We start from the raw sequence: 72,089 nt of genomic DNA, 5'->3' as shown, positions 1-72,089 counted from the left end.
CTTAATCTTGCTCTACTTTTGCTATAAGATGTTCCTGGCAGATTGTTTACATGTTAATCAATTTTGCCATGGTTGTTGTTAGTGATCCAAGCATGCTATGAACTTGCTCTTGACATTTTTAGCTTCATGAACATGTCTTCTTGCTGTAGGTATGCTTGTTTTGTCATGCAATGCTTTGTGATGAGTGATTTGAGCTCACAAAGATGCCTTCATAAATCTGAATCTGTTTATGTAACTTGATATGTTTAGATGGGTGCCATCATATCTTCTGTGCCATTTTGGCTCGTGGTCAGTAAGGGACTTTTGTTCTATGCAATTAGTAGATTCATTCCATGCCTTTGTTTGCCATGATAAGTTCCTGTAGCATGTTATTTGATAGCTCTAAACATTGCAACCTGATGTTATTTCTGCCATGTCCAGTGTTTTCCACTAAGTCTGTGAACTGTTATTATTTGCAATCTTGCCATGTCCTTTTGAGTATGTTCTAGTGATTTATGGAGATAGCTCAGTGTTCATGTTTTGTCATGCTTTACCTGTACATCATGTCCATGCCTTTTGTTTTCATGTTGTGGCACTGTAGCATGTTGTTTTGATGCTTGCATTATGCCTAGTTGCTGTTCTGGACAGCTTGTCCTTTAAACTTGTTTCATGTGTATGTGTTGAACCGTTGCTCCGTTTTGAGCGCACTCTATATGAAACTTGCTTAGTTTTGCATGTAGTTTCATGTTACCTTGTTGCATCCATGTTTTGAGTGTGTTTGCTTGATGTTTGAATGCATTTTGCATCAATGCCATGTTTAACTTGTTTTGCTCATATCTTCTAGGCCGTAACTCCGAATCTAATGAACTTTATATGTAACTTGACCAGAATTTCATGTAGATCATCGTGGTGCATCTTAACTTGCTGTTTAACAACTTGAACATAAGGTTTATTCAGATCTGGACCAATTTCGAAATTTGCATATGAGGACTTACCGGAATTGTTCTATGTTGTTTCCGGCCTCATTTAAACTTGCCTTGATGTGTTGTTCTTGTATGCATCATCTCTTGCCATGCGTAGCCTCATGTAGTCTTGTCATGCATCATACTTGGTTGCGCATCATGCCTTGTTCATGTGTGGTGTGTTTACCATGTTGTGTGCTTCTTCTCGATAGTTCCCGTTTCGTTGCGATCGTGAGAATCCGTTCGTCTATGCATGGTTCATCTTCGTGGCTTCATCTTCTTCATGGAATCATTCTTCTTCCTTGCGGGATTTCAGGCAAGATGACCGTCACCTTGGATCTCACTACTATCATTGCTATGCTAGTTGCTTCATTCTATCGCTATGCCGCGTTACCTACCACTTGCTTATCAAGCCTCCCAAATTGCCATGAACCTCTAACCTTTGTCACCCTTCCTAGAAAACTGTTGTTTGGCTATGTTACCGATTTTGCTCAGCCCCTCTTATAGCGTTGCTAGTTGCAGGTGAAGATGAAGATTGCTCCATGTTGGATTTTGTTTATGTTGGGATATCACAATATCTCTTATATTATTAATGCATCTATATACTTGGTAAAGGGTGGAAGGCTCGGCCTTATGCATGGTGTTTTGTTCCACTCTTGCCGCCCTAGTTTCTGTCATATCGGTATTATGTTCCCGGATTTTGCGTCCCTAACGTGGTTGGGTGATTTATGGGACCCCCTTGACAGTTCGCTTTGAATAAAACTCCTCCAGCAAGGCCCAACCTTGGTTTTACCATTTGCCTCACCTAAGCCTTTTTCCCTTGGGTTTCCGGAGCCCGGGGGTCATCTTTATTTTAGCCCCCCCGGGCCAGTTCTCCTCTTAGTGCTGGTCCAAACTGAGCGATGTCCGACGCCCCCTGGGCAATCAGGGTCTATGCCAACCCGACGTCTGGCTCATCCGGTGTGCCCTAAGAACGAGATATGTGAAGCTCCTATCGGGATTTGTCGGCACATCCGGGCGGCTTTGCTAGTCTTGTTTTACCATTGTCGAAATGTCTTGTAACCGGGATTCCGAGACTGATCGGGTCTTCCCGGGAGAAGGAATATCCTTCGTTGATCGTGAGAGCTTATCATGGGCCAAGTTGGGACACCCCTACAGGGTTTTGAACTTCCGAAAGCCGTGCCTGCGGTTATGTGGCAGATGGGAATTTGTTAATATCCGGTTGCAGTAAACTTGAAGTAAACTCTTCTAAAATACACCAACCGTGTGCGTAACCGTGATGGTCTCTTTTCGGGGTTGTTCGAGAGGAGAACACGGTTTTTGGGTTATGTTTGACGTAAGCAGGAGTTCAGGATCACTTCTCGATCATTACTAGTTGACGACCGCTTGCTAAGCTCCTCTCCTCGCTCTTGTTTCGTAAGTTAGCCACCATACTTTGCTTAGCCGCTGCTGCAACCTCACCACTTTACCCCCTTCCTTACCCTTTAAGCTTTGCTAGTCTTGATACCCATGGTAATGGGATTGCTGAGTCCTCGTTGCTCACAAATTACTACAACACCAGTTGCAGGTACAGGTTATGCGATCATGACGCGAGAGCAATGTTTACTTGTTTTGGAGTTCTTCTTCTACTTCTTCTTCGATTAGGGGATATGTTCCAGGTCGGCAGCCTAGGCTAGCAGGGTGGATATTGTTTGAGTTTCTGTTTATGTTTCATCCGTAGTTGGATGTTGTTCTCATGTATGATGTTGATGTATTCTTGTGGCATTTGTGCCTTATGTATGTATCCCCATCTATTATGTAATGTTGATGTAATGATATCCACCTTGCAAAAGCGTCTTCAAGATGCGCTTCTATCCTTGGTGGGACCTTCGAGTTCCTTTAGGATAGGGTCGCATCTTGGGCGTGACAATGACACTTCACCATATTTGGGCCTAAGGGAATGCATTGTGGAGTAGTTATTAGATGATGGGTTACGAGAGTGATAGAATCTTAAACCCTAGTTTATGCACTACTTCATAAGGGACTGATTTGGATCCAAAAGTTTAATGCTATGGTTTGATTTTATCTTAATACTTTTCTCGTAGTTGTGGATGCTTGCGAGGGGGTTACTCATAAGTAGGAGGTTTGTTCAAGTAAGAACAGGACCTAAGCACCGGTCCACCCACATATCAAATTATCAAAGTAGCGAACATGAATCAAACCAACATGATGAAAGTGACTAGGTGAAATTCCCGTGTACCCTCAAGAACACTTTGCTTATCACAAGAGACCGTTTTGGCATGTCCTTTGCCTCAAAAATATTGGCCTACCTTGCTGCACTTTTGTTACCGTTACCGTTACCGTTACCGTTACTTGCTCGTTATAAATTATCTTGCTAGCAAACTACTCATTACTTATAGATTCAGTGCTTGCAAAGAATACCTTGCTGCAAACTACTTGTCATTTCCTTCTGCTCCTCGTTGGGTTCAACACTCTTACTTATTGAAAGGACTACGATTGATCCCCTATACTTGTGGGTCATCAAGGCTCTTTTCTGGCGCCGTTGCCGGGGAGTGAAGCACTCTTGGTAAGTGGAAATTGGTAAGAAAAATTATTACTACGTGCTGAAATTTATTGTCACTTGTTACTATGGAGAACAATCCTTTGAGGGGTTTGTTCGGGATATCTTCACCTCGACCGGAATCACAATTATTTGCCCCTCAACCTACTGCACCTACTGAAAATATTGGTTATGGAAGTCCTTCGGGTATGATAGAACAACTGCTAGCTAATCCTTATGCAAGAGATGGAACCGAGCATCCTGATATGCACTTGATATATGTGGATGAAATTTGTGGATTACTTAAGCTTGCAGGTTTCTTTATACCTAGTTCAATCTTGTCACCAGCAAGTCTCTTTACTCGTTCCATAATACAAGATCCCATGACTAACTCATTGGTCACATTGCTTGCAAGCTTATTGTGATGTTGTATTACCGAGTGGGCCCTGAGATACCTCTCCGTCATACGGAGTGACAAATCCCAGTCTTGATCCAAGCCAACTCAACAGACACCCTCGGAGATACCTGTAGAGTGATACGTCTCCAACGTATCTATATTTTTTATTGCTCCATGCTATATTATCTACTGTTTTGGACTATATTGGGCTTTATTTTCCACTTTTATATTACTTTTGGGACTAACCTATTAACCGGAGGCCCAGCCCAGAATTGTTGTTTTTTGCCTATTTCAGTGTTTCGAAGAAACGGAATATCAAACGGAGTCCAAATGGAATGAAACCTTCGGGAACGTGATTTTCTCATCAGATAAGACCCAGGAGACTTGGACCCTCCGTCAAGAAAGAAGAGAGGCGGTCACGAGGGTGGAGGGCGCCCCCCTAGGGCGCGCCCCCTGCCTCGTGGGCCCCTTGAAGCTCAACCGACGTACTCCTTCCTCCTATATATACCTGCGTACCCCCAAACGATCAGATACAGAGCCAAAAAGCTAATTCCACCACTGCAACCTTCTGTACCCACGAGATCCCATCTTGGGGCCTGTTCCGGAGCTCCGCCGGAAGGGGAATCCACCATGGAGGGCTTCTACATCATCACCATAGCCCCTCCGATGAAGTGTGAGTAGTTTACCTCAGACCTTCGGGTCCATAGTTAGTAGCTAGATGGCTTCTTCTCTCTTTTTGGATCTCAATACAATGTTCTCCCCCTCTCTCGTGGAGATCTATTCGATGTAATCTTCTTTTTGCGGTGTGTTTGTTGAGGCCGATGAATTGTGGGTTTATGATCAAGATTATCTACGAACAATATTTGAATCTTCTTTGAATTCTTTTATGTATGATTGGTTATCTTTGCAAGTCTCTTCGAATTATCAGTTTGGTTTGGCCTACTAGATTGGTTTTTCTTGCAATGGGAGAAGTGCTTAGCTTTGGGTTCAATCTTGCGGTGTCCTTTCCCAGTGACAGCAGGGGCAACAAGGTACGTATTGTATTGTTGCCATCGAGGATAACAAGATGGGGTTTTTATCATATTACATGAAACTATCCCTCTACATCATGTCATCTTGCTTAAGGCGTTACTCTATTTTCATTAACTTAATACTCTAGATGCATGCTGGACAACGGTCGATGAGTGGAGTAATAGTAGTAGATGCAGGCAGGAGTCGGTCTACTTGTCTCGGACATGATGCCTATATACATGATCATACCTAGATATTCTCATAACTATGCTCAATTCTGTCAATTGCTCAAAAGTAATTTGTTCACCCACCGTAGAAATACTTATGCTCTTGAGAGAAGCCACTAGTGAAACGTATGGCCCCGGGGTCTATTCTCATCATATCAATCTCCAATCACTTTATTATTGCTTTGCTTTTTTACTTTGCACTTTGCATCTTTATATCAAAAATACCAAAAATATTATCTATCATCTCTATCAGATCTCACTCTCGTAAGTGACCGTGAAGGGATTGACAACCCCTAATCGCGTTGGTTGCGTTGAGCTATTTGTTTTGTGTAGGTACGAGGGACTCGCGCGTGAGCTCCTACTGGATTGATACCTTGGTTCTCAAAAACTGAGGGAAATACTTACGCTACTTTGCTGCATCATCCTCTCCTCTTCGGGGAAATCCAACGCAGTGCTCAAGAGGTAGCATAGAGCACATCTATACTCACCCAGTTATGTTGCGATGTTTGGTACGCACAAGGCACTCCTCTGATGTTAGTGAGTTGCATGATCTCATGGTCATAGGAACATATACTTGACATGCAAAAAAATGATAGCAATAAACTTGATACGATCATATGCTACATTCATAGTTTGGGTCTTGTCCATCACATCATTCTCCTAATGATGTGATCCCGTTATCAAATGACAATGTCCATGGCTAGGAAACCATAACCATCTTTGATCAATGAGCTAGTCCGGTAGAGGCTTACTAGGGACATGTTGTTGTGTATGTATCCACACATGTATTTGAGCTTTCGGTCAATATAATTTTAGCATGGATAATAAACGATTATCATGAACAAGGAAATATAATAATAACCACTTTATTATTGCCTCTAGGGCATATTTCCAACACGTCGGGATCAGATCCTCGGCGCCCTCGGCGGCTGTCACGACCTAGGCTCCTCCACCAGCTACGCCAGACCCCATCTTCATGATCTTGTCGGATAAGATGGCTTGTGTTAGTAACAAAGCATTGGCAACTACCTCTGATGATTGGCAGTTGCAAACGCTTAGTGCGATGAACATTGGCAACTTGCATTAACCGGTGGTAGTTGCTCAAGGGCAAGTGGCACTGATCAGTGGCACTTGCACTTAGGTAACTGCCACTGATCAATGCCAGTAGCCAAACATGCAATGGTATGTTTAGGTCATAGCACTGGATCAGTGGCACTTGCCAAATCATCGATGCTATGATTTAAACATAGCATTGCAAGTTTGGAAGTTGCCAATCATTAGTTGCACTTCCATATTTGGCAACATTTAGATTGGTACTGGTACCTGAATGACTAAACGCATTGGTCCTACAACGTCTACGAGCATGCACAATTGTCCTACATACACTAATCACCATGCACATACTGAAAATCATGCACAAACCCTAACTACGAGCAATACAAAACACTGATCAGTAGCACTTGTGCATCATGAACATCAATAAAATGTGAGTAGCAATCTTGAATGAACGTCAAGCCAATGTCACTACCAATCTTGCAAGCACAAATCTACTAATCCAGCAAGAAAAACAACACCTATTTTGCATCGACATCCCGAGGCAGTGCATGAATGTACACTAACAGTCAATAGCAATCTATTGGAATCAGATTGAATTGAATCGAATCAGATCGAATTGAATTGAATCGAATCCATGCCTAGCACAACGCAAACCGTAATCTACATCTACGAGCAAAGGGGAAAGAATGCAACTCAAAGTGGGTGCCGGTGGAGCGTACACCAGCCAAGGAGAAAACCCTGGCAGGAACGAGGGGCCGGTCGAAGAGGACAAGCCGACAATGCACATGGCCATCACGAACGCGTCGGTGCTGCTGGTCATGCGGGAGGTAAAGGAAGAGGGTGCCATTCTCCATGGTGCTGCCACGCTCCCCGGAGAAAACCCGTGAATGGGGGTAAAATACCCCCCTCCGGCCACTGGGGTTCGAGCAACGACCTACCCGATGTCCCCTCCGGCGGCCCAACCGAACCCAGGACCACCAGGTCCAGATAGGGAGGCGGAGCCGAAGCGGCCGACACCTCGTTAGCCCAACGAGGGGCCTGGTGCAAAAGGGCGACAACGCACAGATGACCGCCATCAGGTCAATGTCGTTGTTCACGAGGTCGGCCACCCACCGATCTTGGATGACGTTGCTGCTAGTGATGATGAGGGTCAAGGGGTGGCGCGGCGGCGGGAGAACCATCGAAGGAGAGCACCAAGGGGCGGTGAGGAGAGTGAATGAAAGTGGTGTGAATGCGGGAGCGGCTGGTGACAGGAGAGAGGAAGTGGAGTTATGAGACGTCCCATCTATCTCCTGCGCTCCACGAGGCATGTAGTGAAGAGGCATGCGTGGCTTGAGAGAGCCTATCTCGCAAAAAACTGCCGATTCGACCGTTCCTTCATGGACAGGCCCGGGGGTGCTTTTAGTTCCGTGCGGCCCGAGAAGCATATGCAGCCCAGGCAACCAAACATGCCATTTTATTTTCGCACGAGCCTGGTTGGGCGTAATGCGGACTACAAACATTCCCCATGTGATCCACCTCTATGGTACTCCCCTTTTGCAAAAATAGTATTGTATTTATTTATTATGGGGAAAGCGTTAGACTACTTTGAGAAATGTGAACCAACCTGTGGTTGGATGGTTAGAGGGACTGTGGTATCCCCAGCCCACCAGGGATTCAAATCCTGATGCTCGCATTTATTCCTGGATTTATTTTAGGATTTCCGACGATGCGCATTCAGTGGGAGGAGACGTTCCCGTCGATAACGAGGTGCCTACCGTGACTTAGTAAATTTCAAGATGATATACTGGCTCAGTCTTTCGGAGGTGCTCATAGGAGTAGGGTGTGCGTGTATGCATTTATAGGGAGTGAGTGTATGCACGTGTATATGAGCGACTGCGTCCGTACTGTGTTAAGAAAAAAAGACTACTCCCTCCGTCCACGAATAAGTATACATCTAACTTTTATCTTAACTCAAAGTTTTAAAACTTTGACCATCTTTTTAGGAAAATGTAAAAGCATTTATGGCACCAAATTAGTATCACTAGATTCATTTTGAAATGTACTTTGATAATATATCAATTTGATGTCATATATGTTACTACTATTTTTTATAAAGTTGGCCAAAATTTTAAAACTTTGACTTAGAACAAAAGCTAAATGTACACTTATTCACGGACAGAGGGAGTACTTTATGAAATTGATGAAGATGAGCTCGGCGCCATGATTGATTGATAGAGACTGGCTAGCTAAACTAATTATTGGTGCCAGTTTATTATTTTGTCTAGTTAATAATTAATCACCCGGTGAATGCGGCTCATATGTGTTACTCCCTCCTTCCATCTATATAGGGCCTAATGCATTTTTTGAGGTTAACTTTGACCAAATACTAGAGCAATAATATATGACATGCAACTTACACAAAGCACATCGTTAAATTCGTGTGTGAAAGGAGCTTTCAATGATATAATTTTCACATTGTGCATGTCACGTACTATTAATCTTGTCATTGTGAAAGTCGGTCTTAAAAAATGCATTAGGCGCTATATCTACTACCCCTATAAAAGGAAGAGAGGGCGGAGAACAAAACAATCAGACCCGTCCATCAACAAGATCTAATGGCCCTTAATCCTTCAATGTTTAACGCAACAAACCACGCATTAGACCAAATCTATCGTTCAGAAAAAAAACGCTGCCCGCACACGACCGCACGACCTCTCCCCTCCTCCCCGCACGACCTCTCTCGCCCCTCCTCCCTGCACGTCTCTCGTCCCCTCCTCGACCTTTCTCGCCCCCCTCCTCCTCCTCCTCCCGTGCCGTTCGCCGCCCCGCCGTTCCTCCCGCAGCCTCGCGCCGCCGTTAGCCGCAGAAGCCGCCCCGCCGCGCCCGAAGCCGCCTCCCGCAGCTCCCGCCAGCCACCCCTGTGAGGAGGAGGCATCCCGCACAAGATTCGGCCAGCAGGTGTTCCCTCTGTTGGGGAACGTAGCATAAATTCAAAATTTTCCTACGTGTCACCAAGATCTATCTATGAAGAAACCAGCAACGAGGGGAAGGAGAGTGCATCTACATACCCTTGTAGATCGCTAAGCGAAAGCGTTCAAGAGAACGGGGTTGAAGGAGTCGTACTCGTCGTGATCCAAATCACCGGAGATCCTAGTGCCGAACAGACGGCACCTCCGTGTTCAACACACGTACAGCCCGGGGACGTCTCCCGTGCCTTGATCCAGCAAGGAGAGAGGGAGAGGTTGAGGAAGACTCCATCCAGCAGTAGCACAATGGCGTGGTGGTGATGGAGGAGCGTGGCTATCCTGCAGGGCTTCGCCAAGCACCGCGGGAGAGGAGGAAGGAGAGATGCAGGGCTGCGTCATATAGAGGAGAGGAACTCATCTCGTGTTATGTGCAGCCCCAAGACCTCCACTATATATAGGGGCAAGGGGGAGGGGGAGGCGCCCTAGGGTTTCCCCTAGGGGGGCGGCGGCCAGGGCAGATGGGATCTCCCCCTTGGGTGACTTGGCCCCCAAGCCAGGAGGTGGGAACCCTAGATGGGGCGCCCCAAACCCCCTGGTCACGTGGGATTAGGCGAGGGGGGCGCACAGCCCCTTAGTGGGCTGGTTTGCCCCCTTCCCTTGGCCCATGAAGCCCCCCAACACTTGCCGGGGCTCCCGAAACACCTTTCGGTCATGCTGGTCATCACCCGGTACCTCCGGAACACTCCCGAACTCCAAAACCCTTCGTCTAATATATCAATCTTTACCTCCGGACCATTCCGAAACTCCTCGTGACGTCCGGGATCTCATCCGGGACTCCGAACAACATTCGGTAACCATATACAAGCTTCCTTTATAACCCTAGCGTCATCGAACCTTAAGTGTGTAGACCCTACGGGTTCGGGAGACATGCAGACATGACCGAGATGTTCTCCGGTCAATAACCAACAGCGGGATCTGGATACCCATGTTGGCTCCTACATGTTCAACGATGATCTCATCGGATGAACCACGATGTCAAGGACTTAATCAATCCCGTATACAATTCCCTTTGTGTAGCGGTACGATACTTGCCCGAGATTCGATCGTCGGTATCCCGATACCTTGTTCAATCTCGTTACCGGCAAGTCTCTTTACTCGTTCCGTAACACATCATCCCGTGATCAACTCCTTGATCACATTGTGCACATTATGATGATGTCCTACCGAGTGGGCCCAGAGATACCTCTCCGTCACACGGAGTGACAAATCCCAGTCTCGATTCATGCCAACCCAACAGACACTTTCGGAGATACCTGTAGTGTACCTTTATAGCCACCCAGTTACGTTGTGACGTTTGGTACACCCAAAGCACTCCTACGGTATCCGGGAGTTGCACAATCTCATGGTCTAAGGAAATGATACTTGACATTAGGAAAGCTTTAGCACACGAACTACACGATCTAGTGCTATGCTTAGGATTGGGTCTTGTCCATCACATCATTCTCCTAATGATGTGATCCCGTTATCAATGACATCCAATGTCCATGGTCAGGAAAGCGTAACCATCCATTGATCAACGAGCTAGTCAACTAGAGGCTTACTAGGGACATGGTGTTGTCTATGTATCCACACATGTATCTGAGTTTCCTATCAATACAATTATAGCATGGATAATAAACGATTATCATGAACAAGGAAATATAATAATAATCAATTTATTATTGCCTCTAGGGCATATTTCCAACAGTCTCCCACTTGCACTAGAGTCAATAATCTAGTTCACATCGTCATGTGATTAACACTCACAGGTCACATCGCCATGTGACCAACATCTAAAGAGTTTACTAGAGTCAATTATCTAGTTCACATCACTATGTGATTAACACTCAATGAGTTCTGGGTTTGATCATGTTGCTTGTGAGAGAGGTTTTAGTCAACGGGTCTGAACCTTTCAGATCCGTGTGTGCTTTACAAATCTCTATGTCATCTCCTAGATGTAGCTACCACGTTCTATTTGGAGCTATTCCAAATAACTGTTCTACTTGGAGCTATTCTAAATTGTTGCTCCATTATATGTATCCGGTATCTCTACTCAGAGCTATCCGGATAGGTGTTAAGCTTGCATCGACGTAACCCTTTACGACGAACTCTTTTACCACCTCCATAATCGAGAAAATTCCTTAGTCCACTAGTTACTAAGGATAACTTTGACCGCTGTCCTGTGATCCATTCTTAGATCACTCTTGTACCCCTTGACTGACTCATGGTAAGGCACATTTCAGGTGTGGTACACAGCATAGCATACTGTAGAGCCTATGTCTTAAGCATAGGGGACGACCTTCGTCCTTTCTCTCTATTCTGCCGTGGTCGAGCTTTAAGTCTTAACTTCATACCTTACAACTCAGGCAAGAACTCCTTCTTTGACTGATCCATCTTGAACACCTTCAAGATCATGTCAAGGTATGTGCTCATTTGAAAGTACCATTAAGCGTTTTGATCTATTCTTATTGATCTTGATGCTCAATGTTCAAGTAGCTTAATCCAGGCTTTCCATTGAAAAACACTTTCCAAATAACCCTATATGCTTTCCAGAAATTCTACGTCATTTCTGATTAACAACATGTCAACAACATATATTCATCAGAAATTCTATAGTGCTCCCACTCACTTCTTTGGAAATACAAGTTTCTCATAAACTTTGTATAAACCCAAAATCTTTGATCATCATCAAAGCATACATTCCAACTCCGACATGCTTACTCCAGTCCCTAGAAGGATTGCTGGAGCTTTGCATACTTATTAGCATCTTTCAGGATTGACAAAACCTTCCGGTTTGTATCACATACAACCTTTCCTCAAAAAACGTCGAGGAAACAATGTTTTGACATCTTATCTGCAAGATTTCATAAATAATGCAGTAATCGCTAATATAATTCCAACAGACTCTTAGCATCGCTACGAGTGAGAAAGTCTCATCATAGTCAACTCCTTGAACTTGTCGGGAAACTTCTTAACGACAAGTCGAGCTTTCTTAATGGTGACACTTACCATCATTGTCTGTCTTCCTTTTAAAATCCATCTGTACTCAACAGCCTTACGACCATCGAGCCGTTCTGCCAAAGTCTACACTTTGTTTTCATACATGGATCCTCTCTCAGATTTTATGGCCTCGAGCCATTTATCGGAATCCGGGCCCACCATCGCTTCTCCATGGTTCGTAGGTTCATTGTTGTCTAGCAACATGACTTCCAAGACAGGATTATGTACCACTCTGAAGTAGTATGTGTCCTTGTCATCCCACGAGGTTTGGTAGTGACTTGATCTGAAGTTTCATGATCACTATCATAAGCTTCCACTTCAATTGGTGTAGGTGCCACAGGAACAACTCCCTGTGCTCTGCCACACACTAGTTGAAGAAACGGTTCAATAACCTCATCAAGTCTCCACCATCCTCCCACTCAGTTCTTTCGAGAGAAACTTTTCCTCGAGAAAGGACCCGATTCTAGAAACAATCCCTTATTGCTTTCGAATCTGAGACAGGAGGTATACCCAACTGTTTTGGGTGTCCTATGAAGATGCATTTATCCGCTTTGGGTTCGAGCTTATCAGCCTGAAACTTTTTCACATAAGCGTCGCAGCCCCAAACTTCTAAGAAATGACAGCTTAGGTTTCTCTAAACCATAGTTCATACGGTGTCATCTCATCGGAATTATGTGGTGCCCTATTTAAAGTGAATGTGGTTGTCTTTAATGCCTAACCCATAAACTATCATGGTAATTTGATAAGAGACATCATGGTATGCATCATATCCAATAGGTGCAGTTATAATGTTCGGACACACCATCACACTATGGTGTTCCAGGCTGTATTAGTTGTGAAACAATTTCCACAATGTCTTAATTCTGTGCCAAACTCGTAATTCAGATATTCATCTCTATGATCATATCATAGATATTTTATCCTCTTGTCACGACGATCTTTAAACTTCACCCTGAAATTACTTGAACCTTTCAATAATTCAGACTCGTGATTCATCAAGTAAATGTACTCAACATCTACTCAAATCATCTGTGAAGTAAGAACATAACGATATCCACTACATGCCTCAGCACTTATTGGACTGCACACATCAAAATGTATTACTTCCAACAAGTTGCTTTCTAGTTCCATTTTACTGAAAACGAGGCTTTCAGTCATCTTGCCCATGTGGTATGATTTGCATGTCTCAAGTGATTCAAAATCAAGTGAGTCTAAACGATCCATCTGCATGGAGTTTCTTCATGCATATACACCAATAGACATGGTTCGCATGTCTCAAACCTTTCAAAAACGAGTGAGCCCAAAGATCCATCAACATTGAGCTTCTTCATGCGTTTTATACCGATATGACTTAAGTGGCAGTGCCACAAGTAGGTGGTACTATCATTACTATCTTTTGGCATGAACATGTGTATCACTATGATCGAGATTCAATAAACCATTCATTTCAGGTGTAAGACTATTGAAGGTATTATTCAAATAAACAGAGTAACCGTTATTCTCCTTAAATGAATAACCGTATTGCGATAGACATAATCCAATCATGTCTATGCTCAACGCAAACACCAAATAACAATTATTTAGGTTTTAATACCAATCTCGATGGTAGAGGGAGCATGCGATGCTTGATCATATCAACCCTGGAAACACTTCCAACACATATCGTCAGCTCACCTTTAGCTAGTCTCCGTTTATTCCGTAGCCTTTTGTTTCGAGTTACTAACACTTAGAAACCGAACCCGTATCTAATACCCTGGTGCTACTAGGAGTACTAGTAAAGTACACATCAACACAATGTATATCCAATATACTTCTATCGACCTTGCCAGCCTTCTTATCTACCAAGTATCTAGGGTAATTCTGCTCCAGTGGTTGTTCCCCTTATTACAGAAGCACTCAGTCTCGGGTTTGGGTTCAACCTTGGGTTTATTCACTAGAGCAGCAACTGATTTGCCGTTTCATGAAGTATCCCTTCTTGCCCTTGCCCTTCTTGAAACTAGTGGTTTTACTAACCATCAACAATTGATGCTCCAACTTGATTTCTACCTTTCGTGGTGTCACACATCGCGAATATCTCAAGGATCATCATATATGTCCCTGATATATTATAGTTCATCACGAAGCTCAAGCAGCTTGGTGGTAATGACTTCGGAGAACCATCACTATTTCATCTGGAAGATCAACTCCCACTCGATTCAAGCGATTGTTGTACTCAGACAATCTGAGCACAAGCTCAACAATTGAGCTTTTCTCCCTTAGTTTGCAGGCTAAGAAAATCGTCGGAGGTCTTATACCTCTTGACGTGGGTACGAGCCTGAAATTCCAATTTCAGCCCTCGAAACATCTCATATGTTTCGCGACGTTTCAAAAACCGTCTTCGGTGCCTCAACTCTAAACCGTTTAACTGAACTATCACGTAGTTATCAAAACGTGTATGTCAGATGTTCACAACATCCATAGACGACGTTCGAGGTTCAGCACACTGAGCGGTGCATTAAGGACATAAGCCTTCTATGAAGCAATAAGGACAATCCTCAGTTTACGGACCTAGTCCGCATAATTGCTACTATCAACTTTCAACTAAAAAAATCTCTAGGAACATATCTAAACAGTAGAACTGAAGCGCGAGCTACAACATAATTTGTGAAGACCTTTTGACTATGTTCAGGATAATTAAGTTCATCTTATGAACTCCCACTCAGATAGACATCCCTCTAGTCATCTAAGTGATTACATGATCAGAGTCAACTAGGCCGTGTCCGATCATCACGTGAGACGGACTAGTCAACATCGGTGAACATCTTCATGTTGATCGTATCTACCATACGACTCATGCTCGACCTTTCGGTCTTCTGTGTTCCGAGGCCATGTCTGTACACATGCTAGGCTCGTCAAGTCAACCTAAGTGTTTCGCGTGTGTAAATCTGTCTTACACCCGTTGTATGTGAACGTTAGAATCTAACACCCGATCATCACGTGGTGCTTCGAAACAACGAACTGTCGCAACGGTGCACAGTTAGGGGGAACACTTTCTTGAAATTATTATGAGGGATCATCTTATTTACTACCGTCGTTCTAAGTAAACAAGATGCATAAACATGATAAACATCACATGCAATCAAATAGTGACATGATATGGCCATCATCACTTTGCTCCTCTCGATCTCCATCTTCAGGGCTCCATGACCATCATCATCACCGGCATGACACCATGATCTCCATCATCGTGTCTCCATGAAGTTGTCACGTCATCTATTACTTCTACTACTACAGCTAATGGTTAGCAATAAAGTAAAGTAATTACATGACGTTTATGTTGACACGCAGGTCATAAATAAATTAAGACAACTCCTATGGCTCCTGCCGGTTGTCATACTCATCGACATGCAAGTCGTGATTCCTATTACCAGAACATGATCAATCTCATACATCACATATATCATTCATCACATCCTTTTGGCCATATCACATCACATAGCATACCCTGCAAAAACAAGTTAGACGTCCTCTAATTGTTGTTTGCATGTTTTACGTGGCTGCTATGGGTTTCTAGCAAGAACGTTTCTTACCTACGCAAAACCACAACGTGATATGTCAATTGCTATTTACCCTTGATAAGGACCCTTTTCATCGAATCCGATCCGACTAAAGTAGGAGAGACAGACACCCGCTAGCCACCTTATGCAACTAGTGCATGTCAGTCGGTGGAACCAGTCTCACGTAAGAGTACATGTAAGGTCGGTCCGGGCCGCTTCATCCCACGATGCCGCCGAATCAAGATAAGACTAGTAGCGGCAAGCATATTGAACAAAATCAACGCCCACAACTACTTTGTGTTCTACTCGTGCATAGAAACTACGCATAGACCTAGCTCATGATGCCACTGTTGGGGAACGTAGCATAAATTCAAAATTTTCCTACGTGTCACCAAGATCTATCTATGGAGAAACCAGCAACGAGGGGAAGGAGAGTGCATCTACATACCCTTGTAGATCGCTAAGCGGAAGCGTTCAAGAGAACGGGGTTGAAGGAGTCGTACTCGTCGTGATCCAAATCACCGGAGATCCTAGTGCCGAACGGACGGCACCTCCGTGTTCAACACACGTACAGCCCGGGGACGTCTCCCGATCCTTGATCCAGCAAGGAGAGAGGGAGAGGTTGAGGAAGACTCCATCCAGCAGCAGCACAACGGCGTGGTGGTGATGGAGGAGCGTGGCTATCCTGCAGGGCTTCGCCAAGCACCGCGGGAGAGGAGGAAGGAGAGATGCAGGGCTGCGTCATATAGAGGAGAGGAACTCATCTCGTGTTATGTGCAGCCCCAAGACCTCCACTATATATAGGGGCAAGGGGGAGGGGGAGGCGCCCTAGGGTTTCCCCTAGGGGGGCGGTGGCCAGGGCAGATGGGATCTCCCCCTTGGGTGACTTGGCCCCCAAGCCAGGAGGTGGGAACCCTAGATGGGGCGCCCCAAACCCCCTGGTCACGTGGGATTAGGTGAGGGGGGCGCACAGCCCCTTAGTGGGATGGTTTGCCCCCTTCCCTTGGCCCATGAATCCCCCCAACACTTGACGGGGCTCCCGAAACACCTTTCGGTCATGCTGGTCATCACCCGGTACCTCCGGAACACTCCCGGACTCCAAAACCCTTCGTCCAATATATCAATCTTTACCTCCGGACCATTCCGGAACTCCTCGTGACGTCCGGGATCTCATCCGGGACTCTAAACAACATTCGGTAACCATATACAAGCTTCCTTTATAACCCTAGTGTCATCGAACCTTAAGTGTGTAGACCCTACGGGTTCGGGAGACATGCAGACATGACCGAGACGTTCTCCGGTCAATAACCAACAGCAGGATCTGGATACCCATGTTGGCTCCTACATGTTCCACGATGATCTCATCGGATGAACCACGATGTCAAGGACTTAATCAATCCCGTATACAATTCCCTTTGTCTAGCGGTACGATACTTGCCCGAGATTCGATCGTCGGTATCCCGATACCTTGTTCAATCTCGTTACCGGCAAGTCTCTTTACTCGTTCCGTAGCACATCATCCCGTGATCAACTCCTTGATCACATTGTGCACATTATGATGATGTCCTACCGAGTGGGCCCAGAGATACCTCTCTGTCACACGGAGTGACAAATCCCAGTCTCGATTCGTGCCAACCCAACAGACACTTTCGGAGATACCCGTAGTGTACCTTTATAGCCACCCAGTTACGTTGTGACGTTTGGTACACCCAAAGCACTCCTACAGTATCCGGGAGTTGCACAATCTCATGGTCTAAGGAAATGATACTTGACATTAGGAAAGCTTTAGCACACGAACTACACGATCTAGTGCTATGCTTAGGATTGGGTCTTGTCCATCACATCATTCTCCTAATGATGTGATCCCGTTATCAATGACATCCAATGTCCATGGTCAGGAAACCGTAACCATCCATTGATCAACGAGCTAGTCAACTAGAGGCTTACTAGGGACATGGTGTTGTCTATGTATCCACACATGTATCTGAGTTTCCTATCAATACAATTATAGCATGGATAATAAACGATTATCATGAACAAGGAAATATAATAATAATCAATTTATTATTGCCTCTAGGGCATATTTCCAACACCCTCGCCCTATCCCATGACTGAGGATGGACCAGGGAGGCGGTCATCGCCCTATGGTTCACTCAACTCACGCCGCCGCGGATCTGAGCCTCCTCATCACGTCGTCGATCTTGGGACCAGAAACTCCTTCACCTCGCGCGTGCAAGTATGCCATCGACCTGGTCTCGCGCCAAACCTCCTCTCCCGCTAGCCGTTAACCTCGCCTCGCCGTGGATCTGAAGCATCGTATTCATATATTCTTCTTCAGGCAGGTTAGTGTGATCCTCTCCAGGCCTCCCCCTTCAATCTTCCTCTGTTCCGTGTCTTCCTAAATATGCTCTGCCAGTCATGGTGCTCCATCGTCATAATATAACTGAAATAGCCATATTAAATGCATCGTAGTGAACTGAACCTCACGTTCAAATTTCTGTTCGCACCATTCCCCTCTGAAGTCTCTTTGTTTTAACATGCACATGATTCAGATTCAAGAGGAGGCGAGGAACTTTCGGATGTTGATGGATGTACGGCAACGAGACCACTCAAATTCAAGAGCTGGCGGGGAACTTTGGGCCATTGATGGATGTACTTGTCAGCAAGGGTGCTGGATCCTCATTGCTTAACAAACCTATGCGAATTAAGAGAATTGTTCAAGCATCATCTGCCACTGCTGAAAGATCTTTAATTGTTAAGGTAATTCAACGGCACATATATCAAATAGAATAGCTGAATTGTTGTGCTCACCTTGTCTTTGCTTCTTAATTCTAGGTAAGAACAACTTTCTTTGAAGGAAGAAACTGTGCTGATTCGTTAGTTTCAGACATTTATGACTCGGGTGCTTCAGCCATAACAATACATGGTCGATCACAGCAACAATGCTACAGCAAATTTGCCGGTTTTGACTATACTAACCAGTGTGCATAGAAGGCCCCTGACGATCCGCATGTCATGGGAAATGGTGATATATTCTCCTTTATAAAGGTTAGTATATACATCAGTTTACATGATTTACAATTTTAGCGAAGTTTGCTTGTGATCCACATTTTAACTTGTAATTGTGTAAGCAAAACATTTTCAAATAATTACAATATCCTCACTTCTCTCTAAATTTATACCAGAAAGCAAGAAGAACTGCCAGCTTAATCAGGAAATACGAAATCTAGGCGTTACAGAAAATTATCAGCTATTATCAAGCATTTATCTGCTCCCATTGTTTTGCGCAACCTATGGAAAGGAAGATTCCCAACAGTGGTCAGGGGAACAAGGTACAACTTCTCCCAAAAATCTATTATCTTTCTTTCACGTAAATGAGGTGTTGCAACTAGCTCAATTCTGCGGGAGCTTGGGATATTTGAGAGCACTTCCAATCATTAACTAAATTAGGATCTTCAGGTTCTGCCTTAGTTCTAGATAAAATGAATTATGCTCCAGTTTTTACTTTTGAAAAGGTCTAACCTTTGGCCCAACTTCCAATGGTCATCTGCCATAAGAAGTGCTATTCATCGCTGCAAAACATTGCTATTTCTGAAAGTTTTTAACGCTCTGCATATACCTTTTCTGTATCTGGCGCGATACCTTTTAAATACTTACAACCATTCCATAATTTTAATAGCTATTTTGTCTGTCTTCTGCAGTGGCTCAACCAGAGCATATAAACTGTTATATTCACATTTGCTGCTCTTCTACGAATGTCTCACTGATCCCTCTTCTTTGATCTCAAAATTTAGATGACAATTACTCCTATCTTTAGAATCAATATATTTGGTTCATGTTCGTAGATGCGTAATGGTTGATGACTGTGCATTCATATTGTTTATGTAGTTAGTGAAAGGTCTGTATAATGCATACTTTACATTGAACTGATAGCTGATAGACAAGGTAAACTGTAGCATGAAATCGCTGTAATTCATGAGGATACATGCAAAGTCAGTATTACTTATGCTCATAGGTCCTAACATTTTTTTGTAATGCTTTTACTTGCATAATTAATAACCTCTCTACGTCTCTGTAATAGACGCGATGTTTGATTGATCAGTCTAACAGCGTCTAATCACCATTGAAACAACCTATGCAGTGATTTGTTAAACATAATGGAACACATGGTTGGCAAGAAATGTATATACGTATATGCCCTTATGTGAAATTGTATTAAATTTCTTTGGTGCTAATGCATGACATTTGATACTTGACAGCCTTGGATATTTACTGAGATAAAAGAACAAAGGGACTTGGATATTTACTGAGATAAAAGAACAAAGGGACTGGGATATCACATTTGGTGAGAGATTGAGTATTCTGAAAGATTTAACGTGCTTCTGTCTCGAACACTAGGGCTCTGCTGACATCAAAGGTGAGTCATCTCATCTCTGAGAGTATGTAGAAATTAGGACATTTTCTTTGTCATATTTTCACAGGGAGGGTGTAATTATTGAAAACTGATGTTGGGTGTGATTATGTACAAGGAAGAAGCTTTTGACTTGTTGAAGACAGAAGGTCTAGCATACCTCACCTTGATGTTGAATATGCGTTTAATGGACATTAACAAGCGTTGGATATAAACTACTTTTGCTTTCTTGGCGGCGGCTCTCAGAGGGAAGGAGCATCATGTTGTGAACATTGTTATCTTGAAGACATAACTTCCTGTTGGTTAGCTCACATTGTTTGATAAAGAAATAGTCAAATGTCGTTTATGTTGCATGAGCTTTTTTAGCGGAGCTGATGCATTCTGAGGATTTCTGAAGGCTTTGGAGTTGCTAATTTGAATAGCCCGTATGGTTAATGGAAGCTCATGTTTGTGTCATCCATTGCGGCTAATTATAGCAAACGTGTGTGGCTGGGTTTTGAATTCAGCCTAAGAGCGTGTCCCCCTTACTACTCGCCCCCAGCTGTCATTGCAATCTGGTGTAGTTTGGGTTTGTATCCTTGTAAGACCGATGTTTTCATGTTACTTTTTGTTGGTTCGATTTTTGTGGCGTTAGAACCCTTCCTCAACACTGTAATGAAGATTTTGTGATTTGTGTTTCAGCAAAATACAAGCCAACATTTTTTCTCCATGATATCAGGTGTGTCTATAAAAAATAGACGTCCATCAATGCTTGAAAACGTTGCCGCTGAGGTGCTTATTTAGGCTATGAAAATAATATGTTGATTACGTGCGTTGCACGTGCAAGCTTACTACTCCCTCCGTCCCGAAATTCATGCTGTGAGCGCAGTACAGTGGCATTTTTCCAAAAAAGCCCTTATGCTTTTAAAGCTCTGACAAATAAGTCCCCGTCCCCTTCTTCCTCCTCCGTCCATCGCCCACGCGGCCCCACCCCCCATGGCCAGCCGCCCGTTGCTCGAGCAGGTCCTGCGCCGCCGACGAGCCAGCCCAGGAGGACGCCGACAAACATGCCCTGCGCGGCCGACGAGCCCGCCCAGGAGGACCTCCGCCACCCACCCACCACGAGCGGGGCCTCGGCCAATTGGTTCCGCCGCCCACCGCCGGCGCGCCTGTAACACCCCGGTAGTTAAGCTACATTAACCACACACAAATGGTGCCATGTCATCGCGATTAACTTTCTAAACCTCACTTTGATCCAAACCGAATTCAAATTCAATTTTTAAAATGAAGTCAAATTATTATTTCTTCAAATGATAAAACAAAAATGTTCGCAGGGTTGCAAGAGTTCACTAACTAATTGTCATATAAGAACAAAAGTCTGTGGAAGAAAGTAGATGCTCCTAACCTAAATAAAACAGGGCCAATAGCTCTAGTTTTGGCTTTTTCGAGAATTAACAAAAGGCTAGACATTTTTTTTTCAATTGCCCCCAAGCCTAGCGGACAACCCCATAATATTGCAAAGTACTTTTATGACAAGTCTCTCATTTAAAAAAAGACCATTTAGACTTAAAATATAATGCAATATAGGATTAACGAAAATAGTAAATATATTTCAAAACAAAAAAAAACTAAACTAAACTAATCTACTGGGCTCTTGGCCCATCTAACAAACAACTAGGCCCAGCCCGGCTCCCCTCCTTAACCTAGCCCGCAGCCAGCCTTACCCACTTGACCCCCACTCCTCTCGCTCGATCCCTCTCCATCTCCCTCGCGCCGCCACACACCTAGACCAGAGGCGAGGCGCCTCATACCCCCCTCGCAATCTCTCCTCTCCCCCCCGCTTCCCCGCACCTCTCCCCTGGCGGGTCACAGCTGTTGTTCGCCGGCAAGGCAACCACCGCCCCTGGTCTTCTCCTCCACCTTCCGTTCGTCTCCAAGCGCGCCCGAGCCTCCTCGTCAAGCTTCCGGCCAGCGTGACCGCAATAGCCAACAAGCCTGCACCCGCGACGAGCAGAGGAGCTCACACCAGAGCCCTCCTCCTTGCGGCCATGGCGTTCGCCGTGGCTGCAGGGCGCCCCTCCACCGGGTCCCGCTCGCCCAAGCCGCCTCCTTGCCGGAGAGGGACGGATCCCGGAGGCCCCGTCACGGATCCGGCCTCCCTCGCCTTGCTCCCCTCGCCGGAGTCCCCTCGTCGACCGGCGCCCCCTCCTCCGACACCGTCGGCCGCAGCCGCTAACCTCGTCGTCGATCCGCTCGGCCCCAACATCCTCCGGCTCCATCGAGCACCCTGCCGCTTCCGCTGTGAGCCTCCGGCCCTCCACGGCCTTTTCCCTCTTCTCCCCGTGCCCTCCAGTGCCGGTTGTCGCTAGCTCCGCCGTAGTCGCCGCCTTCCATTGCCACCGGCGCTGTTTCGGCCGCCCCTAGCTTCAGACGAAGGCACCCTCGACGCGACGCCTCACGCTTATCCGTTTGGCACCCGGGGCTGCCTCTTTTGGTCGCCAGAGCCACTGGCTCCGCGCGGCGCCGCCGTTCACTGAACTCGCCGTCGGGCACGCACACGCGCACACACGTCTGGCAGTGGGTTGACCCACTGACGTGTGGGCCCGCCCGGATTAACCACCTAATTAGAACCTGATAAAACTGTTTAGTTGAGTAACTGAAAATGACATGTGGACCCATTTCATTTAAAAGCCTGTTTAAAAATATCTATGTCAATGACATGTGGCCCCCCACTTAATCTGTTAAATTAATTAAATTGTTGAATTACCCTGTCTCTATGACCGCCGGGTCCCACCAGCCAGTTTGACCAGTCAACATTGACCTAGTCAACTGCTAACTGGACTATTGACTTTGACCCTAACCCCACCCGTCATACACTGTGGCTAGCACTGCATTATGTGGCAAAAGTATTACTAGTTAAATTTGGAATATAAATAAATCCATAAATTGAATAAACCTTTAAAAATGAATATAAAATAAACCGTAACTCGGATGAAAATACTTTGTACATGAAAGTTGCTCAGAACGACGTGACGCATCCGGTTACGCAGCCCGTTCGTCCGCCACACACCCCTAGCATACCGAACACGCAACTTTCCCCCTCCGGTTCATCTGTCAGAAAACACGAAACACCGGGAATACTTTCTCGGATGTTTTCCCCCCTTCACCGGTATCACCTACTACCGCGTTAGGGCACACCGAACACCGCGTATTGCCTTGTTATATTTTGTGATGCTTTGTTTGCTCTGTATTCATTATTTCTTCCCCCTCTTCTCTCCGGTAGACTACGAGACCGACGCTGCTGCTGACCAGTTCGATACGGAGTTGACGACCCCTCTCTCTTGCCGGAGCAACCAGGCAAGCCCCCCCCTTGATCACCAGATATCGCCTATTCTACTCTATACTGCTTGCATTAGAGTAGTGTAGCATGTTACTGCTTTCGTTAATCCTATTCTGATGCATAGCCTGACATTGTCGCTACATCTGTTGATACCTTACCTGCAATCCTATATGCTTAGTATAGGATGCTAGTTTATCATCATTGGCCCTACATTCTTGTCAGTCTGCCTTGCTATACTATCGGGCCGTGATCACTTGGGAGGTGATCACGGGTATATACTATACATACATACATACTATACAGATGGTGACTAAAGTCGGGTCAGCTCATTGAGTACCCGCAAGTGATTCTGACGAGGGGGCTGAAAGGACAGGTGGCTCTATCCCGGTAGAGGTGGGCCTGGGTTCCCGACGGCCCTCGACTGTTACTTTGTGGCGGAGCGACAGGGCAGGTTGAGACCACCTAGGAGACAGGTGGGCCTGGCCCTGTTCGGCGTTCGCGGATACTTAACACGCTTAACGAGATCTTGGTATTTGATCTGAGTCGGCTACGAGCCTATACGCACTAACCATCTACGTGGGAGTAGTTATGGGTATCCCGACGTCGTGGTATCAGCCGAAGCACTTCAGACGTCAGCGACGGAGCGGCGCGCGCCGAATTGGACTGGAACGCCACTAGGCTAGGTCTGCTTTCGGCCGCGTACGCAACGTGCAGGTGTGCTATGGGCGATGGGCCCAGACCCCTGTGCGCTTAGGTTTAGACCGGCGTGCTGGCCTCTCTGTTGAGCCTAGGTGGGGCTGCGACGTGTTGATCTTCCGAGGCCGGGCATGACCCAGGAAAGTGTGTCCGGCCAAATGGGATCGAGCGTGTTGGGTTATGTGGTGCACCCCTGCAGGGAAGTTTAATCTATTCGAATAGCCGTGATCTTCGGTAACAGGACGACTTGGAGTTGTACCTTGACCTTATGACAACTAGAACCGGATACTTAATAAAACACACCCTTCCAAGTGCCAGATACAACCAGTGGTCGCTCTCCCTCAGGGATATGAGGAGGGGATCGCCGGGTAGGATTATGCTATGAGATGCTATTTGGATATGCTACTTGGAGATGCTACTTGGAGGACTTCAATCTACTCTCTTCTACATGCTGCAAGACGGAGGCTGCCAGAAGCGTAGTCTTCGACAGGTTTAGCTATCCCCCTCTTATTCTGGCATTCTGCAGTTCAGTCCACTGATATAGCCTCCTTACACATATACCCATGCATATGTAGTGTAGTTCCTTGCTTGCGAGTACTTTGGATGAGTACTCACAGTTGCTTTCTCCCCCCTTTTTCCCCTTTCCTTTCTTCCTGGTTGTCGCAACCAGATGCTGGAGTCCAGGAGCCAGACGCCACCGTCGACAACGACCCCTACTACACCGGAGGTGCCTACTACTACGTGCTGCCCGCTGACGACGACCTGGAGTAGTTAGGAGGATCCCAGGCAGGAGGCATGCGCCTCTTTCGATCTGTATCCCAGTTTGTGCTAGCCTTCTTAAGGCAACTTGTTTAACTTATGTCTGTACTCAGATATTGTTGCTTCCGCTGACTCGTCTATGATCGAGCACTTGTATTCGAGCCCTCGAGGCCCCTGGCTTGTATTATGATGCTTGTATGACTTATTTATGTTTTAGAGTTGTGTTGTGATATCTTCCCGTGAGTCCTTGATCCTGATCGTACACGTTTGCGTGTATGATTAGTGTACGATTGAATCGGGGGCGTCACAAGTTGGTATCAGAGCCGACTGCCTGTAGGAATCCCCCTTCCACACTCCTTGGCCGAAGTCGAGTCTAGACATTGCAAAACTTTTACTAACTTGGCTGTGTGCCTTACGGGCCCACGTCGCCATCGGGTGGTACTAGGATCTTTTACTCCTCGACCTTTACTCTGGGACTCTGATCTCTCTTCTATTCGGGTTAAATGAATTTTGCTAAATCTAACATTAGGATCTCGTTATCACTTTCACCCGGAGAGCCCCTTATTACTAATGATCGTCTGCTGCACGTGAAGACCCTGAAGATACTTTCCGCTGTTAGGCCGAGAACTTGTGTTCATCGCGTTTGCAATTCCCCTTCCACCGTCAACCCTTATGGGTAACTACTTACAGTTGTTATTCTTATATCATCCCCAGATGGTCTTGTTATTACAAGATACCCTGAAAAACTTGTCGTGGTTTCGATAATCCCTTGAGCTTACTGCCTTGCTGTTCTTGTCACTTGAATACCCCTACGGTTAATTCTCGCATTTATAGAATATCCGCTCATCCCCCCAGTTGTTTATGTGTTACACAAAAGTCTTCGAAATACCACCCGATAGTCCAAAAATCCTCAGCAACCTATTGCTCTGGAATTTCTTGTTTGCTTTCATTATGATTAATCCCATAAGTATAGAAATCTTATTGACATTCTTTGTCATTATCATTTTGAGTCTGTTGACTCAATATGTGGCGAATGCAAGTAATCATCAGTTGATCCTTTTAAATTATCTCTCCAGCTCAGACGTCTTTCAAACATGAGCTGGTTCTCGACCAAACTATCTGTCGTCGATTGTGCCTCTGGTATATTCAATTGATCCATCCTTGATCAGAACGTCTGCTTCTGATCCTTTGTTGTGGAAATCATAATTCCTTTTTATTTAAGCTCTGAATTATGCAGATGATTCCATAACCTGTTGCATTTGCATTCCTTCCTCTTCTGGTTGAGTACCGATACTCATATCAGATCCTTTGTGGACTATCAAGTCCTTTGTTGGATTGTTATCCGACAGTGTCCTTCACATTTGAACACTTTGTGAGTTCTTCCCCTTATACATGATGCCCTTGTTAAGTTGTATCCTCTGCTTGGCCAACCATGCTCTGCTTTCAGGCTTGTGTTATTTACTCTGGAAACTTGTGGTATATGTTTCTAAGAAGCCCCTATGGGTTGAACATATGCCTTCTCTAAACCTGTGAACCCGAAAGTTTTCACGAGTCATACTTATCTGGTATTGCACCAGGTAAAACTTTCAACAACTAATGTCATCTTCGAAATACGAGAGGTGAATGGAAGATTATGCATTGAGGAAGTGGGAGTCGACCTTGAACTTTGTGTTCATGCCCATGGACGCGATGTATATCCTATCATGGAAGCTTCTTGTAATAATAACTATTTCCTTGATAACTAACCTATGGTATCTGTGAATTGATCCCTTGCAACCGTGGTTCTGACCATGATTGTTCTTCTTTGATCTCATTTCTCGGACAAGTTAAAACAATTGTCTCCTATGGATCAATACACCAGTCCAACCTTTACTTTGATCTTGTGTCGAGTATTACCCCCCTGGTATCTCGAGATTATCATGGAACTGCATAACTTCTTATGAGTTCTTCATCAAGTACTACATACTCACCGATTAGGGCTCGGAGTTATTAAACACTCAAAGACACCGATAACCGAACCGAGTCTGCATTACGGTTCAACGACACTTGATAATCTTCTTTAAGTACGAGTTTGTAACCGATCACGCCATTTCTAGCCTGTTTGGCTATATCCTTGTCGTGCAGATTTTAACTGTGCTACCTGGTCCTTATTCCGGGAGCACCAGTTTCGACGATGAGCTAAGCTTACGTCGATCTTCCTCGTCATGCCAATTCTCCTTGACCAACAAACTTGATTTCGAGTTTGTGTCGTAACGGTGGTTCCAATAACCTCTTGCTTCATCATTCCTTTGACTTGATGTCGTCGCTGATTGACTACATCTGCATGAAATCTCTCGACAATTGTGTCGTGATCATCATCAACCTTATGAGCTCTTCCAGGAATTCAATTGAATTCATGATGGGTAATACCATCCTTGCCCCTCGATGATTCCTGTTCTCATCGACCACTTTATTGCCTTTCGTTCAACACAACTTGTTCGTGTTTGGTGTAAACCTTGAGATCACTGCTACCCAGCAGTCGATCTTCCTTACCTCGGTAGTATTACCATCTCTTTTTGTCAAGAATGTGGTGAGAATTTCACCATCTCTTAATAATTCTTGATATCATAATACTTCTTGCCATCTTCGTTCATTCCTTGGTCCCCGTATTGTTTTCAACCGGAATACCGACAATGGAGCTATGACGTGTGAATTCAAAACTTCTAACAACCCTATTGCTTTGAAGTGAATGGGCGATAGTTCATTCTAAGTCCTTCGCTAATTGAATCACCATTCTGACATTGGTCGTGCAACCCAACCCATATTTCGGGCGCACCTTTCAACCAATGTTTAATTGTGTATGTTTTCCTCGAGCATACTTCCTTATATCATTTGGTCCGACAAATGTTGACTCCTTGTTCACATAAGTGTGGAAATCCATCTTTTGAAAATCTCAATGAATCATCGTTGAGTTCATCAGCCACCTCTTCATTCTCCCCTTGGTTTTAATGATGAACTCTTGTTTTGGAACTCGCTTCCATAGTATATTTCCCAAGAATCTTACATTGTCGCCTTGTCAATTGTGTTGCACCTTTTCTTCTCAGGCATCCTGAGTCTGAGGCATCCTGGCACCAATCAGGTCTGAATCTCGGTCAGATATGATGGTTGGAACATATTTCCAAGAGTTATTACATTGGTCCTGATATATCGGTAAGGTGCGGTCATGCCTATCACACCTGGCCGGAGGACTTGTTGTTATAGATTCCTTTTCAGGAAGGTTATCCCTTCTTCCATAAGGAAATTGTAAGACCTATTCTTCAAGTTATTCCTGATGGATCCTTTGTGTCTCCAGAGTCTGATCTTCACCCATTGACCATGTCAATGCTATCTCGAAGCATGTCTATGTTACTCCAATTTTCAACAAGAACATTTAAAGCCTAATGTTAAACGTTTCCTGCTCAATGATCCAAACACCGCTGTATGGGGAATGTCCTGAAATTTCTCTCCCCTTACCTAAAGAGTTTTCTACATTATATCCTGTCATGGATATCGTGCTTTGATTGTCCTTGGGAAGGATATACCCTTGAAATATGTGTTTAAACACCTTTTCCTTTCCATTATTCTGTTTAATCGGATAATCATGTTTTAACCTTTCTTGTGATCTATATGATCTAAGCAGTAATATTCTCCTGCTTATGTAAACACCTCGTTGTACAATTATGTCAGCAAGACCCTGTTACTATTGTTGATGACATTTCGGTTGCCACCGATGGACGAGAACTTTGCCTATTGGTCCGCCTCGTTTCAACGAGCAGGAAAATCGTTCTCATCATCCCTCAACCTTGGTACCGATGTTGTTGCCGACATAACTGACAGGTTATTATCTGATGTGCCTTGCTATCATAACCGTGCAAGATGTCACCGCTCTTGTTACTTTTAACCCACATGGTGGGCCCATAACCCACAACTCCACAGGATCGAAACCTGACTCTCCTGTACACCCCTTGTTCCCAAAGATACTCCTCACACGTGTCCTCGTAGGTAATACACGAGCCACCTTCCAAGAAATCATCAATTTTGGTATCAGACTCAAAACTAATTCTTGTTGCTCTGAACCCCTTTTACGCGATGTTTCAGGCAACGACAATTGTCTATCCGCTTGAAACTTTTTATGGTACCTTCTTTATTTGCTCTCGAGGTGTTTCATTTGTTTGAATTGAGAGATACTCCTATGTTCATTCTTGGGATACCCCCTAGTTGATTTTCCTTTTATAACATTCTATCGTTGTAGAGCTACCTCCTTATCCTTTTCGTAAGTACGATGGAGTTCCCAAAAAAAAAATGACGGCGTCATCATGATGACCTCAAGCTGAAGTATGAAGACATCAGCGTTATGGATCTACCTCTTCGAGAAGAGCAACTAAGACCGAGAAGAATCGCTAGAATTTCGTAACCTATTCTCCCCCCTTACTTCCCTCTTAAATCTCGGGACGAGATTTCTTGTGGTGGAGGAGATTTGTAACACCCCGGTAGTTAAGCTACATTAACCACACACAAATGGTGCCATGTCATCGCGATTAACTTTCTAAACCTCACTTTGATCCAAACCGAATTCAAATTCAATTTTTAAAATGAAGTCAAATTATTATTTCTTCAAATGATAAAACAAAAATGTTCGCAGGGTTGCAAGAGTTCACTAACTAATTGTCATATAAGAACAAAAGTCTGTGGAAGTAAGTAGATGCTCCTAACCTAAATAAAACAGGGCCAATAGCTCTAGTTTTGGCTTTTTCGAGAATTAACAAAAGGCTAGACATTTTTTTTCAATTGCCCCCAAGCCTAGCGGACAACCCCATAATATTGCAAAGTACTTTTATGACAAGTCTCTCATTTAAAAAAAGACCATTTAGACTTAAAATATAATGCAATATAGGATTAACGAAAATAGTAAATATATTTCAAAACAAAAAAAAACTAAACTAAACTAATCTACTGGGCTCTTGGCCCATCTAACAAACAACTAGGCCCAGCCCGGCTCCCCTCCTTAACCTAGCCCGCAGCCAGCCTTACCCACTTGACCCCCACTCCTCTCGCTCGATCCCTCTCCATCTCCCTCGCGCCGCCACACACCTAGACCAGAGGCGAGGCGCCTCATACCCCCCTCGCAATCTCTCCTCTCCCCCCCGCTTCCCCGCACCTCTCCCCTGGCGGGTCACAGCTGTTGTTCGCCGGCAAGGCAACCACCGCCCCTGGTCTTCTCCTCCACCTTCCGTTCGTCTCCAAGCGCGCCCGAGCCTCCTCGTCAAGCTTCCGGCCAGCGTGACCGCAATAGCCAACAAGCCTGCACCCGCGACGAGCAGAGGAGCTCACACCAGAGCCCTCCTCCTTGCGGCCATGGCGTTCGCCGTGGCTGCAGGGCGCCCCTCCACCGGGTCCCGCTCGCCCAAGCCGCCTCCTTGCCGGAGAGGGACGGATCCCAGAGGCCCCGTCACGGATCCGGCCTCCCTCGCCTTGCTCCCCTCGCCGGAGTCCCCTCATCGACCGGCGCCCCCTCCTCCGACACCGTCGGCCGCAGCCGCTAACCTCGTCGTCGATCCGCTCGGCCCCAACATCCTCCGGCTCCATCGAGCACCCTGCCGCTTCCGCTGTGAGCCTCCGGCCCTCCACGGCCTTTTCCCTCTTCTCCCCGTGCCCTCCAGTGCCGGTTGTCGCTAGCTCCGCCGTAGTCGCCGCCTTCCATTGCCACCGGCGCTGTTTCGGCCGCCCCTAGCTTCAGACGAAGGCACCCTCGACGCGACGCCTCACGCTTATCCGTTTGGCACCCGGGGCTGCCTCTTTTGGTCGCCAGAGCCACTGGCTCCGCGCGGCGCCGCCGTTCACTGAACTCGCCGTCGGGCACGCACACGCGCACACACGTCTGGCAGTGGGTTGACCCACTGACGTGTGGGCCCGCCCGGATTAACCACCTAATTAGAACCTGATAAAACTGTTTAGTTGAGTAACTGAAAATGACATGTGGACCCATTTCATTTAAAAGCCTGTTTAAAAATATCTATGTCAATGACATGTGGCCCCCCACTTAATCTGTTAAATTAATTAAATTGTTGAATTACCCTGTCTCTATGACCGCCGGGTCCCACCAGCCAGTTTGACCAGTCAACGTTGACCTAGTCAACTGCTAACTGGACTATTGACTTTGATCCTGACCCCACCCGTCATACACTGTGGCTAGCACTGCACTATGTGGCAAAAGTATTACTAGTTAAATTTGGAATATAAATAAATCCATAAATTGAATAAACCTTTAAAAATGAATATAAAATAAACCGTAACTCGGATGAAAATACTTTGTACATGAAAGTTGCTCAGAACGACGTGACGAATCCGGTTACGCAGCCCGTTCGTCCGCCACACACCCCTAGCATACCGAACACGCAACTTTCCCCCTCCGGTTCATCTGTCAGAAAACACGAAACACCGGGAATACTTTCCCGGATGTTTTCCCCCCTTCACCGGTATCACCTACTACCGCGTTAGGGCACACCGAACACCGCGTATTGCCTTGTTATATTTTGTGATGCTTTGTTTGCTCTGTATTCATTATTTCTTCCCCCTCTTCTCTCCGGTAGACTACGAGACCGACGCTGCTGCTGACCAGTTCGACTACGGAGTTGACGACCCCTCTCTCTTGCCGGAGCAACCAGGCAAGCCCCCCCCCTTGATCACCAGATATCGCCTATTCTACTCTATACTGCTTGCATTAGAGTAGTGTAGCATGTTACTGCTTTCGTTAATCCTATTCTGATGCATAGCCTGACATTGTCGCTACATCTGTTGATACCTTACCTGCAATCCTATATGCTTAGTATAGGATGCTAGTTTATCATCATTGGCCCTACATTCTTGTCAGTCTGCCTTGCTATACTATCGGGCCGTGATCACTTGGGAGGTGATCACGGGTATATACTATACATACATACATACTATACAGATGGTGACTAAAGTCGGGTCAGCTCATTGAGTACCCGCAAGTGATTCTGACGAGGGGGCTGAAAGGACAGGTGGCTCCATCCCGGTAGAGGTGGGCCTGAGTTCCCGACGGCCCCCGACTGTTACTTTGTGGCGGAGCGACAGGGCAGGTTGAGACCACCTAGGAGACAGGTGGGCCTGGCCCTGTTCGGCATTCGCGGATACTTAACACGCTTAACGAGATCTTGGTATTTGATCTGAGTCTGGCTACGAGCCTATACGCACTAACCATCTACGTGGGAGTAGTTATGGGTATCCCGACGTCGTGGTATCAGCCGAAGCACTTCAGACGTCAGCGACGGAGCGGCGCGCGCCGAATTGGACTGGAACGCCACTAGGCTAGGTCTGTTTTCGGCCGCCCTCGCAACGTGCAGGTGTGCTATGGGCGATGGGCCCAGACCCCTGTGCGCTTAGGTTTAGACCGGCGTGCTGGCCTCTCTGTTTTGCCTAGGTGGGGCTGCGACGTGTTGATCTTCCGAGGCCGGGCATGACCCAGGAAAGTGTGTCCGGCCAAATGGGATCGAGCGTGTTGGGTTATGTGGTGCACCCCTGCAGGGAAGTTTAATCTATTCGAATAGCCGTGATCTTCGGTAACAGGACGACTTGGAGTTGTACCTTGACCTTATGACAACTAGAACCGGATACTTAATAAAACACACCCTTCCAAGTGCCAGATACAACCGGTGGTCGCTCTCCCTCAGGGATATGAGGAGGGGATCGCCGGGTAGGATTATGCTATGAGATGCTATTTGGATATGCTACTTGGAGATGCTACTTGGAGGACTTCAATCTACTCTCTTCTACATGCTGCAAGACGGAGGCTGCCAGAAGCGTAGTCTTCGACAGGTTTAGCTATCCCCCTCTTATTCTGGCATTCTGCAGTTCAGTCCACTGATACGGCCTCCTTACACATATACCCATGCATATGTAGTGTAGTTCCTTGCTTGCGAGTACTTTGGATGAGTACTCACGGTTGCTTTCTCCCCCCTTTTTCCCCTTTCCTTTCTTCCTGGTTGTCGCAACCAGATGCTGGAGTCCAGGAGCCAGACGCCACCGTCGACGACGACCCCTACTACACCGGAGGTGCCTACTACTACGTGCTGCCCGCTGACGACGACCTGGAGTAGTTAGGAGGATCCCAGGCAGGAGGCCTGCGCCTCTTTCGATCTGTATCCCATTTTGTGCTAGCCTTCTTAAGGCAACTTGTTTAACTTATGTCTGTACTCAGATATTGTTGCTTTCACTGACTCGTCTATGATCGAGCACTTGTATTCGAGCCCTCGAGGCCCCTGGCTTGTATTATGATGCTTGTATGACTTATTTATGTTTTAGAGTTGTGTTGTGATATCTTCCCGTGAGTCCCTGATCCTGATCGTACACGTTTGCGTGTATGATTAGTGTACGATTGAATCGGGGGCGTCACAGCGCCGTTCCGCCACCCACGAGCAGGATCTCCGCCGCCCGCCCACCAATGAGCAGGACCGGCGCCACCTAGGACACAGGTCGTCGCCCCTGATTCTGCCGCGCATCGCCCCCGCGAAGGCCCGCTTCGACTGCCAGCTGCTGCTGACGAGTAGCACCAAGAAGAAGGGGAACCACCTGCTGCTGGTGGTCGGCGACGCCTCTTCTAGTGGTGGCCGACGCCGACGCCCCCCGATTCACGAACTCTGCTGCTGCCTCCTATTGCCTTCCCACGCCTGTGCTGTTGCTGCTGCTGTTGGCGGCTGATAGGAAAGTCGTACAGTAGTCCAGATGAAAGTTAGTTGAAATTCAAAGTGAATTGCACTAAAAACTGAAATGAAAGTGAATTACACTGAATGAAAATTGGAACTGGTAATTGAAAAAGCAATCATCTGAAATTCACTTTGACTGTAATCACTGTTGGAGTACTTACTGTGACCAAATTTATGTGCATCATGGATTTATATGAAAGGATGCACTGGACTGGGGTAGATTTTCACTAGGATGCACTAGAACTGGTAATGTGCTCACTGTTAGTGCACAGCCGTAGCACATGCTCACCTTGTGAATTCAGCTCACACAGCCAATATTACCTTAGTAAATTCAGCTAAAGATGCATTTAGTCAATTGATTTGCTTAATACAGCAAGCCCTTTATTTAGTCAGCACTCTTAGAGCAATTTTACTGTCATGTTTACTGAATCTAAATCACAGGGGCACTATGATTTCTAAATTTGTTTCAGTCAACTTGTGTCAAAATTTGTTTCAAACAGTTTTCTGTCAACTTGTGAGCAGGAAAATGACTTCAGAAAATTCAGTTAACTGAGACTACAATGAATAATGTTTCAAACAATTATGAGTAGAAGTGGTTAGAGCAAAGTGTTTGATACCAGGATTAAGCTGCATTCTTTTTTTTCCCACCATGAACAGCAACTCAAAAGATAGCACACTGATTACAAATGACACTTTCTAAAATCCTCCACAGCCATTTTCAACTTGAACACGGAGTATTTTCAGCAAATTGGAACAAATTCTAAAATTCAGTCATTCTAAAATTTACTTTATGTGCAGTTAGAATGACTGAATTTTCTGCAATTGGGACAAATTCACCAAGACAGTTTACAACATCTTCTTTATGTGCAGTGTGAGTACAACTCCTAGTTCATAGTTCACACCTAGATCTCTCTGTTTTTTCAGTTCAGAACTAGTACAAATTCAGACCGAGGTCTGAAGCCCAGACAGAAATCTGAACCACCAGCAAATGCTCTGAAAATTCATGATGAAGCACGCATGGACTACCAGACAAACTCCAAACATTTCTAGAGGCAGACTACCAAATCAGCAGCTCCCCAGACAGAAACCACCGAGCAAAACGAGAGCAGAATCGCCTCAAAACCTCAGGACATCAGACTGTCAGAGGCACCGAGCGAATCAGCAGGACCTGGCCACCTCCCTTAGCTCCCCCGCCACGACACTTCAAGCCGCAGGCAGTAGCAGTACTAAAGACGAGCAGCATTCAGTTTATACTTAGACATGAATAAGAACTCTGTCTAAACATTCAGTTTATACTTCAAGATTAAATTGTCTAAAAATTCAGTATGTTATTGACAGGAGTAGTAAACATTCAGTCTAAATATGAACTCTGCCAATACGTTCAGTTGACAGTACACTTCAAGATTCAGTATAATTATCAGAAATCAGAAATCTTGCTCAAAGATAGTGACTTGAACCTGCAATTCACCAGCAAATCAGATCTAGAGGGGGAAGGGGAGGGGCACCTTTGACAAGCTCGAGCACCTCCCGGATGCAAGGGCGTGCCCCCTTGGCGGTGGAGTCCTAGAGTGGACGGAGGAGCTCGCCCCCTTGGCCGTGTGGAGTCCTAGAGCGGACGGAGGAGCTCGCCCACTTGGCCGTGTGGAGTCCTAAAGCGGACGGAGGATCCCCCTTGCCGCCACCATCCCGTCGCCGCTGCTGCGTGGCCAGGTAGCTGCGGCTGCAGGAGACGCGCTCCTCACCTGACGACCGATAGCAGCAGCTCCGTGCAGGCGACCGGCAGAAGCAGCTCCGTCGCACCGTCTTGGTAGTCCCCGACGTAGATTGAGCACGGCCGCTGCAGATCGGAGTGCCGGAGGGAAAAAAAATCACATTTTCACCGATGCGGAGGGACATGCGAGAGGAAGAGAGCGCCGGTGACGCGCGCAAGGTAAAGGGCGCCGGCGCTGGGGAGGGAGAGGAACCGCGGGGAAGGGAGAGAAGGCGCAGGCGGCTTGGAGCTGCGTGGAGGGGAGTGGCGCAGGCGGCGCCGGTCGGTCGGAGAGCAAGGAGGAAGAAAGCGACTACACAGAAGGACTTCGGGTTTTGTCGGGAAAAGGATGAGAAGTAAATTGCAAAATGGCCGCTGCGACATGAATTTCGGGACGGAGGGAGCAGTAGATGGAAGGAGGGAGTACTGCTCATGATTTATAGGAGTATTCGTTTTCCCAAATTGCCCTCCCTCTCTCTCGCAGAACCACTCGCTCTCTCGCTCGCTCGCCGGCCAGTCGCTCAATCTCCCCGTCGCCTCCCTCTCCCTCTCGTCGGTGTCTTCCTCACTGCCGCCTTGCTCCTCACCACCCCGATTCGTACCCCTAACCCTAGCAACCCGCCTGCTAGCTCTTGGTCAAAGGTGACATTTTTACTGCCGCGCTGCTCGATCTGTGGGTGGAGGTGCTCGATCTGAGGTCGGTGGTGCTCGATCTGTGGGCGGTGGTGCTCGATCCGTGCTGGAGCAACGGGAGAAGGACGGCGGTGCAGCGGGCTTCTATTCTTCCGAGAAGCAGCCGCGGCCTGTTGTCCCGCGCGCCCTCGTCCGTGGCCGCTACCTGAGCTGCCCGCGAGGTGTCGCCGACGACCTTGAGGAGGAAGGAGGAGTGCTTGGGCCGGCGCTCCGTCTCCTCCACCCGGCGCCACATGGCCGCCACGCGCTCCTCGGTGGCCCTCTAATCCCACCTCCATGGCTAACATCGTGCTGCTGCCGTCTTCATCTTCGTGGTCGTCCTTGGCGCGCTTGCCTTCGGCGACGCTGCTTCGACGGACGATGTGGTGCAGGAGGTGCGTCTGGTCGCGGAGGAAGGAGGCGTGCATCTGATTGAAGCATAGGGAGGGCACCGCCTGCGCTGGAGCACCGGAGAAGCGTCACCATCGTCGTCCTCTCCGTGTCCTGTCCTGTGTTAGGTCCGCCCCCTTCTCCTCTCCTCCTGGATTTTTTCTTTTCTTCCCTTCCCTTCCCTTCCCTTCCCTTCCCTGAGATGCCATGTTCTTTCCTGCCTTGCCTCACTCACGCAGCTGCAAGACCAAGTAACTCAAGTTCAAGGTGCGGATGCAGGGAGAGGAGGAGTTGCCCAGCCAGCCATGGAGTAACTCAAGGTCATGGTGCGCCCTCCCGCTCTCTGTTTGGAGAAGGTTATTAATTTCAGAGATAGATGTAATTAGTCAGATGTTAATTCAGTTAAATTCAGAGATACTCCTAAATTCAGTTAATTCAGTTATGCACACAAATTTCAGTTAATGCTTGCAGTAAGTTGGAGTACAGCAAATCTGCTTGAATGTGCAGGAGTAGGACAAGCAAATCTGCTTGAATGTGTGTTTACTGAAATTATTTCGGGGAATCCAGCTAGTGTGCTGATAGTGTAATCCAGCTAGTGTACTGATAGCTCTGTTTAAAAACACTTTGCTGAATCTATATATATGCACCATGTATCCGAAATGTCATTTTCTTGGATTACACAATCAGAAATGTCAAGTTTGTTCCAGGAGTAGAAAGCAAGTTAATGTCTGAACAAAGTTACAGGTGCTAGCGTAGATTCGTACTGTTGGTCGTATGCAAACTTGAGTAACTTTGTTCCAGGAGTAAAAAGCAAGTTAATGTCAAGTTTCTTACTGGAGTATGCTGTCCGCCTTGCAGGAGAAACAATTTCTGCCTTCATCAATTGTCGAGCAACAAGGACAGTGATCAAGCAAGCAGTGAGTTGATGAATCATCTGGTGGGGGAGTGCGCAGGGCTTCAGTCAATTGGTAAGCAATTTCTGTTGATGCTGCTGTGATGTTAATGTGTACACATGGAAAGATTGACCAAACTGCTGGAAAGAGATAGGAGTAAGTTGGAAAGGAAGGATTAACCTCTGCCGGTATTCATGGATAACTCTTGGGAAGATAACATCATAACATTAAGAACTCATTTGAGCTCTTTGTTCTTCCCATAAAATCAAAAGGCATATGTAATTCTTTTTTTTTTGCACTCGATTCCTTCATTTTTTATGCGCATAGGTGCATATAAAATCAACAAAGTGGTTTCAAAAGCACTTTCCTGAATTTTTATGCACCTAGGTGCATATTAATTCAGCAAAGTGGGTAGGTGCTGCATACAGCACAGTTATTTTATTTCAACAAATTTTGTTTCACAATTTTCATTCTTGTTTACTGTCAATATTTGTAATCTGTCAACAAACGGCAAAAATGTTCACTTAAGGTTCTCTTTTTGTCAAGCATGCATATTCTGCTCCTTTTTCAACAAATGGCATGAATATCCAAGTATTGATCTCAAATGGTGTATTGACCTCATTCATCACGATACACAGTTTTTTTTAGAAAGTTCTTTAAATATCCAAGTATTGATCTCAAATGGTGTGTTGAATTTGTTTGCATTGACTCGCAGAAACTTTAGGCATGTTTGCAATTGGACAAATGGTGTATAACAATGATCATCATCTCTAAATTGGACAATTGGACAACATCAGCAGGAGGACAGCAACAACAACATTTTCTCATGCATTACAGGTTTCCCAATTGATCATTACACTCCAGTAATTTCTTCTGATGCCAATTGTGAGGGTGATGATCTTGTCTGATTGCTATAATTATTGATCTTAACAAATTCTTCCTGATTCAGTATCTCCTGATCAATTTTACAGACTATTGTACCTAAAAGCATCGACGAATCTCCCAATTCTGCTGTAAGGCGAAAACTGATAAGAATTGGGAGCAGCGAGGAGTACCTGGCGAGGACCAGGCGGGGGAGCAGCGAGGACCGGGCTGGGCAGCGCGGTTGAGAGGACCAGGTTGGTGCAGCGAGGACCAAATTGGGAGCGGCGGCGATCAAATTGGGAGCGGTGGCGACCAAATTGGGCAAGGACGACGGGGAAGAGACTGGCGAAGGAGGAGGAGGAGGTGGCCGGACTATACAGCCGTGTAGTAGCTCTGTGCGATCGTGTAGTAGCTGACTATACAGCCGTGCTGCCCTGGCCTGCGACTTTCATTGTACAAGCTTCTCCGGCCAATTAGTACTAGTTAGCTCGATCTGTTTTTTCAAGGCAATTCGCCATGGCATACCGGATCCCCAAGCTAGAGGAGCTCTGCGAGGTGCACAAGCTGCCGAGGAGCATCAGGAAACGCATCGCGTGTTTCTACCCAGAGCTAGAGAGTGTGCACGCTGCCCTCAGCAAGGTGGCAGAGGTGCCGCGGGACCAGCTTGATGAGGATGTGAAGCTCTGGGCAGAGGAGGCCAGGACGGTGTCCTACAACATGGAGGTAGCCGTCGACAAGCTCCTGATGCTCCCCCCCAACTCAGGCGGCTTAAAGGGGCTCATGGAGAGCATGGTCAGCTTCCTCACGAAAGGCAAGACTTGCCATCAGATCATGGCCAGCATCATCATGGACATCCACGCTCAACTCGTAAATCTGGCATCAAGGAGGCTCGAGTCACAAAACACTCTCGGGATTTTTGATATTGTTGCTAATCCTGAAGCAATGGCGAGTGTCGATCCTCATCTTGTGGCTCTGTACGAGCATGGAGCCAATGATGTGGCAACGGGCGCCATTGCCTCCATGCTCCCCAAGCTAGTCCAGCTCCTCAACAAGGAGTACAAGCTGCAGGCAATCATCAACAACGATGTCAAGTATATCTCCCGGGAGATGGAGAAGATGCAGGCTGCCCTCCTCAAAGTGGCCGAGAACCCACAGGAGTTCATCAGCGTGGATTGCTTGCGCTGGGCAGGGGAGGTCAGGAGGCTGTCTTACGGCATGGAGGCTGTCGTTGACAAGCTGCTGGTGCTTGCCCCCATCTCGGGCGGCTTTAAGGGGCTCATGGAGAATATGGTCAGCTTCCTCCAGAAAGGCAAGACTCGCCATCAGATCATCACTAGCGGAATCAAGGGCATAAAGGCTCAAGTCTCGGAAGCAGCCGACCGGTATAAGCGTTATTGTTATGATTTTGACAGTTTAACAGTTACAAGTATCAATTCTCGTGGGCTAGCTATGAACAAAGATATGGCAGATCTTGTCGGTCTTGATGGGGGAAATTATCAAGAGCTCATGAAATTACTGTCAGATGGGGATGATGTGCCTAATACAAAGCTGAAGATAGTCTCTGTTGTTGGATTTGGAGGATTGGGTAAAACCACTCTTGTCAAAACTGTGTATGACAAGATCCAAAGGGATTTTGACTGCACGGTTTTTGTTTCAGCTGGTCAGAGTCCTGACTTGAAGAGAATTTTGATGGATATAACGATTGGTCTCATTTTTGAAAGTGATGACGAGGTCCTCGACGCATCAAATGTGCCACAGCTCATCGATACACTTAGAAAATTCCTTGACGACAAGAGGTACACATCCCTTACAAATCATATGCATGTCAGTCTGTATTCTTTTTTGCCGCATGCAATTCAACGCTAACAGTGTACAAGTTCACATTAAGGAATTCATATTAATGCTGAACCAAAAAAAATTCTACTCTATTTATTAAACAAACTGCAGCCATTAATAAACGAATATAACTATATTTCATTTGACATTGGGGGTGTATGTCAAGCAAATTGTGTTGCATTTTCTAACAAGGCAAGTGCATGTTGCAAAGAGAGCATTAGGTCAGTGGTTAAGTATGTTGTTGTCTGGCTAAACCACCTGGGTTCAGTTCCTAGAATTGACAGGCAATGCACATGGGTTTTCCCAATTTATTGAGGACTAAGCTTGGTATGTGCTATGACCACTCATCAAGATAAAATCTTGTTACTCATTAATTTTTTTTTCTTTGAGGACCATGCTTATCTTAGTACATCCCTGGTTGATGTAGAGGTCGGGAAGTGAAATTCTCTCCCAAATTTTAAGGGAAACGGCCCCCACGTCGTCCGCGTCTGGGGCGACACGGGCGACGTCCTGGTCCACTTTTCCTAGGGGCACTCACCCCGTGCAACCTCCCCTCACGTTAGTAGGGACTTGAACTCGAGAAGTTTTAGCTTCAATACCATATTGAATTTATGCACTAGCAAGTTAATCCAAAATTCCAAACACATGTAGAGAGGCGGTTAATATATTTCAACATCCTTGAGTTTGGAATACAATCAACTCCATCATTTTCCCCATTCATTTCGTTGGAATCCCTTATCCTTTGCTTGTTTAAAATGTACACAAAGACATGCTAGATTACGTTAAATTATTTATGGATTTTTCTCTGATGCTTTCGCAAATGGTACAGGTACCTCATCGTGATAGATGACATATGGAATAAAAATCTGTGGGAAAATATCAAGTATGTTTTTCCTAACAAGAACAAGCCTGGTAGCCGAATAATCACTACGACCCGCAATGTCAATGTATCTCAAGCATGTTGCTCGTCCATAAATGATTCAGTTTATCAAATGGAACCTCTGTCTGATGATGACTCTAAAATGCTCTTGTATAAAATATTTGATTCTATGAGTGAATGTCCTCATGAATTCGAACAAGTATCTATTGATATCTTGAAGAAATGTGGCGGGGTACCTATAGCCATCATCACTATGGCTTCTGTTTTGGCTGGTGTCCCGCAGCCGAAAACAAAGGATGAATGGCATGCCTTGCTCAAGTCTAGTGGTCGTCGACATGAAGAAAATGTAGCATGGAGGACACTATCCTATAGCTACTATGATCTTCCTGCGCATTTGAGGACTTGCTTGTTGTATTTGAGCATATTCCCTGAGAGTCATGTGTTTCAAAGATATCGTTTGGTGAAAAAATGGATAGCGGAAGGAATTATTACCCAGAAGACTAATTTGTTTCGGTCATCAAATAAAAAAGAGGCTAAGCTGAGCCAGGAGCTTAGTCTAGAGGAAACAGCAAGCCAGTACTTGGACGAGCTCGTCAATAGGAGTATTATTCAACCCCTGGAATGCAACAACAATGGTGAGGTGATAAGCTACCATATCCACCCTATGATGTTCGGTGTTCTTAAAGTCATAGCTATAGAAGAGAAGTTTGCTGCTTCACTTGATGACAAAGATATTTCAAGGGCAGATCCTATGAACTTCCCTCGCCTCTCTATTGACTGTCCAGATTCAGAAAATCTAATTGGTCTGTCAAGTATGGCCTTTAATGCTGACGTTCATTCCTTAACTGCTTTTGGTCATGCAAACCAATTTCTGCTTAGGCACTTTAAAGGTACACGAATTTTGGATTTAGAAGACTGCAAGAGCATTGAGAGATCTGATGTTGAGTACATATGCAGTATGGTTCTGCTGAAGCAATTGTGCCTTGGAAAGACGCAAATCACAGAACTCCCACCAGAAATAGGTAATCTACAGTATTTGGAAGGACTAGATGTAGGAGGGACTCAAATCACCCAGCTCCCAACACAAATAGGAAAGTTGAAGCGTCTAAGGACTCTAGATGCAAGGAAGTCACAAGTCAAGGATTTACCCCATCAAGTTGTCTTGCTCACAGGGCTGGTCCATCTGCTTATTGGTGACAGTGAATCCTGTGAAGGAGTGAAGTTACCTGATGGAATTGGGAATATGACATCACTGCAGCAGCTGTGCACCATTGATTTGAGGAAATGTTCGACATCCTCTCTGAAGGACCTTGGTACGCTCCCTGATCTAATAGAGCTTGGGGTAGTGTCAAGTGATGAGCCAAAAGACATGAAACTGAATGATGCACTGTTGTCTTGCCTCGACAAGTCCACCAAGCTGAGATCCCTAGTGGTTTATGGTGATTTCAAATTGGGCACACTGCAGTCATACTCACCATACAAATATCTCAACTGTCGGAAGAAACTTACTGTGGGAAAATCTTTGAAGGTTCCGATTGGTTTTGCAGGGCAAAGCCTCCTTGTTATGCTTGATATCAGGGTCTGCAAGCTGGAGGAGGATGATCTGAAGATACTCCAGGAGCTGCCTAGATTGCAGAGCCTCATTGTGCGGCTTGAAGTCCTCCCAACAAAAATGATACGAATTAGCTGTGAGGGGTTTGCAAAACTTGAGAGTTTCTGTGTTGATTGCCAAATGCCTAGGGTGATCTTTGAGGAAGGAGCCATGCCAAAGCTGGAACATCTTGAGCTCAAGATTTACGGTGGATTAACCAGCAAAGAACATATGGGTATCATGCACCTCCTAAACCTTCAAATGGTTACTCTCCGGTACTCCAAATGGCATGCAACCAATAAGGGCGTCAGGGAGACAACCGATGCCATTAAAACTTTGGCTAGGGAGCAAAAGAATAAGTTCACTCTCTTCATTGCTGAAGAGGACAAAGATGCTAGTTCCAGTAGGAGAACTGAGATTGAAGAAGAAGAGGGGTTCAAGATTTATGATGCTGTTGCTAATCCTGCAGCCATGGCGAGTACGGATCCAGCTGGGAATGATCTTGTTGGCATTGATGGGGAACAAGATCAAGAGCTCATGAAGTTACTATCAAATGGGGACAACGTGCCCTATAAAAAGCTGAAGGTAGTCTCTGTTGTTGGATTCGCAGGATCGGGTAAAACCACTCTTGTCAAAACAGTGTATGACAAGATAAAAGGGGATTTCGAGTGCACGGCTTTTGTTGTAGCCGGTCAGAATCCAGAATTGAGGACAGTTTTCAGGGACGTCATCTCACAGCTCACCATGAACAGCCGTAATTGCAGTAGACAGGATGAAAGACAGCTCATCAATTTACTTCGGGAAATCCTACAGAACAAGAGGTACACACCCGTTACCAATCTTATGCTTGTGATCTTTTCTGTTTTTGTTGTGGCATGCAATACAACTGTGACACTGTATGAATTACAAGCTCACCTCAATGAATTCAGAATAATTGCTTTTGTTGTGTCAACTATCTAAACTGCAAATACAACTATATTTTACATATGCATTAGAGGTGTATGATGAAAAAATTACATTGCATCTTCTAATAACGCGGGTGCATGAATATTTTTTCCTAGCTAGTTCCAACAAATGATAAATCAAAAGGGTGAAACAACAAATCAACAAAAAGTAGAGAGCAGGCTCCCATGTAGTTCCTCAGGGCGGAGCGCCAAACTCTAAGCGTATTCGATATATGCCCCTGCCAACTTCACGTATCCTAAATATGGCACTGCAAAAAATGACTTACGAAAAATTCCACAACAAATAATTGTCAATTCAACATATGCCACTGCCACAAAAAGTATCAATGTATTGGAGTTGCATTTTACATAATTTTATATAGTGACATTTTGCAAATACGCAAAGTTGGTAGTGATATGTATCAAATTAAACCTAAATACATTGCTACACAGTTAGGATCAAGAAATTTGTGTGTTTTCTTCCCTTGAATCTGAAATCATTATCATAGTAGTGTTGAATCCCTGTGTTCGGAACGTATTCTGGTTTGCATCCTTTTCCCTATTCATTTGAAGTGGAATCTTTTTTTAGCATGCATTCTCCTTTGCTTATTTAGATACACACACACACAAAAATGCTAGATTAGCTTGACATGTCTATGGATATTTATCTGATACCCACACAATTCACAATTGATACAGGTATCTTATCGTGATAGATGACATATGGAATGAAGGAACGTGGGAAATTATCAGTTATGCTTTCTCTAACAAGAACAATCTTGGCAGCCGAATAATCACTACAACCCGCATAGTCAGTGTATCTAAAGCATGTCGCCTGCATGCTAATGGTTCAGTTTATCAAATGGAATCTTTGTCTGGTGATAACTCCAAGAAACTCCTCTATGCAAGAATATTTGGTTCTGTAAGTAGAGGTCCTCACGAATTTGAACAAGTATCTATTGATATGTTGAAGAAATGTGGCGGGGTACCTCTAGCCATCATCACTATGGCTTCTGTTTTGGCTGGTGACCCGCAAACGAAAACAAAGGATGCATGGCACGCCTTGCTCAATTCTATTGGTCGTGGACATGAAGAAAATATAGGATGGAAGGATATGCGGAGGACACTGTCCTATAGCTACTATGATCTTCCTTTGTATCTGAAGACTTGCTTACTGTACTTGAGCACATTCCCTGTGAGTCACCCGATTGAAAAGCAACGTTTGCTGAAAAAAATGATAGTGGAAGGGATTGTTAAGCTGAGTCAGGATAAGTTTAGGAGTGAGGAGTTTAGTCTAGAGGAATTGGCAAGCCAGTACTTGGATGAGCTTGTCAATAGGAATGTTATTCATCCGCTGGAATGTAGCAGCAATGGTGTGGTAATAACCTACCATATCCACCCTATGATGCACGACACCCTTAAAGCCATAGCCATAGAACAAAAGTTTGCTGCTTCATTTGATGCCAAAGATATTTCAAGGGCACATCGTATGAACTTCCGCCACCTCTCTATTGACTCTCTGGATTCAGAAAATCTGTTTGAACTTTCAAGTATGGCCTTTGATTGTGATGTTCAGTCCTTAACTGTTTCTGGTCATGCAAACCAACTTATGCTCAGGCACTTTAAAGTTAGGCGAGTTTTAGATTTAGAAAGCTGCAAGAGCATTGTGAGAGCTGATGTGAAGTACATATGCAGGATGGTCCTGCTGAAACACTTGTGCCTTGCAAAGACAGATATCACAGAGCTCCCACCAGAAATAGGTAACCTACGGCATTTGGAAGGGCTTGATGTAGGAGGTACTCAAATCACCCAGCTCCCACCACAAATTGGCAAGTTAAAGCATCTCAGGACTCTAGATGCAAGGAAGTCACAAGTCAAGGATTTACCCCATCAAGTTGTCTTGCTCACAGGGTTGGTCTGCCTTCTTATTGGTGATAATGAATCCAATGAAGGAGTGAAGTTACCTGATGGAATTTGTAAGATGACATCACTCCAGCAGCTGTGCACCATTGATTTGAGGAAATGTTCGACATCCTCTCTGCAGGAGCTTGGTGAGCTCTCAAATCTGAGAGAGATTGCAGTAGTGTCAAGCGATGAGCCGGAAGACACAAGAATGATCTCTAGTGTCAAGCTTGGTGAGCTTTTGTCCTTCCTCGACAAGTCCACCAAGCTGAGATCTCTGGTGTTTTATACTGATTTCAGACCAAGCACCCTACAATCGTCATCGCCATATAAATATCTCAACCCCTTTGAGAGACTTACTGTGGTAAGGTCCTTGAAGGTTCCTATTGGCTTCACAGGGCAAAACTTTTTTCATGTGCTTGATATCAGGCTCTGCAAGCTGGAGGAGGATGATCTGAAGATACTCCAGGAGCTGCCTAGATTGCATACCCTCATTGTGCGGCTTGAAGTCCTTCCAACAGAAATGATACACATCAGCTGTGAGGGGTTTCGAAAACTGATGAGTTTACATGTTGATTGCGGAATGCCTAGGATGACATTTGAGCAAGGAGCTATGCCAAACCTGAAATATCTTGGTCTACAGCTTTACGGTGGATCAACTAGTGAAGAACATATGGGTATCAAGCACCTCCTAAACCTTCAAGAGGTTACTGTCCGGTACTCCAAATGGTATGCAACCAACAAGGGCGTCGAGGAGATAACTGAAGCTGTGAAAGCTGAGTGTAAGGAGCACCAGAACAAGATCACTCTCTGCATTGCTGAAGAGGAGAAAAATGGTATCTGCAATACGAAGACTGCAGAGGTTTTTCAAGAGAACAGAGTTGCTAGTTCCAGTAAGGTGACTGAGATTGTAAAAGAAGAAGAAGAAGACACACAAGAGGGAGGCCTTGATCAGAGCAGCCATGATATTGCTAGCTGCAACAGGACCAGCGAGATTGAAGAAGTTGCGGAGTAGCTCAATGAAGCTTTAATATTTTGAGCCGTGCTTCCGTAGCCGTGCAGTGTCATCTAAATTGTATAATTGCTTCAACCAATCGCATGCCGTGTTTATTTCTGTTGTTTCAAAACTTCAATTTCCCAAACATTTGGCAGACGAGAGACTTAATTAGCAGTTATTCTTTTCCATTTGGACTCGATAACTATTCATTTATCAAAACGTGATTGTATTTGTCAATACATTTGTCTCTTGTACCTAAATCCTGGAATGTTTATGCAGTCTATGTACGTTATGAGTTATGGCACCCTGGGCATGTGCTGCACTGGACGACTCTGTGATAACAGATTAGCAGTAATGTGTGAGCCAAAGGATCAAGGATTCAGAGGCCGTGGAAGGTAATCAGCTAACGGGGAGTGATGAATCTAGATGTTGCCGGTGCGATTTGCCGGGATGCACCATTACCAATGGCAGGTTGTTGTCCATCGCTGCGAGCCTTATGGTGCTCCACGGAGTGCTGAAGACTCGAGAGATCCTCCTGCCCTAGAAGGGGATATCATGCAACGAGGGGTCTGTCTGATGTCTGAACTCCGAACCTGGCTCGACATCTTTCAGTTTTCAAGATGAAACTTGAATCCTTTTGGGATTCGTTTTTCTCTGCTCTAGTCTGTGGTGTGGGAAGACGAGACTGATGTAGTAGGACTAGGAGACATTTCTATACTCAGAATGCTCCCTCCCTGGCGCCGGTCCCAATCCCGCCTTCCGTTGTATGACCATGCACACCTTGAGTTTCGTCAGTACACCTTGCTCTGTTTCCTCTGCTTCTCTTTGCCTGAGACGCTGGTGCCTTGTCCCGTATCCACGCTCCTGGACGCATCTACACGAGTGTGACATCGCCGCCCCCAAGCTGCTGCATCAGGGAAGGGAACCGCTGAAGCAGAACCAAGACACCAAGTGATCTTCCCCAAGTTCTGGTACCATTTCACCAGAACTTGGAGATGAGCAACGTTGCCCCAAGCTGCTGCATCAGGGTCCACAAACATCTGAGTGCAACGCCAATCCAGGGGTAACTGTCTGAAAACTGGGGACTCATCTGGCACATCCCAGGTGCTTGACGGAGTGAAGAAGAGATCCTCCTAGGCAAATTGACACTTGAAGTCTGAACTCTGAACCTTCATGTTCTCCACATCCTTCAGTTCTCAAGTTGCTATCTGCAACCTGAGTCTGCATCAATTCAAAACTAGAGGCGGGTGAGCTGCCGCGCTCCTCCCCGTCTTAGTTGCGCGGCTGTTATGCTGCCGTCCGGTCGCAGGTTCCACCGGCCAGGTCGACCGTGTCGCCCGCTACTCCGGCGATGCGGCGTCCACCGGTCCTATCTCCCCGGCCTAGGTCGCATCGCAATTTTGTCAAAACATGAACAATTTTTGAAATCGTGAATATTTTTTAAACTCGTGAACACTTTTACAAATTTTTGAACATCTTCTAAGATCAAGAATATTTTTTAAATTCATAAAAGATTTATACTATTTGCAAACATTTAAAAAAATAATTTGAACAATTTTTTAAACAATTTTCTTGAATCATCGAACATTTCTAAGAATCGACGAACATATTTTTGGACATTAGTGGAATAATTTTCTGGATTCACGAACATTTTCTTTATTTAGTGAACATTTTCTGAAATGCATGATCATATTTTGAATCAGAGACCATTTTATGAATGAATAAACTATTTTGTAAGTCATGAACAGTTTCTGAATTTTTAGGATACTAGAACAATGTCTGTGCCCTGCAACGAGATATAAAGACTCTAGTAAGTTAGCTTGTGATTTACCTGTCAATAATAATGCGGTTGTGTAAATAAATGTTCATTAAATTCTGGCCGTGAATTACCTTATATTTTGATTAGAAGTTTGCTAAGTATATTAAAGTGGAATTGGTTTAGAAGGTAAATAAATTAAGGTGATTGATTATCAATACATGGAAGGTTGGACGAAAGCGTGGTGGGAAGAAAGGTGAAATGGGAACCTTACGTTCGTTTTAAGTACTAGAGATTTTTTCCATTAATGAACATTTTTTTAGTTGGCAAAATTTTTGTTCAATTTCATTAACATTTTTTAATACACAAACATTTTAAAAAATGATGAACATTTTCTGATTTTTCGAACAATTTTTTTTCAAAATTTCAAACATTTTGTAAGAAGCAAACATTTCTTACAAAATTGCAAACATTTCTTGAACCCACCAATTTTTTTATGATTTATTAAACATTTTATTCAAAATTCTAATTTTTTTATATTTTCAGAACTTTTTTGGAGTACCAAATTATTTAAATCATAATTTTTTTTTAAAAAATCGAAATTTTAAAGACAGGTTGCCCGGATATGTGTCGGGCCAAACAGGCGTGCTGCGTATTCTCCCTGCAGACCGCAGTATAGGAGGTCTCTACTATATGGGCCGCCAAGGCGGGGGATTCCCCCTGTGTAAAACGTTTTTAATCACTTGCCGGTGGCATTGGTAATAATATTTTGCAATTTTGGAGGCAATTTTGATGACGTACCATCAGAAGCAATAGCCCTTTATTATTAGGTATAGATATGAATAAAGATATATAAGATATAAGAGTGTTTAGGTCACTACTAGGTAATACTACGCCTATAGCAGCAACTAGGTTGTCATACACATATAGGCATACTTATCACCGTCAAATGCTAATTTTGTTGAAACTCAAATTTCGTGTGAGATTTATTGGACCAGATATGAGCACTTTTTGCTAAGCAGGCCCTTATCCTATCCCATTCCTTTGCCCATCTGCCGACAGAGCTGCGTCGGAGGCGCCAACGAACTGTAGCCTCCAGAGTCTCAGTGTCTCCTGGCGGCTTCCGTGGCTCGCACACACTTTTCCTAGCTGCATATTTTCCACACAACCGCTCCTGCTGCCGCCGCCGTCACCGGTAGATGGCTGTCGCGTCGAAGATGAATCGAATGCACTCTTCACCGAGGCGTGGAACAACAGCTTACCTAGGGCTAATTAAGCTAATCAAAGCGGCAATACTACATGTCCAGGGTAAGGATCAATTTCTTGTACACCTTCTGTCTAGTGTTGTCAAACCACAGGCTGTTGTGAAATCTGATTATCTGATGTGATATGTTGATATGCGTATCTAAGATAATCCAATCAAGCGGCTGGCACGCGCTGGGCGGCCATGGTTGACCTTTCCATGGGCACTCGCGGTAGGCACAATGACTTTTGGCGGTTCAAGCAAAGGATGAGTGACTTCATCTTATACCAACTACTACATTTGGAAAATATCACGATTTGTGTTGCCATCCAGGTCACCATCAGATTGACTTCTGGCCCTTTTTTTTTTAAGATTGATGATTGCTAACTTTGTTGAAACTCAAATATTGTAACCAACAGGCCACGTCTCAAACGTCATGGTAATCTTTTTGGAGATTTTTCTCTCTCCAGGTTTGAAGATGAAACCGATGACGTAGGAGGCATTACGTGTTGTTAGACTAAATACATTTTGGTTCTGCTACAATGTCCAAACCCCATTTTGGCTCTAAATATGTTGTGTCGAAGCCCTAGTTCCTCCACCCAGCCAATGCTATAAACATTTAACTGATAGGATATTGTGTCGAAGTCCTGACATTGTGGTTGTGGTGCAATGTTGTCCATTATAAGATTTCTTCAACTTTACATTAATTCACACTCTGATGAAAAAAACATAGGAATGAAGTAAAGGGAAAAATGGATTGAGAGGAAAAACAACCGTATACATGCAGAATTACAGACATAGAGTGGCCTTAGTATGCCTAGTGGCACCAAATTGTTCTTTGGGTCTTTGCAAAAAGACTACAAATTCCATGAAAAACTAAACAACAATTATTACATTAAATTATACTCCCTCCGTTCCTCAATATAAGTCTTTTTAGAGATTCCAATAAGAGACTACATACAGAGCAAAATGAGTGAATCTACACTCTAAAATATGTCTACATACATCCGTATGTAGTTTGTATTGAAATCTCTAAAAAGACTTATATTTAGGAACGGAGGGAGTAGAAGTTATGTTACAAGATTATACATGCAATTCGCGTCGCTTCCTCCCTGGCAAGAGGGTACCTTCAGGAGCATTCTGAACCCAGTCCGGAACAAAGTAAGAGGATGAATTGTAAGGAGGAAACCTTGATTCCCATGTCACTAAATTGAACTCCCCTTTTGGCCTAACACTAGGATCTGCCACTGAGGTCCCCAAGTGCCACAGTTGGTAATTCCTTCTTTCTTGGAACTATGTTTGAATAAGGTATTGCGTGCAATGGATTCAAAGCATAATCTGTTAAGTCAAGCGGATGACCTTGTTCCATTTGTATTTTCAGATCCACGCCATATATAGAGAGGTTCCTTTCAATCATTCTTCTTCTTTTTTTTAATAGGAAAAGCCAGAATTGTACATTCAGGTTGTTCCTCAGTACATCTGCAATTGGATTTATGACGAGAAGTGACGCTTCCATGTGCAACATCTTAGCATATTCTTGCGCTATTGGTACTAGTCGTGGATGTTCTTTTGGGTTTGCACTTCCAAATGCCAGTGTCTTGAATAGGTACCAGAATTCCTCAAAAGACAAATTATTGAGAAAAATTGGCTTCCTTGATCCAAATCTGGCTGATCTTTGGAGTTTACTTATGATGATCACCTTGCTACCTCTAGCCAACCTTTTGACAAATGAGTGGAATGTTCTCCAATCATTGTCATCCACATTGGAAGCAAACTCAACAACTAGCAACATTTTGCCTAACATGGTACTTTCATGCTCAAGAATTTTCAAAAGGTTTTCTCCACTCAAGTGCAAAACCGAAGAGAAGCACGACTGCACCCTATCATCGCCGCACACGTGAGCAATCAATGTTTTCTTGCCGACAGTGCAACCACCTATGATCGGAAGAACAGCTGGTTCATCACCAGGCGTGTTCTGTTGCAACAAGAAGTTAAAGAGTGTTTGCTTTTCGGCATGGCGTCCAAACATGATGTTTTCATAGTAAAGATATGAATCATAAGGTCTACGCACCATACGGTCGCATCCATCCAAAAGCACAACAAACTCCATCATGTTAGCCACAACACTTTGCATGCTTTCCAAGGCACCATCTAACTCAAGGTTCACTACTTTGTCCTTCCTTGTACATGCAATTGTGCGAGTACGCTTGAGAGGAATGGCAAAAGGAAAAACAGATGAGTTGCAAACCTCGTTGATGCCTTTGTCCACAAAGCTTTGGGACCAAAACGTGTCAACAACATTGTGGCCTTGGTACATGGCCTCTGAAAGCAACTGGAGCTGCATCACCATCCTGTGGTTCATGATGTATCTCCCATCTGCCTCTTCAACGACCATGCGTACTCTCATTAGGAGATGTTGCAACCTCTCCACCTTCTCCTGTAATCGGACATGGCTTGAGTAGGAGTTCTTGTTTATCAGGAAGGAGATGAAGCGACTAACAAATTCGCTTGCAACTGTAGATATGGCGACATCCATGTCAAGTTCACCGCCCTTCTTTGTTAAGTGGAATGTTTCGCTTGAGCTTTTACTTTGGCGAAACAAAGTCTGAGTTTGTGATGGAATTTGACATGGAAGCTCATCTCTCACGATATATTAGTGCTGTGTTGAAAGCACTAGCAATTAATTTAATTAGAATCACAAATTGAGCAAGGCCAAGTGTTTAAAAATGAGGAGTGAATGAATTCTACCAATTAAAGGATAGCTCCAATGTTTTTGAACATTCAATTCTCCTATTGTTTGACTGTAGTTTCCCGATATTTGACAATAATGCTTGACAAGGACATGCCAACTAGGGCCCTAATGCCAACTACCATGATGTGGCATCTATGACTATGCTTGATGGAGTTCCTATTCTTGTATCTTTTATAGTATAAGCTTATCTTGTGTTTCAGAGAAGGAATCAAAATAATGTGAACACAAAATATTGATTGTATCAGGTTTCACGTTAGTATTTCTTTTTCTTGTCACTTTTAGCTTTAGTCTACCTAAAATTTACGTGATCATGGAGCCACTAAAATCATTTGTCACAAGAGATAGATCTTGTCGTTTGATTAGTTGTCTAGGCAATATAAATTATGTACTTAAAACAAAACAAATCTTACTCGGTTAAATACTGGATAAAGTTGAAATTTAGAACTCATTAAAAACCTTTGGCTATTTAATACTCCCTCCGTTTCAAAATATAGTGCGCCCGTGCTTCCCGAGGTCGAACTTTGACCATAAATTTAACGAACGAGACCGACTGCGGCGGGAGAAAAAGTTACATAATTAAAAACTTCTTTCGAATACGAATTCACCGATATAACTTTTGCTCCCGCCGCAATTGGTAGTTAAATTTCGGTCAAAGTTGAAGCACGGGGATAGAGGAAGCACTACATTGTGGAATGAAGGGAGTACACTAAATTAGTTGGATACACAGGGAGAAAATTATCTGGTGCACCAGGGCTTGTACTTCGCCTTCAATATTCACATGCAAAAACTAGCTCTTGTTAAACATGCTATGCTTGTGCTACGAGCATGCTGCTACACTTCCCCACCTCGGACATGGATTTTGTCTAACTCATTGCGCACACAACCCAAATCTCCACCACACATCGCATGCACATCACATCAGCTGGTACACATGGTGTCCCATCGGCATGTGCACTCTCCCTTCTCTCTCCCAAACAAATTCAACCCTTTTATTTCGCCTTTCCTAACTTAAATCATTTACATCTTTTAAACTAATATTTTGATTTCAGAACTTTTACATATTTGAACTCCTGATAAAAGGACCTTTAGAACAAGATCATTTTTGGATATATTTTGACTAGTTTAAATTTTTCAATAACATATTTCACTCGTTTCAATAGCATATTTCACTCATTTCAAAAACAAATTTCACTCATTTCACTTGTTTTGGTAACATTATTCACTCATTTCACTTGTTTCAATAGCATATTTAACACATTTCACTCGTTTCAATAATAGATTTCAGTCATTTCAAAAATTGATTTCATCTCATTTTACTCATTCCACTCATTTTCAATAACAGATTTCACTCATTTCAAAAACTGATTCACTAATTTCAAAAACTGATTTCACTCATTTCAATAACAAATTCCATTCATTTCACTCGTTTCAATAACAAAATTCATTCATTTCACTCGTTTCAATAACAGATTTCACTCATTTAAAATTCAAAGTAGTTGAAATATATTCAATATTAGTCTTATTCTAAAGGTCTTTGCGTCATGATTATACAGAAATAATTTGTTTTGAAATCAGAATATTGGTTTAAAAGATATAAATGATTTAAGTTAGAAAACGTAAAATAAAAGGAATGGATTTGTTTGTGAGAGAGAATAGAGAAGAGAGAGAATGGACATGCAGATGTGACAGCATGTGTACTGCCTGATGTGATGTGCATGGCGATGTTTGGAGCAGATTTGAGTTGTGCGCGCAATCGTTTAGGCATAGGCATATTCGTCCCCACCTGCACTTTTGCCCCCACACAGCCGCTGCCGCCCCCACCACTGCCGCATCAATACCAATTGACTGCACTCGTAAGTGATGTGTCGAAGAACAGCTTACTTCTTGTACACCTTCCGACTCGTGCTATCAAATTGCAAGCTGCTGCGAAATCTGAATTTCTTATGCCATATACCCTAGTAACTACTGTAATAGGCATATGACTGATATCTTTCTATGGGCATGTAGCAACCTCGGAAACTTCACCAGGGGCAGCCGTGCTATTGTTGGCTACAGCAGGACCAGTGAGATCCAAAACGTTGTGGAGTAGCTAAACGAATCTTTAATATTTATTTATCTCTCTCTCATTGTTTCCTGGCCTGCAGTATTGTCCAAATTGTATAATTGCTTAAAACGATAGCGTGATCTTGTTTTTCTGTGTTGTTTCCAAACTTCTTCAGTGATTCCCAACAATTTGGCAGAGGTGACGCAGTATAGGTACCATGGCGTCGCCGTCGAAGATCTCCGTCCCTGGCTGTGCCTGCCTTCAAAGTCACCATCGCCGTAGCCGCCTCGGAGTGACCTTCAGCGGGAATTGACGGCCTCGACTTGGTCAAAGAAGCCATGTAGGCACGCGCTGTTAGAGGACAAAGTAGCACGAGTAGTTACTATCGAATTCAGATGTAGTACGAAAGCAGCGACTTGGTCGAGCACTACTATCAAACTAAAGCGGCGATGAAACGAGAAGGATGGTTTGGTCACCTCCTCCCATGACCCATGGGATATGTGAAGCCGAACATCAATTCAGGCTATGATGATGAGATGCTCACAGAGGTGCAACGCCTGCTGTTATCCGTGATAGTTCGGTGAAGTCTACTGATCACAGTAAATAAAAAGAAAAGCTCGCTTGCAAAGCAGACATTAAATTTTATCTTGATACATGTAATCTGAGTTTATGGCTTTGTATGTAAAAATGGAGGGGGTATAAGAAAACTCCAACTTGCATCACAAAAATGACATGGAACAAAATATGAAGAATGTTTTTTACTGTTTGCAAATTCCAAGCGACACCACGTGTGCAAAAGTCATCTGAAGTGGTCTCGTTTGGGCGAGACTTGAACCACAGTAAACACAATAGACGAGTCGTGGTGGACTAATTACGATTTGGGAGCTGGTGAACCAAAGTGAACATGCTAGTTAATTATTGTATCTTCGGTACATTTCACTCCAGAGTAGTTTAGTTGTACTACATCCGTTCCGAATTATAAGTTGTTCTATCTTTTCTGAATCAAATGTATGTAGACGCATTTTACCGTATTCCTTCACTCATTTAAGCAGGTATATAGTCTATATTGAAATATTCAAAACATCTTATAGTTTGAAACATGGGGAGTATCATCTAGCATCTAACCTTTGTTTTGTCTCCTTACCAAAAAAGACCCTAGCAAATAGCCGCCGCCACCTGCTGCCTCCTTCCTTCATCTTCGTCCTCACTCCCTGTTGAAGTTTTTTTTTCCTCTTTTTTTTGCAAAAATGCCAGGCAAAGCCATGGAACTGGTCGGTGAAGGCGATGGCAGGGAGGTCTTTCCTCAGCTATCCTTTGGCTATGAGATGTGATCTATGAATGAAGGCCTGAAGCAGCGTGTATGGCTGTGCAGCGGAGGTGGTGAATATTTCGGCCGGACAGACGCTCTCTGGTGGTAAGACATCAGTGGCCATGATCCCGTTTGCAGGTACATGAACGATGGCACCGACTTCCTATTTCGCAATATGATGATTTTCTCCTTGGGTGCATAAGTTTTCGATGTATGCACCCTAAACATGCAGAGGTCGGATGTGTGCTTATTGTGTTTGTACTCCCTTGATGCTTCATTTTGAGTTAATGAATCCCAACCTTTGTCAAAAAAATGTTCTCGCAAAACTAAACCATAGGGTTTATCTAAACACCAAACCATTGACCTCAAAACTAACAAGGTCTCATAGGTATACACTTCTTTGTAACTAAACCGGATGAAGAAGTCTGAATGATCTAACTAATTAGGCGTTAGTTCCTCTCCTTCTCCCAGACCTGTGCGATAGGTGACAACGGCGGCTGATCTTCCTACTCATCATCATGTTCGAGTGCCCCCTACTATTCTGTCGCTCTAGCGACAACAGGGGCGGGAACACTAGGACCCGGCGGTGGGTAGGGTAAGGAATGAACTTATGGTTTGCCATGATTCGGTGTCGATGTTGATGTCTTCTATTCTATGTTGACGACTTCTTGGCAGCAACTTCTGCAAGCTCTTGCTCATGGTGTGCCACTAAAACGGAGGCCTAGAGGCGGCTGTGACCTTTGAAACTATGAACTTTTTCTTTTCCACATTCACGAACATTTCTACTTTTTTGAACTTTTCACCAATGTCAACGGTCAACACATAGGCCAGTCAACTGTTCAATGCTCAACCGGTCGAAACAGTATCCGAGCTGGGGCTGGGCAAGCGAGCGAGCGATCTGGGGGTAGTGCCGGCCCATATCGCGCGGACGTGAGCGCTAGCTGCCGTTGCTGGGGCCACAAGTGCCAGGAGCTCCTGCCAGCGTGATGTGCGCTGGGGAAAGGTGCACTGCGCATCCACCTTGCTCCACCACGCTTGTACTTAGGCCGGCACTTTGCGGAGCGGGGCTCCCCTGTTTTTTTCTTTTCTTTTTTTGCTTTTAGTTGTTTTTTGCTTCTTTAAAAAGTTTGACATTTCAAAAAAAGTTTAGAATTTAGAAAATTGTTCACTGGTGCAAGAAAAAGGTTCACTTAAAAAATAAATATTTTTTGATTATTTTGAATTTTTTTTGAATTCTGAGGGACAAAAACTGAAAGTTTTTATGAACATTTTTTTAATATAGGTGATTTTTTTGATATTTTATGAACAAACTTTAAATTCAATGAACATTTATTTACTTGATGAATAAATGTTAAATTAAATACGATCTAGGAAATGAATGAACATTTTATAAATTTGATGATTCAATTATTGACACAATGAACAAATTTTTAATTCAAATATACTCGCACTGATTTTATTTTTTTCGATGTTTAAAAAATTATCAGCGATATGAAAAAAATAGAACCAGATTTCAGAAAATGGTCGTTAAATTTGGAAAGTAAAAAACAGTAAAAATGAAAAGATAGAGAAGAATATAAATAAAAGGAGAAAAACCTGATAGTAAAAAAAACAGAATAAAAACAAACAGAAACGGTTAGGGAACGTCCAAAAACCGCACATGAGCTAGTTGGGCCGGCGTACATGTAAGAAGATGGGACGGTGCAATTTACTGGCGGGCACATCATTCTTCTTTTTTTCGTGTTTTTGTTGTTTTATTCATTTCATTTTTTCATATTTTTATAAACTTTCGGAAAAAATAATCATATTTAAAATATATAATTTCAAAATGCTTCAAAAAATGTTAATCATGTATTTAAGATTTATTAAATGTTTATTGACCATGTATACGAAAATGTATACAGAAAATATACAATATGTGAAAAGAATTGATCATCTTTTTATAAAATGTTAATGAAGCTTTTGAAAAAAATGCTAAACAAGTATTTGAACAATGTTAATCATCCATTTCAAAAATATTAATTGTGTATATTGAAAATGTTGACCATGTGTTACAAAAACGTTCAACTTGCATTTTCAAATATGAAATGTGATTATAAAAAATGTTACCAAGTATTAAAAAACTAAAAATTGTATTTGAATTTTTCTAAATGTGTATAGAAAAATATTGATGACAATTTTTTTTAAATCTTGTATTTGAAAAATGTTAAATGTGTATAGAAAGCAAATGTTGACCACATATTTAAAAATATTTAATATTGTATTTGAAAATTTTAATAATGCATTTGACAAAATGTTAAATACATATATAAAAAATGTTGAAGATCTATTTATTTTTTAAATACGGTATTTAAAAAAATTAGCATGCGTTAGAAAAATGCATTTGATATATTCAAAAAACGTGTACAGAAAAAGAATGAAACCCAAGAGAAAACAAACCAATGAAAAACAAGAAAGAAAGAAAAAAATGGGTAAAATCAAAGAAAAAGGAAAGAAAAGAAACATCCAGCAAAAAAAGAGAAAGAAATAAACAATGTTGAAGAGAAACACAAAAAAAGAAAGAAAAGGAAAAAAACAGTGACACGAGAGAAAACCCATGAAAAGACAAAAGGAAAAAAGCCTAGAAAACAAGTGGAAAAACCGGCTCGTTTTTTTTTCCGCCCCTACTAGTTATCATGAACAGGACCTGGGTGCAGTGGCTAGCAGCGCTGACCGTCTTCCAGGAGATCAGGTATTGATCCTTGCATGCTCCCCTTTTCCTTCTCTATTTCTTTTAACTGTGCGCCAATGGACCGGCCGATTACTGTAGACGCTTTGGAGAAAAATCTTACCTTACTTGCTGCGCTACCGGGATGACCTACCTCTGGGATAGGATCCCTTACAAGGGCTGTATAGGAGGACCCTCTACACAACACTATATCTCTCAAAGAAAAAAAAACTACATAGCCCATAATGAGGCCCGATAACTATTGTACCCTAGATCTATCCACTTCTCGTGAAGAGGGTCCTTATCCCCACCCCTTCCTTCACCTGAGAACTTATCAGGTGAAACGAACGAACTTGTGCACCCAATGCACCACACCATTTTTGGCACAATTAGATGAGAAAAGGATGGACAAGATTGACGCAAACTCGGGGCTGTGAACACATTTTGCAAACAAAACATTTTATTTCATCAAAATCAACCGCAGTTCCGTTTGCGCTGCAATTTCACTCCATTGGATTGGTTTCGTTGAAATATATGTGCTTTATTGACAATGACCCTGATTACTGGTTGGCATGAGGGTTGATTTAAACACAATGTGAGGTCTGTTTTGCGAATACGCCAACAAACATCTGTAACCAAACCTTGCCCGTTTGTTTAACATCCAACGGTGCAAAATCGCATGGTGCATTGGGTACACAGCATTTCACCTGATACGTTCCGTATATGTCTAAAGAAAAACCTGATACGTTCTCGCCACCCACCGTCACCTGCCAATGGAGCTTCGGCGCCGACGATCTGCAGTCTCCCGAGCCCCAACGACTTTGGTTCGCTCTCATGGCATGCCTACACTCTTCCCTAGCTGCACATTACACAGCCGTTGCCGCCTTCAACCTCCTCCTCCGCCGCAGCCGCCGCATCAAGACTAATCGAATGCACTTGTGAGCGAGTGGTGGAAGAACAGATTACGGAGGACTTAATCAGCTAATCGGCATAAGCGGAAATACTACATGTACATGGTAAGCAGCGATTTCTTGCACACCTTCTGCCTAGTAAACTATAAACTGTTTTGAAATCTAAATATTTAATGTCATATGCTGATATGCATACGGCATACCCTGGTAATCAGTAGCATGACATCGTGGCAATGCCTAAGATAAACCAATCAAGCGTCCACACGCGTAGGGGCGACCTTTCTATGGGCAGGTAGCAATTTCTAACCGAATGAACTTTTGTAGTTCAAACTAAGGACTACATTACAAAATATTGAGATGTCTATTTCCATACAGGTCATCATCGGACTGCTAACTTTGTTGGAAGTCAAATTTCGTAACAGCAGACATTAATAGTTTACTACTGTAGCATGCCAAGTCCCGAACGATTTCAAATCATGGTAATATCCTTTTGGGATTTACTTTTTCTCCAGGTTTGTGCGTACAAAGATGAAACATATGGCATAGGAAGCTTGACTTAGCAAACTTCTGCGTAACATTTTCAGTTTGAGATAGACGGGAGTTTTTTCTTTTCTTTTAGGGTTCAACTAAATGCATTTTGTTTCTTCTGAAATGCCCAGCTTTTTCGCCATTTCTTTCTCTCTTTGTGAGTCATTGTAAAACCCTTTTTTGATTCTCAATAGATGGATCATAGATTCTCCGCTCAACCAAAGCTATTAATCATTTAACTCGTAGGATATAGTGTCAAAGTCTGGACAATCCAGCTGTTGTCCAATATTGTTCATTGTAAGAGTTCTTCAACTATATAGCATTAACACCCAGGATGAAAATATTTCGCAAAAAACAAAACACTCAGGATGAAAATAAAGTTAGGAATGAACAAAAAGTAGAAAGAGAATGAGCAGAAAAAGAACCATATACACACAGAATTGCAAATACAGATCTCCCCGAAAAAAGAATTACAAATACAGAGTGGCTAAAGCATGCGCGAGTGACTAGTAAATTACAAATTGTTTGGGCCTTTGTAAAAAGACTACAAATTCCATGGAAAATTAAACAACTACCATCACACTTGATTATAGAGGCCATGCTATAATATTATACATGCAGTCCTCGTCGCTTCTTACCCGACAAGGGGGTACCTTCAGGCGTATCCTGAACCCAGTCCGGAACAAAGTAAGAGGATGAATTATAAGGAGGAATCATTGATTCCCAGGTCACTAAATTGAACTCCCCTTTTGGCCGAACACTAGGATCTTCCAGGAGCTCCCCGAGTGTGACCTTTGGTAGTTCCTTCTTCCTGGGAACTGTTGCTGAATAAGGTATCGCGCGTAGTGGATTCAAAGCATAATCTGTTAAGTGAAGCGGATAGCCTTGTTCCATATGTATTTTCAGATCCACACCATATATCGAGTGGTTCCTCTCAATCATTCTTCTGCTCTTGTTAAATAGGCAAAGCCAAAAGCGGACATTCAGGTTGTTCCTCAATACATTTGCAAATGTATTTACGATGAGAAGTGACTCTTCCATGTGCAACACCTTGGCATATTCTTGTGCTATTGGTACTAGACGTGGATGTTCTTTGGGGTTTTCACTTCCGAATGCGAGTGTCTTGAAGAGGTAAGAGAATTCCTCGTAAGACAGATTATTGAGAAAAATTGGCTTCACTGTTCCAAATCTGGCCAATCTTTGAAGTTTACTTATGATGATCACCTTACTACCAGTAGCCAACCTTTTGACAAAGGAGTGGAATGTTCTCCAGTCATTATCATCTACATTGGTAGCAAACTCAACAACTACCAACATTTCCCCTAAGATGGTACTTTCATGCTCAAGAATTTTCAAAAGGTTTTCTCCACTCAAGTGCAAAACCGAAGAGAAGCGTGATCGCACCCTCTCATCTCTACACACGTGAGCAACCAACGTTTTCTTGCCTACTGTGCGACCACCTATGATCGGAAGAATAGCTGGTTCATCACCAGGTGGGTTCTGTTGCAACAAGAAGTTCAAGAGCGTTTGCCTTTCGGCATGACGTCCAAACATGATGTTTTCATAGTAAAGATATGAATCATAAGGTCTACGCACCATGCGGTCACATCCACCCAAAAGCACAACAAACTCCATCATGTTATCCACAACACTTTGCATGCTTTCCAAGGCACCATCTAACTCAAGGTTCACTACTTTGTCCTTTCTTGTACATGCAATTGTGCGAGTACGCTTAAGAGGAATGGCAGAAGGCAAAACAGATGAGTTGCAAACCTCGCTGATGTCTTTGTCCTCCAGACTTTGGTACCTGGAGGTGTCAACAACATGGTAGCCTTGGTACATGGCCTCTGAAAGCAACTGGAGTTGCATCACCATCCTGGAGTTCATGATATATCTCCCATCTGCCTCTTCAACGACCATGTGTACTCTCATTAGGAGATTCTGCAACCTCTTCACCTTCTCCTCCAATTGGACATGGCTTGAGTAGGAGTACTTGTTTACTAGGAAGGAGATGAAGCGGCTAACAAATTCGCTTGCAACTGCAGATATGGCGACATCCATGTCAAGTTCACCGCAGTGCTGTAGGAGATTTATGATGGACGAAGTGTATAAGGTTTGTGATGAATTTGATAGGGAAGCTGATCTCTCATGATATATTAGTGGTGAGCTGAAAGCAAAAGCGATTAATTTAATTAGAATCACAAATTGGCCAACGCCAAGTGTTTAAAGATGAGAAGTCAATCAATTATATGAATTCAAGGATAGCTTCAAGATGCTTGAACGTTCAATGTTTCTAGTGTTTGACTATAGGTTTTGAGTGTTTGACAACAATGCATGAGAAGGACATGCCAACTACCATGATGTGTCCTCTATGGCCGTTTCATGGAGTAGCTATGTTCTTGACTTCTTGTATCTTTTAAAGAGCAAGCTTATCTTGTGTTTCAGACAAAGGAATGAAAATCATGTGAACGCAAAAAATTGACTGGTATTCGGTTTCACGTTAGTATTTCTTTTCCTTATCACTATTGGTTTTGATATACCTAAAACTGACGTGATCATGGAGCCACTAAAATCACTTGTCACAGATATGGATCTTGTCTTTTGATAAGTAGTCTATAGGCAATATAAATTATGTATTTAAAACAAATATTACTAGGTTAAATACTGAATAAAGTTAAAATTTAGAACTCATTCTCAACCTTTGGCTATTTAATACAGTGAATTAGTTGGGCACATAGCTAGGGAGAAAATTATCTGGTGCACCAGGGCTTGTGCTTCGCCCTCAATATTCACGTGGATAAACTGCTCTTTTGTAAAGCATGCTATGCTTGCGCTAATAGCATGCTGCTACAGTTCCCCACCTCCACGTTTGCCCCTACACAGCCGCTACTGATACGTTTGCTGTCTCTGGTAGCTCGGTCGGTGTCCTCCGCCATCACTGCGCCGCATCGATACGGATCGACTGCACTCGTCATGGGCATGCAGCAGTCTGTGAAATGTATCAGTTTCTATGAGCACCAGTTTCTGAAACACACATATTTTTACAGTCCTAGTCCTTGCACCAGTTTCTTGCACACCTTCCGACTTCCTCTTTCTTTATGTCCTTGCGTCATTACATAACCTCATTTTGTTTCTCAGTATATACATGGATCCTAGGTCCTTCTCCCAGCCGACCATGTCCAAGAACATCATGACAGCTATAAACATCTAACCCTTAGTATATTTTCTCAAGGTCCTGACAATATAGTTCTTTCGCATTGTTGCCCCTTGTAATAGTAGAACAGTAGAGCTCTTCAACTATCTCGTTAACAATCGGATGAAAATATTTTTTTTAGAAAAGATTGCTTTTTTTATTTTAAAAAAAAAAGGAGAAATACCCCCGGCCTCTGCATCTGGACGATGCATACGTCCAATATATTAATTATTAACACAAGACCTTACAAAGTCGTACAACAGTAAGACCAAAGCCACCATCTTCGCAACCTCTGTCACTACTCCTATCTAACTGATGAAGGGGCGCTGATGGTCTGGGCCTAATACCAAACAGACCTCGCAGCCAAACCTAATATCTAAGACCTCAGGTCCCACCCAGGACGCCTGCCGGGTATGGGCACCCACCGGTCCGGCGTGCTCCTCAACCAGAACGCCTGCCGGGTATGAGGCCGCCACAACCACCTGCCATATATCCATCTTCAGAGCTATACTGTTGCATCGGCCTTGCCCGGTCTCGCTGCCGCCGACGCCACCACGACGCCAGACAGCGTCGACTTCCTGCGCGTGTCCGTCATCACACATCTGACGCCAAGCCTCCGCTGCTCCATGCCGCCAAGAGCCGCCGCCAAGAATATGTAGAACGAAACACCGCTCCACCGAAAGGGAGGCATCACACCCCCACCCTTCACCTGCAGACCCTTCCATCCGATTCCAATGTCCTTGGCGTCGTCTCCAGGAAGGTTACGGTGCACGGGGCGCCGCCGACGCACAATCCGCATCGGATCTTGGGCTTTCACCCGGACATGGGTCGAAGTGGAGAGATGGTGCCCTCAGCAGCGCCCCCAAGGAGGAAAGCGGCGCCAAAAAACGGCGTCGCCGCTGCCGGCCAGCCAAGGCGGCCGAGGTTTCTCCCGGACACCGATCTGCTCCGCCAGAACACACCAGAGTTGGATCTGGCAAGATCCAAACCGAAACGGGGACTGGGAAGGGAAGGGGGGCAATACCTCCAGATCTGGCACGCCTGCGGCTCACCGTCCTCACGGCCGAACCCTCAGGCACGCCGCACGCCACGCCAGCAGGGGCCGCCGCCCCTGGATCCAATGGCCTCCGCGAAGAAGCGCCGAAGACCCCGCCGCCACCTTCCCCGGCGCCCGTGCGGGCTTTCCCGGCGTTCGCCTCCGGTGACGGCGAGGGGGTGGGGGAGGTGGGGGCAGGCGGCGGAGGAAAACCCTAGGGGCGACGCGAGGGACGGGAGGGACGGGAGGGCTCTTAAGAGTTCTCTCGTCTAGAAAAGGTTGCTACATGTTCATAAGAAAATACGGCTACAACACCACACGTACACCCAAGCAAGACAAAGCAAGAAGAACATTTGTCCCGATACAATTGCAAAAAGGACTCCAAAACAAAAAACAGAGCAAACAAGTCCTTGGAGGTCACTCCATACAGAAAAGCAACAATCCACCGCCGTCACCCACGATCAACGAAATATCGCCAGGGGGAAGGAGATGAAGATCCAATACACTCAAATCGGAAGGAGCACCATCGCAACCAGAGTCGTTTTGTGATCTGAAGAACACATCCACTGCGAATGGCAGAACAATTTCTAATGTGGCATGTCGGCTAGGAGACACTTCTGTGGCACCCTCCGGACTTCAGCGCCGTTGTCTTCATTCGATGAAGTCGAAGAAGAGCAGTAAGGCTGCCTGCCACTGCATCTGCCAACCAAGCACCAACACTACCCATCCTCTTGCTTAGGTCGCCATTGCCCCTGATAAGAACAACAACTGTCAGCCCATACATGAAAAAACTACCCTCGCCGACCTGCCTGACCAGCGAGAGACACGAGCCATCGACCTGTCGGCGCCACCTAGGAGAGCACCACTGACATGTGGGCAGTCGAGACAAATTTATTCGACGGAGTGACGCCACCGCCACCATCGAAGCGCACCGCCATGAAAACTATTCCTAACCTATCTACAGCCGACGTGGAAGCACCGGAGATCTCCACACCTCCCTGCCGCCGGAGCAGCTAACGAAAGGAGGGATATCCCACGGGTTCGCCGCCGGCGGTTGAGCATGGGAAGTGGTTCTCCACCCTCTTTTTGGCGAACGGGAGATAAAACTGGGTCCTGGGGAAGAAACTGGGTAAAATATGCCTACTTTCCGCAGGTTGCATACTTAGAGCATCTCCGGCCGCGTCCCCAACAGATCCTTTCCAGGTGATTTTGCCGCGCCGACGCCAAAATATCGACCCAACCGCGCTTCCAATAGCCTGTTTTTTGCCGACTTGAGCCGAAACTGAAGCCGGCGGACCCAAGCCGAACCCGGCGCGCTGGGGGCGCCCCGGGACACCAGGGCGAACGGTTTTGGCGCGAAAAAGCCGTGGGCCAGCCGCGTCAGCGAGACGACGCCTTGTCTTCCCCAGCACGCCTCGGTTTCCCGCGGGGAATCAATGGCAAGGCTGCCACCGGTCAGCCTTCCATTGATTCCTCACGGCCGGCGCGTCACGGGCCGGCACGACGACGCCTCCCCTCCCGCCACACGTACACACGACGCGAGCTATAAAGACCCGCCGCTCCCCCTCGCCACTGGCCACACCATCCCGAGCCCAAACCAGCCGCCGTCGAGCTTTGCTATCCCCAAGTGCGCCGCCGAGCTCTACCCTCTCCCATCCGCGCCGCCGAGCTCTACCTCCCCCCGTCCTCCCCTTCCCTCATTCCCTCTCCAGCGATGGCTGAGCGCTTCCCCGGCGATGCCGCGGCGGCCAACGGCTTCGGCCGCCGCTCGCTCCAGTCGTCGGAGGTGTGGCTTCTGTTCGAGGCCAACATCCCGGCACCGCCGGACATGCACGCCGGGCCAACCGGGTGGAGGCTCAGCAACGGCGGCGGCCCCATTCCCCCGGTGCCCGACGTCGACGCGCGCCCAACTTCTTTGCCGTCGAGGTCGACCGCGTGCGGTCGGCCCTGACTGAGGAGCAGCGTGCCCTCCCCCAGTACGCCGCCGACAACCACGCGACGTGGACGGAGTATTTCCAGCGGCGGCAGGTCCAGCGGCTGGCGTCCACTAACGGGGCACCGATGGTGGGGGCGTCAAGAACAGTGACGGCCGCCGCCTCTGGTGGGGCATCCCTGGCTGCACACTGCACAGGGTGCTGGAGTACCTCGAGGGCGGGAACAACCCGCCGCTGGCATACCCTACCGCGGCGCCCGTCCCCCTCCCCCTCCCCCTCGGGCCGGAGCGCCGGGCCGTGGGTGCTGAGGAGGTTTGGCTCTTCCTCCTCCTCCCACTCCTCCTCGCTGGCGCTCTTCGGCGTCAAAGCCAAGCCCGCCACGGAGATGCCGCTCGGTCGGCGCAACCGCAGTGCCGACATCGTCATTAACGAGGGCGGACGGCGCGCCCCCTCCTCAGCACCTCCGTGCTTCGTCAAACCGAAGACGGTGCCGGGGCTCGCCGCCGTCAAGAAGGAGTCGGGGCTCCTCGGGCTCGTCGGCGGCGTCAAGGAGAAGGAGCTCGACGACGAGGTGGCCCTGAAGTGGGCACGCGACGACTGGGCGCAGACAGAGTTGCAGCCCAGATCGCCGCTTTCGAGCGCTTCGAAGCCCGGCGCCGCGGCCGGGATGTGGGAGGCGTCATCGTCCTTGACGATAGCGATGACGACGACGCGCCGCCGCCACCACCGGACCACCTTGGAGACGCCGGGCAGGGGTCCAGCAGGGGCAGCCGCGCTGTCAAGAAGGAGAAGGCCGCCGACGATGACGAGGGCGGCGGCGTCGACGGCGACTTCGCGGCGCTCAGAGACTTCTTCGCCCCGTAGATGTATTTTTTTAAAAATAATTTATGTAAACACCGAACATGTTTAATATGAATGTCGAGTTAGCCGAATTTTATGCCGAATTTGGCCGAACTTTGCCGAATTCATATGTTTTAAAATAAAAAATGCGCGTCTGGGGCGACCCTAGGGCGAGCGGCTGGGAACCCGCTCGCCCCCACGTGCCAATCTACCGCCGGCTCGCCCCCAGGGGCTCTTTTTCGGCGCCCTGAGGGCCGAACGGCTAGAGATGCTCTTAGGAATGGAAGTAACAGATAGGAATTGAGAGACAAAACTGAACTCGGAAATGCCACGGAAAATAAAAGAACGGCTACGGTTATAGAGCGTTGGCTTTAAATTAATAAAGTTCACCAACAGATAGCATCCAAGTTTGAGACACACATAACAAACCACGGGGCCGAGGCCCAAGTCGTAGTACATGCAACCGGCCGAAGCCTGAACTAAAAGCTAGATAGTCTAAACAACCGGCAAGAAGGAGTCCAACTCCCACAAAACGACCATGGGGATCAATGTCGTGCAGCGATTTGAATGGTGCGAATGCTCTCCATGGCTTCTTCCATCCGCTCAGTGTCCTGCTGTTTTCCCAACGGCATTCAGGTCTGTAGGAACAAGTGGCATTTGAATATAATGTCAGCAGGATGGGAAGAGAACTTGTGTTTAATAGTAATCTTGTTACGGGTAGTCCAAAGAGACCACACCAGCGCCCCTACGCAACGCCAAAGAATCCTAGCGAAACCACCCCTATGGGCGTAGAGAATGGTGCGTAACTCCCCACCGGAGTGGGGGTTCCAGTTTTGCCCAAAGGCTTCCCGAGCTGCACTCCAAGCAAAATGGGCGAGGTGGCAACTAAAGAAAATGTGGTTGGCATCCTCATGAGCCCCACATACCGCACAGGAGCCGTGTGACGGTCCGTTTCTCTTGGCCACGTTATCGAAAGAAGGGAGCCGGTCGCGAAACATTTGCCACAGGAACACCTTGATTTTGAGGGGGATGGTCACTTTCCACAGCCCCCTAGCTATGTCAAGTGCCGGGCCCTCCTTTAAGTTCGCGTAAAGCGACTTAACCGAAAACTTTCTGGAGTTTGTGAGCGACCAAGACACTACGTCATGCTCGGTTTTCAGCGCTATACTGGACAGCGAGAGGCACAACCCTTCCCAGGACACACACTCAGGGTCGGCAAGTGGTCGCATGAAGGAAATAGCAGGTGGTGAGTGTAACGCCCCGAGACCGATGTGCCAGGTGTCCTTCAGTTATTCGCTGTTGTTTCCTTGTCTTTGCTTGCGTGTCATGCATTTCTTATCATGTCATCATGTGCATTGCATCATCATGTTTAAAACTTGCATTCGTCCGGGTTCTCCTCGTTCCTTCCGTTGTCCGTTCTGAGCCCAGACACACTTGCACGCGCCCGAGGCATGTCCGAAATAGTATTTTATAAGTGGCCGGAAAATGTTCTCAGAGTGGGGTGAAAGTTGGCATGCGGTGTTGCTTTGTTGTTAGTAGGTCGCCTGCCAAGTTTCATTGCATTCGGAGCTCGTTTGATAGCCCAACCGTTAAATATAGCGGCAATAGTAGCCGGTTTAACGTCGGACGTTTTCGGTCTCCGGAAACAGTCGCCGGGCCTCTCTCTTCTCTTCTCTCAGCTCGAGCCCTTCTGCACAGCCCACAAGTTCCAACCGACCCCTCGCGCGCGTCCGGGAATTGTCCCCGACCCGAACCGAGCTGTCGCCACCGTTGTATCCGAATCATCCCCAAACGTCTACAAGACGTCACCATTTTCTTATTTGGACTTCCTACCTATTTTATTCGCGATCGTCCGATTGCGATCGGAGGGTCCTAATAGCCCCTAACCAAAAATCCAGTGCTTTATATATAGACACCTAACCCTAAATGCCGTCCCATCCGGCAAATCTTTCCCCTGCCAAGTCGGCCGCCGCCACCCTCTCCCTTGGGATCGCTCCCGATCCAAAAATCCCCTCAGCCAACCACATCTCCTCGATCCAAATCCTCCCCGATCCAAGTCCCTCGTTTTCTTCACCGAACCAACCAGCCACCACCGATCCTCTTCCTTGGGATCCATCCCCTCCCGATCCACCAACCACAGCCAGACTCCAGCCTCGCCCGCTCGAGGGCTCCCGAGCTGCACCAGGCCCCAAGCCGCCTCGAGCTCCCCTCGCCTCCACCTCGTCACTGCCTCGCCTCACCGGAGCTGCCTCCCCCGCCGGCGAGCACCTTCACCAGGTCGCCTCCGGCCAGGTCGCGCCACCCCTGCCATCTCCTTCTCCCTCTTGTTCTCTCCCTCGCCTCACCTCTCTCCCTATCTGTCTCCAGGGACACGAACCAGCAAGCCATGGGCGCCCGAAGCATGGACTCCCGTTGCCTCGGCCCCGATCTGGACCGGATCCCCTCTCCTCCGCCGCCCTTGACCGCTCCTTCCGGATCCCGCCGGCTGGGCCCCGTCCCCGGCCACCGGTGCCCTTGCGGAGACCACTTGCATCGCCAGCCGCTGCCCCTGCTTCCTCTCGTTGGAGACAGACGAGCGCCACGACTGCTTCAGCCGCTGCTCTGCTTCCGTTGACCGCAGTCGCCCAAGGCCCAGCTCGCGCGCCTCCTCACCCCGACGTCCTCCTCCCCACCGGACCGGGCTGAAGCCCACTGGGTAAGGCCACACACTCCCCAGCGCCTCCTATTTTTTTTCCTGCTGTTGGGCTTGCCCAGATTCGGCCGGCATCGTTTTTTTCAGTTCTGGGCGATTTTATCTAATTTCTAGGAGCCTGTCAGTTTTGCAGAAAAGTCCCTGTTATTCATGCATTTAATAACTCACTAACCGTGCATCGGATTAAAATGTTTTATATATGAAACTTGCTCAGAATTTTGTGTAGATTAATAATATCCAACTTTCATCTATGTTTGAAATGTCTAAAATGATGTTTGTTTAATTTTGCTCCTATGCCATGTTAAAATGATTTAATTCATAACTAAATAACCGTAGCTCCGATTTAAATAATCTTTATATGTAAATGGGGTAGAAAAATGCCTAGTTTAACATGGTGCTTTCATCTTGCATGTTTAACAACTCTAAAATTGTGTTTAGGGCAGAACAGTACCAAACCTTAAAATATGCACATGGGGAGTTTCCAGACTTGTTGGTTGTTGTTCCGGCCTCATTTAAACTTGCCTAGAGTAGGTAGTTTCGTCATGCTTCACCTCTTGCCATGTTAATCAACATTTAATTTTGTTGGGGTACATAAACGAGAGAGAACTAAATAATTGATGTGGTGTTTTGTCAATATGCATCCCGATGCATATTGAGCTCCACTTATTTTGTAGGATTGTTTGTGCACTTTGCCATGTCATGCTTCATTAAACCGGACATGCATCATAATTGTTTGTGCATCATGCCATGTCTTTGTGGTGGTTGTTTACTATGTCGTTTGCTTCTTTCCGGTGTTGCTTCTTCGGGTTGGTTCCGATAACGTCGTGTTGTGAGGATCCGTTCGACTACGTCCGTTTGTCTTCTTCATGGACTCGTTCTTCTTCCTTGCGGGATTTCAGGCAAGATGACCATACCCTCGAAATCACTTCTATCTTTGCTTGCTTAGTTGCTCGCTCTTTTGCTATGCCTATGCTGCGATACCTACCACTTGCTTATCATGCCTCCCATATTGTTAAGCCAAGCCTCTAACCCACCTTGTCCTAGCAAACCGTTGTTTGGCTATGTTACCGCTTTGCTCAGCCCCTCTTATAGCGTTGTTAGTTGTAGGTGAAGATTGAAGTTTGTTCCTTGTTGGAACATGGAGTTGTTGTTCCTTGTTGGAACATGTTTACTTGTTGGGATATCACAATATATCTTATTTAATTAATGCATCTATATACTTGGTAAAGGGTGGAAGGCTCGACCTTATGCCTGGTGTTTTGTTCCACTCTTGCCGCCCTAGTTTCCGTCATATCGGTGTTATGTTCCCGGATTTTGCGTTCCTCACGCGGTTGGGCTATTATGGGAACCCCTTGACAATTCGCCTTAAGTAAAGCTCTTCCAGCAATGCCCAACTTTGGTTTTACCATTTGCCACCTAGCCTTTTCTTTCCCTTGGGAGTCGCGCTCCTGAGGGTCATCATTATTTTTCCCCCTAGGGCCAGTGCTCCTCTGAGTGTTGGTCCAACTGAGCGATGTCCGGGGCTACCAGGGGCAACTCTGGGCTGGCCTACCCGACGTCTGGCTCATCTGAGTGTGCCCTGAGAAAGAGATATGTGCAGCTCCTATCGGGATTTGTCGGCACATTCGGGCGGTGTTGCTGGTTTAGTTTTACCCTGTCGAAATGTCTTGTTGTACCGGGATACCGAGTCTGATCGGAATGTCTCGGGAGGAGGTCTATTCCTTCGTTGACCATGAGAGCTTGTGATGGGCTAAGTTGGGACACCCCTGCAGGAATTTGAACTTTCGAAAGACGTGCCCGCTGTTATGGGCAGATGGGAATTTGTTAATGTCCGGTTGTAGATAACTTGAACCTTAACTTAATTAAAATGAGTCAACTGCGTGTGTAACCGTGATGGTCTCTTTCCGGCGGTGTCCGGGAAGTGAACACGGTGTTGGAGTGATGCTTGACGTAGGTTGTTTAGGATCACTTCTTGATCATACTTTCTCGAACGTGCTTTGCCTTCTCTTCTCGCTCTCATTTGCGTATGTTAGCCACCATATATGCTAGTCGCTTGCTGCAGCTCCACCTCATACCTTTACCTTACCCATAAGCTTAAATAGTCTTGATCGCGAGGGTGCGAGATTGCTGAGTCCCCGTGGCTCACAGATACTTCCAAACCAGTTTGCAGGTGCCGATGAGTCCATGCCGATGACGTAACCCAGCTCAAGAGGAGCTCGATGAAGATCTTGTCCATTGTGTTGTTTCGTTCTAGTTGATCAGTAGTGGAGCCCAGTTGGGGTCGATCGGGGACCTTTGTCGCATTTGGGGTTCTTCTTTTATTTTGGCTCCATAGTCAGGCCCTGATTGTATTTGGTTGTTGTAATGCTTTATTCATGTAATTGTGTGAAGTGGCGATTGTAAGCCAACTATGTAATCTCTTTCCCTTATTTTATTACATGGGTTGTGTGAAGATTACCTCACTTGCGACATATGCCTTCAATGCGATTATGCCTCTAAGTCGTGCCTCGACACGTGGGAGATATAGTCGCATCGAGGGCGTTACAAGTTGGTATCAGAGCCTTCCCCGACCTTAGGAGCCCCCCACTGCTTGATCGTTTTTAGCAGCCGTTGTTGAGTCTAGAAAAATGTTTTGAGTCATTTAGGAATTATATATCGGAGAGTTTAGGAATTCTTTTTACTTCCCAGTCTCCTCATCGCTCTGGTAAGGCATCCTGACGTAGAGTTTTGACTCTTCTCTTCTCAAATTTCACTAAAAAAAATTTAGGATCACGCGGGTATCTTGGAATCGTTTCGATGGTTTTG

At 45.4% G+C, this 72,089-nt stretch overlaps 1 protein-coding gene and 1 pseudogene across 5 annotated transcripts; one reads left to right on the top strand and one right to left on the bottom strand.

Annotated features, from left to right (window-relative positions):
• Positions 1–35,851: 35,851 nt before the first annotated feature.
• Positions 35,852–46,578, top strand: LOC119266638. 5 transcript variants are annotated; one of them, XM_037547884.1, is made up of 7 exons: positions 35,852–36,560; positions 36,712–36,758; positions 37,291–37,400; positions 38,041–38,162; positions 38,297–39,985; positions 40,855–43,317; positions 44,140–46,578. In XM_037547884.1, exons 5-7 carry the CDS (start codon positions 38,706–38,708, stop codon positions 46,355–46,357), a joined length of 5,961 nt encoding a protein of 1,986 aa, XP_037403781.1. In that variant the 5' UTR covers positions 35,852–36,560; positions 36,712–36,758; positions 37,291–37,400; positions 38,041–38,162; positions 38,297–38,705; the 3' UTR covers positions 46,358–46,578. The 5 variants fall into 5 exon arrangements, with proteins under 5 accessions (XP_037403781.1, XP_037403782.1, XP_037403779.1 ...); XM_037547885.1 differs by having other exon boundaries at positions 36,712–36,788; XM_037547882.1 differs by having other exon boundaries at positions 36,672–36,752.
• A 552-nt stretch (positions 46,579–47,130) lies between these two features.
• On the bottom strand, positions 47,131–51,874 carry LOC119271698 (annotated as a pseudogene).
• Between the last annotated feature and the right edge of the window lie 20,215 nt (positions 51,875–72,089).

Source organism: Triticum dicoccoides, chromosome 3A (genome assembly GCF_002162155.2).
Source record: "Triticum dicoccoides isolate Atlit2015 ecotype Zavitan chromosome 3A, WEW_v2.0, whole genome shotgun sequence".
Taxonomy (NCBI): Eukaryota; Viridiplantae; Streptophyta; class Magnoliopsida; order Poales; family Poaceae; genus Triticum; species Triticum dicoccoides.
This window is presented reverse-complemented; position numbering and strand designations above follow the sequence as displayed.

Excerpts from the sequence above, each read along its gene's own strand:
- LOC119266638 (XM_037547884.1), top strand. The coding sequence starts at position 38,706 with ATGGCATACCGGATCCCCAAGCTAGAGGAGCTCTGCGAGGTGCACAAG. Across the intron at positions 39,986-40,854 it reads AAATTCCTTGACGACAAGAG|GTACCTCATCGTGATAGATG; the intron begins GTACACATCCCT and ends CAAATGGTACAG. Across the intron at positions 43,318-44,139 it reads GAAATCCTACAGAACAAGAG|GTATCTTATCGTGATAGATG; the intron begins GTACACACCCGT and ends CAATTGATACAG.